Below are 72089 nucleotides of genomic sequence, written 5' to 3'. Positions count from 1 at the left end.
TTGGGAGACATTGTGCGCTTTGCATATTCTCCTCGTATAATTATGCTTTGACAGGAACCATTCCTATCCTTCTGGCGACTAAAATAAAGAAGAATCCTTGCTTTCACAAGCATATTCATCTTCATTTATCCCATGTGTGTGCTTCAGGATTCCTCATGGGCGGAAATGAATATATATAAAAAAGAGAAAAGATATAAAAATAGAGATAAGTGACTGTTCTTTTGCCAGGGCCATGTGGAACAGAGGCATTATGCTAAGACTCTTCAGACTTCATTAGCATGTCACACCAAGTTCAAGAGTGACCTTCACTTTCGCGATGTAGCAATCATTTAAACTTACTTGTGTTTAATGTAAAATGGGATTAATCATGCCATATATTTTTTTCTTCCATATCATTAGTATATGCTCGGCTTTCTTGGCACATTCCAACTGTATCATTACTGTTGACTAAATTTAACGATGACATGCAAATCAGTGGCTTCAATGAGAATTTAATTATATGTTTAAACAGTCTCCCTGCCCTGTACCCTGCTCGTCTTCCCCACAAAATAGAAACAAAAAGATCTCTGTGGGAGAGAATCTGAAGCATGTCATGCTATCACTTCCTATTGAATTCTACCACGGCAAAATGTGAAGTGCAGTCTTTAACAAATTAATGCTATTTGCCGAAGTATAGATCTGGAAATGAATCAGGGATGCGGAGCCTTTCAGGTTAGGAAAGTGATCTGAGAATAGGTAGAAAACACAGTTACCAATGTGCTATTATGATAATGTCAGAGAGTGGCTGTGTTGGTCTGCAATGGTTCAAGTCCAGCTAGGTTCAAGTCCAGTAGCACCTTAGAGACCAACAATATTTTCAGGGTATAAGCTTTTGAGAGTCAAAGCACACTTCATTAGATACAAGTTGGAAGAGAGATCTCTGATCCCTTATATTGCAGCTAGAAGGAGGGAGGGGCATTGCAAAGAAGGATTTAGGATGCAAAGATAAAATACACATCATAATCAGCTTGATAAGAGCAGAGGAGAAAACTTAGGGCAGAAAATTAGCATCTGTAGTGAGATAAGAATCCTTTGTCCCTATTCAGTCTGGGGGTGGGGTGGGGGGACATTGTTCTGAATTTGAAGTTCAGCAATTTCAGTTGTAATCTCCCCTTGAAGCTTCTTTGTTTGAGGACTGCCATTTTTAGGTCAGCAATAGAATAACCTGGAAGATAAAAATTTTCTTCCACTGGTTTTTGAGTGTTGTAGTTCTTACAGCGCATTCCTGAAAGGAATGCCCGCGCCAGGCTTAGAAGGCAACCCAGCGGCGTTGCCTCCTAAAGAGGTTTTGGCACCACCGAAACCTCTACCCTGCGCCAAAAACCCGTGCAACCCTCATAGGGTTGCACGGGAGATACACCAGCAAAAAGCTGGTGCATCTTGTGAAAAACAAAAAGAGGTGTTCCCGAGCCGAAATGGCTTGGGAGGTCAAGTAACGTTGGTCCCGCCCCCCAGCCGGCACTGTTATGCCCCGGGAACACCTCCTAGGGTGCTATTATGCCCCAGGAGTGCCTCCCGGGGTGCCGGAACACCTCCCGGCTTACCGCCGCGGCCTGTGCCAGTGGCCAGAGGGCCAGTGGGAGGCTGCGTCAGCGGCTGGACCCAGCGCTGCTGCTGCGGTGGCCGGGGACCAGCATCCAGGTCTGCACGCCGGTGCTGGGGCCACTCCCACTGGCATGCGCCATCCGGCTGCCGGCGGTGTGGGCCCCTGCGTTGGCGTCGGCCTTCTAAGGCCTTTCGCCGCGGCTGCCAGCGCATTTGAGGAATGCACTGTTAGTGTCAGATTTATGACTATGCTTTTGCATAGTGACTGACCTGTTTGTCTGATAGGTGCCATTATATTCATGAAGAAACATGAATGACTCTTATCTTGAGGAGGAACTTGAGTGATCCCTAACCTGGAAGTCCCTCCCTTTTATTAGGTTTTTACTAGAACATACTAGGAATTATGAAGAACAAAAACTTTATGGTCACTCCAGATCTCATTTCATTTATAAGTAGAACCTCCTGTGACTCCATCTCCTATCCTACATATGGACTTTAAGAAGGCCAAACTGCATGTTACCATTTTCTTTGGGTTGGCCACAAGGATTTTCAGTCAGATGCTGCATTTTAAGATCCCCACTGGGAATACAACTTTGAGGTATACAGGGTATGATTCCGATTGGGACCACAGCTCATGGGGTAGGGTTCCCAACTGCCCAGTTGTGGTGGACAAATGCCTGCTGACCAGTTGATGTTCGGCAGGCAGAAACAATAAGGAGAGAGTGATCCCCACCTGAGTGTGTGCTCCCAGCACGATACTGTCGCTTCCGGGTTTTCCCCGGAAGTGCGAGCACTGCACAGGACATTCTAGCCATTTCCTCCAAAAACTCTATGGAAACCATTGAGTTAAACCCTGAAGTTTCAATACCACACCAGAAGTGGCAAATCACTCCCCCCAGCCCAGTCCAAAAGAAACTCCCACCAGTGGGAAAAGGGGACCTGGCAACTCTATCATGGAGAGAGGGAACTTAAGCCTTTCTCCTACATTCTTTTTCTGATCTGAAATGTCACCAGGGAGATGTTTTTAGCCCCTTTGGCTGGTACATGTACAGCCTGTTAGTGCAGCCCCCAATAAAGCAAATAGCAGCTCCTCATTGTTGAGAAATTGGTGTGAGGGGAGAAGGTAGGGTTGCCAATCTCCAGGTACTAGCTGGAGATCTCCTGCTATTACAACTGATCTCCAGCTGACAGGGATCAGTTCATCTGCAAAAAATGGCCACTTTGGCAATTGGACTCTATGACATCGAAGTCCCTCCCCTCCCCAAACCCCACCCTCCTCAAACCCCACCCCCAAAACCTCCCGCCGGTAGCAAAGAGGGACCTGGCAACCCTAGGAAAAGGCTTGAGCCCCTTCTTCCTGCTTCCCATGGTCCCAATCCAAAGTTGTTGTCCTAGCAGGGGACTTGCAGATAGCATCCAATTTACAATCCTTATTATGAACCCAGAGAGAATGGTAACATGCAGCTTAGGCTTCAGACAAAGTGCTCTTTTTGCCGTGTGACTTCGGAAACACATTAATGCAAATGGTGCGGAAGAAGTGGCGATAATCCAGCACATATTTAGCTGCACGCCAGCTGATTGATTTAGAGGGGCTTAAATGCTCCTAATTCCGCTCTTCATTGTAGCCAATAACACTAAACGGAACTGTTTTAGTCTTAAGGGTCTTTCCAGGATTAATAACGTCTAGGTCCAACAGCGCTGAATAACATTGAAAGGAAAGAGCTTTGACCGGGCTTTTAAAAAATGCTGCAAGGTTGTTGGGTTTTTTTTGCTTTAAAATGATGGTAACTGAAAACCAGTAAACAAAACGAGGCCGAAGTATTTAAAAGGTCCTCCTAAAAACAGGATGCATCGGCTGTGCTGCATCCCTTATAAAATAACACCCAGGCTCAGTGTCTGCCAGCAAAAGTGCATATCACATATTTCACAGTAATAAGATGCTCTTCAAAAGCCTCATTTGTCATAGAATATTAACCAAGTTGAATTATGCTTCATAAATATGTAATCTGTTTGCTTAGTGGATGAGATTTTGACGATCTGGTTTTTCCCCCCTTCTAAATCCATAAACAGAATTTAAAATGTAATTTAAATTGTGTTTGGAGCAGCTCCCATGCAGCCCCCACCATTACAGAAAGCGGGAAAGTCTCTGCTTTCCAAATTGCCTCAATTTAATTAGTAGTTCTTACTCTGGGATCTGGTTTATAGCCTCTAATCCCAATCCAGATCAAATGCCTTGTGCTTAACTCTAGAGAGATCTCTAGCGCTACAAGTATAGCAGGAAGGGTGACCAACTCTACATAGGGAAATGTCTGGAGATTTGGGGATGGAGCCTGAGGAGGATAGGTAGGGTCTGGGTTGGGAAATACCTGGAGATTTTGGGGGTAGAGTCTGAGAAGGGTGGGGTTTGGGAAGGGGAGGGACTTCAACGCCATAGAGTCCAATTGCTAATGTGTCCATTTTCTCCAGGGGGACTGCTTTCTATCATCTGGAGATCAGTTATAATAGCGGGAGATCTCCAGCTACCACTTGGAGGCTGGAAGAAGAAAATACCTATGCTGGAAATAGTAGAAATAGTAGAAACTGTAATAAATGGCAGCACGTGGCTTTACTTCGAAGAATACTGATTTCTGAATGGGTTGATTACTCTTTCTTGATCCCTTTCATATGGGGAAAAAATTGTTCCCATGAATTTCCTTTTGAAGATTCCTTGGACTTTTTGAAAAGCAGTGAAGCCATTTTTTGGTCTCTTTAAAGATCATTGTGGTCGCCAAACTGAGGAAGGATTGGATTCCGAAACGCGTACTTGTGATAGACCCACCTTGGACCTTTCTTCGTCTCTTCGTGATTTTTCATGGACTATAATTCTTGAGTATACATGAGCCCTTGCTAAGGCCATAGAAAAAATTTCTTGAATTTATGTTGTTCATGTTGTTTAAAGCAATCTGTATTATACATTTTTTGTTATTTTAGACCCGGTGAAGTTTCTGTGTGGCTTTCAACACAGTGTTTATGAATATATGTTGTGTTTTGGATTTTTCAAAAAATAGAATTATTATATTCTATAATATTGTTTTCTTTTCAAGTTGGTATATTTCATATTATTATCTTTAAAGCCACCACTTGGAGGCTGGCAATGCTAAGAATGGGGTTTGGGGAGGGGCCTTAGCAAGGTATAATGCCTTACTGCTCACCCTCCTAAAAGAAGAAAGCCAGCAGGGGAGTTGGGGCTATCTAGAAGTGCCCACTGGGAAGCAATCAGGGGTATGTGTTCAGTGCATGAAGTTCTTGACTGTCAGGCAGCAGGTTCATTCTTCTGAGGCTAAGATTGCCAACCTGTAGAAGCCGTGGGAGTGGGAGGTTTGGGGATGAGACTTTCAGGGACCTAACAGACCAGTCCCACTACTGTGCTGACAACTCTTCTGCTGTTATGGAGAGTAACAGCCTATTCCTGAGCTGAGGCGTACAGGGACGGTGGGGAAGAGACGCAGCGGCGCCTCTTCCTAAGCTGATTCCCTTACGCCATTCAACAAAAAAACCTGAGAACTGGGGCCTTTAGCCCCATAGGGGACAGTGAGGCTGCACCTGCTAAAAAGCAGGCGCAGCACCGCCATTCCCGGCGCCGGCAGAAGTGGCCGCAAGGGGGTAGAAAACCACCTAACCGGCGGCTCCTCCCCCTGCCCCTGCCCTGGAATGCCCCCCTGTGCCAGTGCGGCCTCTCTACACCATTGCTGGCACCATGGAGAGGCTGTGCCGGTGGAGGGGCAAGGCGTGGTCCCGTAGCGCTTGCCCGCCGGTGGGACTGGCCTCGCTGCCAGCATAAGTACATGTAATCGCACAATTACATGTACTTACGCTGGGGGCGAGGTCACGTCGCCTCCTAAAGAGTTTGGGCCCAATTCTGAGGAATGGGCTGTAAGAGTCTCAAGGTTGGGGAGCATCTCCAGAGGAATTGGTTGGCCACTGTGCGAGACAGGATGCTGGACTAGATGGACCACTGGTCTAATCCAGCAGGGCTCTTTTTATGTTCTTCTGTTCAAAGCAGCCATTTCCTCCAGGGAAACTCATCTCTGTAGTCTGGAGTTCAGTTGCAATTCCAGAAACTCTCCAGGCCCCACAGGGAGGTTGGCAACCCTAAACAAGGGCTGCATGCACATCTAATCATCTTAATAACATCAATGATGATCAGCTGTTTTGGAGGATAAGCAGCAGGTTTCACCAAAATAGGGCTGCTGCACATTTTGCCATGGATGTGTTCAACAGTGAAACTTACCATGTTTATAGGTGTTGGTTAGATGTAAGCCAACCATCCAGCATGTGGTTCATACCAAACAGCCATGAACACTTGCTGAACAGGTTTGCGTTGTTTTTGTGAAACAGTTCGTGCACAAAGACACCGCCAATTCAAACCAATCAGCAGCCATTAGCATCATGAAGGACTATTTAGATGAACACCAAAGGGTAGGTTTTTTTTTTATTAAAACACAGCCTTTATTTATGGCTGATGTATATAATTTGTGAGTAATTTAATTGTATATTTAAACAATTGCCTGCTGAGCGGAGGAGTAATGCAATAAGGATGGGGGTGGTAGTAGAACTTAATTGTGTGAGCGTGTAAGTACGAAAAGCCAATGCACTGTACTGCATGGTTAGGAATGAATACAGTGAAGTAACCTGCCAAACGGTCACAGATGGCCCGCCAAACAAGCAAACTGATCATCCAAACGTCAGCACCCTGTTTGTGACTAGCAATCAGGATGTGAGACAAACTAGCTGGTGTTTGATCATGGTGTAGTGGTTAAGAGTGGTGGTTTGGAGTGGTGGACTTTGATCTGAAGAACTGGGTTTGATTCCCCACTCCTCCACATGAGCGGTGGACACTAATCTGGTGTACTGGGTTGGGTGACCTTGGGCTAGTCACAGCTCTCTTAGAGATCTCTTAGCCCCACCTATCTCACAGGGTGTCTGTTGTGGGAAGGGGAAGGGAAGGTGATTGTAAGCTGGTTTGATTCTCCTTTAAGTGGTAGAGAAAGTCAGCATGTAAAAACCAACTCTTCTTCTTACCCTCAAATTCCCCTTTTTTAGGACAGTGGTACTCACTCTGCAGTTCATGGAGAACCAAATTCATAATTACCATCAACTGAAACAGCCACATGTACTTCTATCCTTGGCTGCCATTAGACCTGCACCTCAGGGAGGTTTCTAACTTACCTATTTCTCTTGAGGCAGCTGTTTCAGAAAACAGACTGTCAACTAGGGCTGTTAAAAAAAATCAGTAAATTTAGGATTTGTGTTTATTGGACCTGATTTTTTCCAGTAAAACCTAGTTGGGAATTCGGCTTTTTCCGGGTTTCCCCCCAAAATTTGAGTCCAATAAAGCCTATGGGGCTTTCTGCAACTCCTGGGGGTCATTTTTGCAGGTAGTGCCCCCAAATTTGCAGAGTGGCTGCAAGGGACTCTCCTTGCAAGAACCCCCGAGTTTGGTGAAGATTGGGTCAGGGGGTCCAATTTTATGCGGTCTGGAAGGGGTCGCCCCAGTCTGATTCTCCTCCATAGAAAAGTTAAGCAATTGTGAAGTGGCTGTAGTCAGAATCTCTATTGTGAACGCCGCTAGTATTTTCAATGGAGGAACCAGGGAAATCCACCACTTTAAACAGCCCATTGCTTAAAGCAGTGGGTTTCCCCAGCTCCTCCATTGAAAATTCGGCTTTGCCATCCTCCCCAGTTTTAGGAACTCAGTAAACCCGAACCTGAAATTTACCAAAATGGCTTTTTCCAGTATTGTTTTCAGTTCAGGTTTTACCAAATGCACAGCCCTATTGTCAACTACAAGTGCCATCAGGCAACGGACATGCCCACTCACCCGAAGTACTGGGCAGGCACCACATTGGGGAGTAGGGCTCGAAAGAACCCCAAGTGGATCCTGAGCCACTAACTATCTTTGCTTTAGGAGCCGTTCAGTGCTACTGCTGACTGATTACTTGGGCTATGTGCAACCCTGGCTATGTGACTTGGGTTATGTGCAGTCCTGGCAGCTGGATCAAGCACAAATTTACACTCGCTGCATTAGGTCACTGCTGTGTGAGCACAGCTCCAGCCGCTGCATGCGTGTGCACCATTCAACTGTAGCCTCCTCCTGCTATGAATTTAATCAAATTGAGCTTAGAACTCCATATTCATGCAAATTAAAAACATAAATGGATCTTAAATAATCTTACTGACACCAAAATACAGCAGAGTGGTGTAGTGGTGAAGAGCGGCTGACTCTAATCTGGTGAACTGGGTTGGTTTCCTCACTCCTACACATGACACCTGCTGGGTGACCTTGGGCTAGACACAATTCTCTCCAAACTCTCTCAGCCCCACCTACCTCACAAGGTGTCTATTGTGGGGAGGGAAAAGGGAAGGCAATTGTAAGCTGCTTTGAGACTCCACAAAGGCAGAGAAAAGCAGGGTATAAAACCACAGTCTTCTTCATCTAAAAATTTCTTCCATTTAAAAAAACAAAACTAAAAAAGAATGATTTGCTGTTACTGAATATTTTTTTCTGTTTTGTTTCCTTCTTTAATTTTTATAATTTGCAAAAATTGGTTTTAAACAGAATTTTATTGCACTAGAATTCTGTGAGGTGAGCTACCAGAACGGTTGCATAGGCTTTGTTTACTGATGATTCACATATTGTTTTCTTTAAAGACTTCTTAAATAATTAACAACAAATGCTACATTAAAATGGCATTAAGATGGAGATGGATTTACAGCAGCTATGAAAGTTTAGTGGAAGCTTCCAAAACGTTCTCTAAGCTTCCAAAATAACCTGTTGCTATGAGTACGTATATATTTTAAACTCCTATTTGCTCTACTCTTCTGTTTAGCTATTTTTTTAAAAAATGTGTTCCTTATCCCCTTAAAACCATTGCCATCTTACCATTCACCTGATTGAAGTGTGAATAGCTAAACTCTCTCTGCCTCATTAGAACAGAGCATATTCTTCATGTGTATTCATAGATCAAACAAATTTGTTAATTTGAAACTACACTCATCAACGAAATAACATTGGGGAAGGGAAATCATTTAATTTCTGATGAGTAGGAAGGGTTAGATTTCCCTGTCTCTAGACTGACCAGGTGTAGGAAGAAATTATCAAGCTGGAAAGCTGCACTTCTGTGTTTCAGTTATTCAGTGCTATTTGGTACTGGAGAACAATTAGTTGAGAAATTGCATTATTTATTTGTCTTAATGCCATATATTATGCACAAGATGCATTCAGAGCTCAGAAACAAGGACCCTATGTCAGGGTCTGTAATCTGCAGCTTTAACCCACAGGATAATACCAGAAATTGGTCCAGGAATGATAAGAAAAAAACCCCTCAGTGATACAGTAACCCTCCAATTATTAATACTGGAAGAGGTTTTCAAAGAATCTGTATGACACATTTCTTTTCATTATGATAAAGAACTGTAGGGCATGAAAAAGACAAGTGCCAAAAAAGCAAACACATATGAAGGCAGGGGGAACAATATTTACAAAGGGAGAAATATAAGGCTGTGGGTATGGGGATGATAAGGAAGACAGAGCGGCAAAAAAGAGGAGGGACTGACAAGCAGTGGAGGCCAATGAAAGTCTGTGGTCTATGAACACCCATTGCTGTGATGTCATGGGATGTCTAGAGAGGGCCTGTGTATTTCAGAAGATGTGGAATGCCAGAAAGCTGAAGGCATGACAGAAAGGCAAGATGGGAACATGGAGAAAACTCACTTCAGCTATACATGTTGGTGGGAACAGGGATAGGAAGAAGAAGAAGAAGAAGAGGAAGAGGAAGAGGAGGAGGAGGAGGAGTTGGTTTTTATATGCTGATTTTTTCTACCATTTAAGGAGAACCAAACCGGCTTACAATCTCCTTCCCCTCCTGTCTCCACAACAGGTACCTTGTGAGGTAGGTGAGGCTGAGAGAGTTCAGAGAGAACTGTGACTAGCCCAAGGTCACCCAGCTGGTTTCATATATAGGAGTAGGGAATCAAACCCAGTTCTCCAGATTAGAGCCCACCACTCCTAACCTTTACACCATGCTGGCATGCTGAGATGTGAGGAAGAATAAATTGCACATGTTGCTTTTTGATAATCAGCCACATTTTGGGTTGCAACGCCAGTCTTGAGAGTCCTATATAAATATTCATTCCATGATTCTTTTCTGTTTTCCTCCAACCCCAGAGGCATCATATGTGCCCTGCAAGTACAAGTCTCCAACTTACTTTGCATTCTGCAGATGGACATCTGTAATTCTAGGTTCTAGGTAGCATTATGGTAGAAGTACATCCAACAGGGCAGGCAAAACACCTACTAAATAAAATGACAAATCTGCTGCCTATTTAGGGTTCATCTGTATAATAGTAAAGTGTTTTTTTGTGGATTTCTCATGATGGCTTTAATCTTTAAGCTGTTCCTGCTGATGCAAGCCCCTTTGTTCTGTTGGTGCATCACTTTGCACAGGTCCATCACTTTGAGTATCCATCTCCCTGACAAGGGAGCAAGGAAACGACTGTTCTGCCTTATAAACAAAGCAATGTGGTCCTCACAGTAATCATAAAAGTTAATACATAGACATAATGTAGACAGGAATATGGTCCAGCGAGTCGTGACAAAAGGCAACAAATCACGCAGCCTATTGAGATGAAAAAAGCCTTAGCAAAACTAAAAGGTTTCAAAGGTTCCACTGTGTGGTTTGCAAGTTTGATTTACACTTTAGCTGCTATTACCTAAGTGCACTGGTTTAGGTTCCCACGAGTAACATCCATCAAAGTAAATGCTTGGGTTTTAGTGCTGTTGCACTTCCTTTTTCAGAAAGTGTTTGCCAAATAAATATAGTTTGTGGTCACAAATAGCGATGGGACTTTGAACTTGTCATTGATGCTCTATCCCAAGCACAGCACCTAAACGACAGACCTTCTACAAGCTACTGACTGGCCTGGCATGGAAATGGGGACAAAAGTAATGACTACAGGAGTACTACTCAAGTTTAAGGTTGACAATGAGGAAACTGAAATTGTTCAAGACTTTCTATTCTTTGGCTCCATCATCAACCAAAAGGGAGACTGCAGCCAAGAAATCAGAAGGAGATTGAGACTGGGAAGGGCAGCCATGAAGGAGCTAGAAAAGATTCTGAAGAGTAAGAATGTGTCACTGGCAACAAAGATCAAGTTAATTCATTCCCTCGTATTCCCTATTACTATGTATAGTTGTGAAAGCTGGACAATGAAAAAAGCTGACAGAAAGAAAGTAGATTCCTTTGAAATGTGGTGTTGGAGGAGAGTGTTAGAGATATTGAAGCTATTGTACTTTGGTCACATTATAAGAAGACAAGAATCACTGGAAAAGACAATCATGCTAGGAAAGGTTGAAGGCAGCAGGAAAAGAGGAAGACCCAACAAGAGATGGATTGACTCTATAAAGGAAATCACAGCCCTCAATTTGTAAGATCTGAGTAAGGCTGTTAAAGACAGGACATTTTGGAGGACATTGATTCATAGGGTCGCCATGAGTTGGAAGCAACTTGACAGCACTTAACACACACACACACACACACACACACATTGTAGGTCATAGGTGTAATGCCAGAAAGATGAATCTATTTTGCACCCAGTCTATAAGTCTATACTTAGAGGTGTTACATGAATGAGGGATGATTGTGGCATGTAATATAAAAATCACAAGGGAGTAAACTTCTGGGAAATCAGTGGCAGGGAAGGTTAAGGTGGCAGCTGCCTAAGGAAATGGAGAAGCATCAAGAGAGAGAATAAGGTGCTGAGAATGAGATCAGTAGTGACAAGAAGAGATGTGCAGTTCCAGTCTATCGCTTTTTGCTAGAGAGTAGAATTCAGTTGTCCACCAAAATAGAACACAGAAGCTTCTGAGATTCATTCCTCATACAACAACAATGTCTTACTGAGACATTGCTGATCTGCAAAAGGCCATTCACAATAGCCTTACTTTGATGAATTGTGGCAAGGGTGTTGCTGTGTTTTTTAGCCAGAAGAAGAAAAAGAAGAGTTGGTTTTTATACCCCACTTTTCTCTACCTTTAAGGAGTCTCAAAGTGGCTTACAATCACCTTCCCTTCCCCACCACATAACAAACACTTTGTGAGGTAGGTGAGGCTGAGAGAGTTCTGAGAGAACTGTGATTAGCCCAAGAGGCTTCATATGGAGGAGTGGGGAAACAAACCCAGTTTACCAGATTTTCCACCACTCTTAACCGCTACCCCACGCTGGCTCTCATATATTTTCTGAGGAAAGCTCCAAGTTGGCACCTAGAACCATTTATGTAGACTGAATAGCTTACAGTAGCCTTGCAGGGGTCTTTATGCAACACTCAGAATCAAGCAAAAAAAAACAAACCTTCATGACCTTGGTGATCCACATTCATACATACACTGCTTTGTTTTGAGACTTTGCATATTCCAAGATGAGGAGGTAAACAAAAATGAAAACTTAATGGTTATCTGAGAGTATCTACAGATTTGGATTAAGGCTCTGGCTGTTAGTTTGGGAAAATGTTTGTAGAAACAATTCCCTATGTATAGGGGGATAAGTAACACAAGTCTGCTTCTGCCTCACAAATAGGTCCTATGTGGTTTGGGGTGATTATGCCTGCATGTAAGAATGGAATGTAGTTGGATGCCAAAGTGTGGGCCCCATCCAAGCCCTCATGAGGATGGACACTGTAATTCTATATTTATATTTCTGCCATTGTGAACTACATTAGAAGTCCTTGTAAAATGTAATTGTAATAAAATTTACCATCATCTTTGAATTAAGTGAATGATTCTTTTAATTAAAACTACCTTGCATCAATAAATACAAAGTGATATGTAGGGTTCGTCATATACAAACAATGGGTGTATCAGAACATCTGCTAGGAAAGAACGTAAGCGTGCATAACTCTTTGGCTTTGTACAAGTCAATTGCCCTATGCGCACTGATTTTTGCAAAAAGCACAAACACAGACCACTTCAAGCTCCTTAAGAATAATCAACTCTTTAAGAGTAAATAAGTGACAAAAGGACAATTATTCTATTATGTTGTTTATTTTTTAAATTAATTTTAATACCACCATACATTGACACCGAATGTCAGTAATACAAGAGAATGTTTGTGCCCCATTTTGAGAAATAAATAGCAAACAAGACAATAATAAACTTAACAGACTGCATGCAACAAGAGTCTGATGAAACTATGGGGGGGGGGATATTAGCTACAAGCAATGAGTTTTAATGACCAATCAATAACCTTTCTCACTGTTTCATCAACTAGGAAACTGACCCCTCACACTTACAAATCTTTCTAGGAAAGTAACTGGAAGTGGTATTCAGGTCGAGAGCACAAAGAATGTTCCTTTAGTTTAATTGCATCTATCTTAATTGTATTCCAGGAAAGCACAATCTTGCTTATTCCAACTACTTTGTTTACCATGTGCTCCTATTTTCATTTCCAATATCTCTAGGGGTGCCAGCCACCAGGTACTAGTTGGAGATCTCCTGCTATTACAACAGATCTCCGGCCGATGGAGAGCAGTTCCCCTGGAGAAAATGGCCACTTTGGCAATTGGACTCTATGGCATTCAAGTCCCTCCCCTCCCCAAACCCCGCCCTCCTCAGGCTTCACCCCAAAACCTCCCACCGGTGGCAAAGAGGAACCTGGCAACCCTAAATATCTCCATTGTTTTCTGCACTTAAAGTTCAGTGTGTTTTTTTTGTCTAGAAATATAACACTGTAGAAAAATGATGCAACAGTATTTATGCATAAATAAAGGAAAGTTCACAATGTGTCTCTGTTGACCCCTGACCCCTGAAGAGTTTTAGTAGCAACTTCTATGAGGTCTGATTTTCACTTTCTTCTTCTTTTTCCAATTGCTAAAAAAAGAAAACACCCTCGGATTATTAGAATGAGAAGCCTTTTCTTTCTCAGATGAAGAATACTGTAGCAGTTCTCTTTCAGCTCAGACTTCCTTTGGTCTTGTGTAGTTGAGACAGATCTTTAATGACATTTTAATGCAGTTTATTGCATTTAATTATTTTTACGGCTAGGAGAACTGTAATTTGCCCTGCTGCGTTCTTTGTTTAGGCCACTCCTGACCTTCACTTTGAAATTGCTTAGTTAAAGCTGTTCTTGTATTTTAATCTATAGCAAGACGGGAAAATATGAAATGAAAAGTCTTCTTGCCTCCAGTGAAGACGAGGAGTATAATTATACAGCACCTTTTGGTTCTCTCTTTTTTTTAAAAAAAAAAAGTGGTTTGTAGTTTAGCATATAAAAACAAATGCAACATATGCTGTCACCACTAGCTCACAAATGATTTATTCTTATGCTAATGAACTTTTTTAAAAAAACAAAGCACCCAGCACTGGATGGAAGAAACAGGATTTGGGAAAAGCTCAAACACCCACATATAAGCCCTCTTCAGATGTGCCTGGGGGTAGAATTTATTTTCTAGTAGCAAAGTCAGCCAAATCTGAGGATACTTAAATTGAGAGACTGGAGCGGTGAATGGATGAGACAGATCTTTCGACAAACCTGAACAATAACCCACATTTTCAGAACAATCTGAAATTTAAAAAACAAAAAACACAACATGGGGGGGGGGGTAAAAACCCAAAATGATAAATGGAGTGATTGCAGTTTTAAGCAAGTGGCCGTTGCAAGGCAACAATAGATTCCAGGTTTGGTTCTGTCAGTAAAAGTCAGGGTTAGGGTCATGCCCAAAAAAAATCTGCTAAATTTCAGTTTTGGTTTTATTGGGCCTGGTTTTTTTTCAATAAACCCGGAATAATTCGAATACCCATACCGGTAAAGGGGTATTTCAGCTTTATTTCTGAGTTTATCACAGAAATGCAGGTCCATTAAAGTCTATGAGGATTTTTTTAAAAGCTCCTGTGGGGGCATTTTTGAAGGCAGAGTCACCAAATTTGCAGCGTTGCTGCAAGGGACTCTCCTTAGACGGACACGGATTTTTGGTAAACATTGGGACAAGGGTCCAATTTTATGGGTCAGCAAAGGGGTCACCCCCATCCACCAGGCATTTGCAAGCCAAGCTGCCCATCGGTTTTCAGGTTCAGAAGTTCAGTGTTGTCGAGGACTGGTGGATAGAGCCAATTGGCAGACTGGTATCTGGGGCACATAGCATAATGTCCATGCAGATTAGCTTCCAAACGGAAGAAAAAGGCTTAAATGCAAGAAAAACAAGGCATGGAAAACATTTCCTTTAGTGGCAAATGACATCCTGTGAACAGTCCTTTATTATAATCATAAAAAATCTGATTTCAAGAGATGGTTGCGGTGTGGGAAAATGAAGCCTCTACTCAGGGTGACCTTCAGTTTGAGAGCAGGTTTTACCGGGGAGGGGGTGTGATATCGGAGCCAGCTGAAGTCATGACCAAGGCAGCTCTTGTGAAGGAGATTGATCATCCGTGCAGGTGAGTCTTCTTCAGAAGCCATGTAAGCAGTTGTAGAAGCTGCCGTTTTTTAGTTGGAGGGTATATCCCTCCAGATGGGACTGGGTGAGCCCCATCTTTTAAATAACCCTCATGCTTTAAGCAGATTTGCATATCAACCCACTGAATGGTTGTTAGACCAAGTTGGCTCCAGTTACTCAACCCCTACCTCAAAAGGGCCCCAACTGTGGGGCTCTAACAAAACCAGTCAAAAGATGGAAAACTGGGAGAAAGCACAGAGCTGTGCATCTGAGCCAAGGCAAGTAGTAATCAGTTCACCAGGAGAAAATGGCTGCTTTGGTCATTGGACTCTATGACATTGAAGTCCTTCCCCTCTCCAAACCCTGCCCACCTCAGGCTCCACCCCCAAAATCTCCAGGTATTTCCCATGCAGAGCTAGCAATCCTATAAAAAGGTGGACAGGAAAATAATATAAGCTGCTTTGGCCCCACTGTGGAGAAAGGTGGGGTGAAAATGAAGTGAATAAATAATATAGCTGCAGATGGGAGGTAGAGAAAAGGTAGGTTGGTGAATGGCTGAGAATGGTAAGCCATGTAAATTAAGTAGGGAATCGATCCCTTCCAGTCAGAAGAGGCTTATCTTAGTTCTGATCTTGCGTGCTCTGCATTGACCAGCTTTTTATGAACACTGTTCCTTTGTGCAGATCTCCTCACAAACAAATTTCCCAACTCTCTGTTCTCCCATTATCTGACTCAGCTGTTCACTAGTTGCTAGGACAACCATCCTAGTTGTCCCCAGAGGAAGCTCCAACATTGGTTGCAGCAGTTGGTCGTCAAAGGCCATTAAGGGAGGTAATTCCTGGACATCTGGGAATAGTGCCAGGTGGGGTGTGCACCCCCCCCAAAAAAAATTTTTTTGCTTTTTAAATTTTGGTATAGTGGACCTGAACTTTTTTTGGTATCTCCATAAAAAGCTAAATCCCCACACTGGTATGGGGGTTTTTTCCAGCTTTTTTTGGATATCTGAAAATTTTCAGCTCCATTATACTCTACAGAGAATCTGTGTGGGGCTCTGGGGGGCTGTTTCTTTAAGGTAGAGGCACCAAATTTGCAGCATAGCTGCTGGTGAAACTCCTTACAAGAACCCTCAGATTTGATAAAGATTGGGTCAGGAGTCCACTAGCAGAATACACACCGCTAGTGCCAGGGTGAAGGAAATTGAGGAAGACAAGGAGCTCAGTGTGAATATGATTCCATAGAGTCCAGTATTTGTTGCTATTTTCTCCAGGGGAACTGATCTATTTGGTCTGAAGGTCAGTTGTAATTCTGGGAGAACCCTGGCCCCACCAGAAGTCTGGTAACCCTCGAAGACCTCCAGGTAGGGTTGCCAACCTCCAGGTAGTAGCTGGAGATCTCCTGCTATTACAACTGATCTCCAGCCGACAGTGATCAGTTCACCCAGAGAAAATGGCTGCTTTGGCAATCGGACTCTATGGCATTGAAGTCCCTCCCCTCCCCAAACCCCACTTTCCGCAGGCTCCACCCCAAAAGCCTCCCAGTGGGGGTGAAGAGGGACCTGGCAACCCTATCTCCAGGGCTTCTGTCCATCTTTCCATCAACACCAGCTGCAGCAGAGGGATATCATGGTCTTTGCTCCAGCTGCTGATTTCTGCAAGGTATTGCAAGGCTGTGGCATGGACAGGAGCTAACGGGCTTAGACCTTGACAGTGATGAGTAATGGAATAAAACTACAATGACACACATTTAGCAGCCCAGTGATAAAGCACCTTCCAGAATTATGGACTATTAAGGCTTTGGATCTACTATCAACTTAGCACCTTTTGTTTACCGGGGCATGCTTCATTTATTTTCAAGCTGCTCTAGTTGCCCTGAGAATCACCGAGCAGTGTATGAAAGCCAAATGTTTTCTGTCCTAATGAGATTCTGCTTTTAAAGGGGAAAATCACCTCCCAAAGGCAAAAAAGGGGGAAAAAAGAAAAGACTAAGCTCCCTCGAGTAAAATGAGGGTGGCAAATCAACCATTATGGTACTTAAATGAAGCTAATATCTATTCAAGCATGGTAGCATTTGACAGATAAAAATACCAGGCAGGCAGCCACATTCTGGTGCCTCAGAAAAAAAAGAGCATATATTCATACATGAATCCACACAGCCAAGTTTTACGAAAAGCTCACAGAAATGAAACACTTGCTGTTCTCGGCTAATGAGATAACCATTAACTGTTTTCACCTACTTCCTTTATCCTTGGGTCAGCAGTCTTTCACTGAATCTTCTAGGACTTTTCATCTAGAGAGTTAGCAATTTGCCTATGGTAATCCAATGAAAGCCATTCACATTTGCTCAACCCTAGTGTCCAGTTGTATTACTTTAAGTAATGTCCAATTAAAGTTATGTTTAATCTAAACTATGCTCCCCTCATGTGGCTAAAACTGAGAAACCAATCTGGAAAGAAGGGGTAGGTGAATGGTTGCCTCAAAAGGGCCCAAAAGGTACAGTGGGATAAACAGGATTTTCAGAATAACATTGAAGGAATCCCTAGTCAAGCAAGGATGCTATGGGAGAAATCTGGTTAGCTGTAATGCTGAGAGAAGCTAAGGGACAGGGAGGTGGATAGAAAGATGTGAAAGGCCAGTTCAGGGAGGTGAAGCCCCCGAGACCCCCATTTTTGTCACTGCTTCTTCCTCTTTTCTCTCTACATGTGTATACTTCAATCTGGGCCTAGAAATGAATTAAAGTGATATCAAAAGGCAGTGAGTCACACTAAGGTGGAAAAGAACAGAGGGCAGCTTCTTTATCAGTCTTGCAAAGACCCACCCAAAGATGGATTCCATTGAGGGCCTCTTCCCATACAATAAGCAACAAGAGGATTCCTGCAAAGAGTTATGCCTCAGCCCCAATTTTGCAGCCAGCCCCAATTTTTGCAGCCAGTTTTGAACTTATCCTGTTACCCCAGCTTTACAGTTAGCCCTTCATCTATCCCATGTCAACTCTTCACTCCATGGACCTGCCGCTGCACTTGGCTCCCCCACCTGGCCAGTTTCTGCTCCCGAAGCAGCTTGTTCACCACCGAGGACAAATCCTTTTTCCCCCCCCCGCTTCTCTCCAAGAACAGGCTTGTATGTTTCCTTGTCTTTTATAGGTTTACAAATAGGGGTCTGCTAAACCCGCAGGGGGAATCCCATCTCTCCCCACATTGCTGAGCCTGCCAAGGCTGCCACACCCCCAATCCTGATCTTGGTGGGCAAGCCTGGATTTACTCTGGGCTTTTCAGCCGAGGCCAACCCCCCCCCCAGTCCTAATCTCAGGGAGGAGCCAGGAGTTGTTCTGGGCTCACCAGCCAAGGCTGCCACCCCCATCCCCCAGTCCTGATCTTGACGAGCGAGCTGAGAGTTGCTCCGGACTTGCCAGCTGAGGCCACCATCCCAACCTCGGAGTCCCAATCTCAACGGGTGAGCCAGGAGTTGCTCTATGCTTGCCCGCTGAGGCTACCACCCCCTGTGTCCCCTATGGCAGCTCCAGGACCCCAGCATCTACCTTTAGCCCACTGCTCCTATCAGTTTTTTTAGAATTTTGTAAATATTTTAGGATACTTTGTAATGGCCTATGGGGATACAAATAAACTCTTGACCTTGACCCACTGCTCCTGCAGGAATGAGCCTGGAGCCTTTCCTGGTGTATGCAACTGTAGCAGTAGCGGCTCCAGACTGGCGGAGACACAGGCAGCTGCTCCAGGCCCTGCCAAGCAGGCGGGGGATACTGACAGCCTCCAAAGGTAGCTGCATTCTCTGTGCATGTGTTGCTAGCTTTCTATGTGACCATGGTTGAAAGTGCACAGTACACTTATACCTTAATGCTATTTCCCACTGCTACATTTATCCAGGTCTTCAGGGTTCAGTTTTGATGTTTTGTTGGGAGTCCCCAAGTAGGGTTGCCAACCTCCAGGTACTAGCTGGAGATCTCCTGCTATTACAACTGATCTCCAGCCAATAGAAATCCGCCCCCCTGGAGAAAATGGCCACTTTCACAGTTGGACTCTATGGCATTGAAGTCACCTACCCAAACCCTGCCCTCCTCAAGCTCCACCCCCAAAACCTCCCACCGGTGGCAAAGAGGAACCTGGTAACTCTATCCCCAAGTAATGTTCTAGTTTTTGTCGAAGTCCAATACCTTTTTATGGTTTAATGAGAATCCTTGCCTTGATATCAAAAGGACTGGTTCATCCCCATGTCTTAGTTTGGAAGGCTAGAGGATCATGAGGGTGCCAAAAGATATTGGTCTTGGTAGGGGGAGGTACCATATGTATTCTTAAGCCCTATGAGGCTGCACCAAGATCCTACATACCTCTCATTTTTCTCATCTATCTTTTCTCTCCAGTTTACTCTGTCTACCATGTCAGAGGGCAGCCATTAAAAGGGTGCCAACAGTGGCCCAATAGCAACCCCCCCACAAACACACAAACAACTATTGCATTATAAGGGTTAATTTGAGGTTGCTATGAAGTGCTGTGTTTGAGGAGACAGAGAATTATTTGTAGATTTTGATGACCAGAATTTTGTTTGACCTAGTTTTGTAGGTATACACAATGCTTCTGGCTTTCTATGTGACGGTTGTTTAAGGGGCACAGTACCTTCATACCTTAATGTTATTTCCCACAGCCACATTTATCCAGGTCTTCAGGGTTGAGTTCTGGTGTTTTGCTGGGAGTCCCTAAGTAATATAACAGTTTTTGAGAAGTCCAATACGTTTTTATGGTTTCATGAGGCCAGGGGATGCTATGTAGACTGTAGGAATACTTTTACAGCACTTTAGTTCAGCACAAAGGAAGCTGTCCTTGTGGTACCAACATTAAATTTACTGTCTGAGGCTGAAGGGTGAGGGTTTCCTTTGGCCAGGCCTATAACATTTGATTTTTTTTTAAATTGTGAGTTCTCAACTGTCCTTTTATATCCGTAGTGTGGTCAGTTTGCCAGACTAGAATAAGAATTGCAGCTGCAGGTGGAAGAGGAGAATCTCAGCATTTTACCGTTTGTCAGAGCAGAGAGAGGGATCCACATAGCCTGCTGAAAAGATACAGGAGAGTCTTTGTGGTACAAGAAAACAATACTTCTGATGAATTTACTACTCAGCATGGGTTTCCCCTTCTTACATCTATTTTATGGTGAAAGTGAATATTTACCCCTTTACATAAGTGTACTGCTGACTCATGGTATGCGACATAATTTCCCATAAAATTAGAATCTTTAACACACACGCACGTATCAATCCTGTAGGAACGGCTTTGTGAATCATCAGTACAGAGAAACAGACATCAACAGGAAGGAAAATCGCACAGGCATTATACAGTCAAGATGCATTTTTCATAGAAATGGCAGGAACGGATACAAGATAATAATACAGACACAGAAAGGAGGGTGTGAAAAAAACCACATTGCCTTTTTTTTGCTTTTGTTTTTGTTATATTTTGTTTGGTTCTAAGAAAAAAGTGTTATGTGACTATTGTTTCTGGAATGTCTCTGCAGATCAATGCAGGCTGGTACTTTTAACAGGTGGAGATGACCTCTGTGTTAGATTCGAAGCAGACCTTAAATTATGGTTTTTCAAGGAATGAAACCTGCGCTGTGTTATACAATTAAATTAAACGGTTGAACCCGGGGTATAAAGAATGTGAACTTGGAAAGTCTAAAACTCTAAAACTGTTCGTACATAATTGTGGTTATGATATTTTACTACCCTCGCAGCAGGCACAGCAAAGTCATTCAATAATCAGCTAGCACAAAGGAACTGCAATTAAAAATATATATCAGAATACTAGTACAAAGCCATCCTATGCTTGAGTCACCCATAAAACTGCCAATTATTTGCAATGAGAAAGACCCTTGTACACCACCACTCTGGCTATCCAATTAAGATAAGCTCTTTTCATGCATTGCTTTGGAACTGTGTTGTTCCTTGATGTGAATTAATAAAATTAATGATGATTCTACTAGCAGGTCCTCCATTGGCTGGAAAGATGAGAGCCTTTGTTCCCTGCAGTCTGCTGACTTTTGGCAAAAGGTTCTGTCCAGGGTGAGAGAAAGTGTACCATAAAACTTGTTCATGCATAAAAAATTGCCCATTTGCTTTGCTTGCTGGGGAAATGGTGCGCACTCTTCAAAGCAGAGGATCTATATTTCCGTTTTGTATCACACTGAACACATGTAACGTGCACATAATTAACACATTATAACAGTAAAAAACATCCCTGCATTTATTGGGGGTATTAAAATTAATAGCAAATATGTTCACTCTGCCCTGTGATGTGGAGAGATTCCAAAGCTAGCTAGTCATAGTGTTGCATTAAAACACAGCAAGAGATTTTATTAATCATGAGGGATAAAACGGTTTACACTTTTTTCCCATTAGAGAGAGGAGGGGGAAATTGTAATTTCACTGTCAGCTTTGTTCAGCTGTTTGCAGAAATAGCTCAGCCATGCAAACACACTAGCCAGGCAGCTGTGGCGCATATATTTGTGCGATCTCCAGCATTTCACCAATTAAAAGGGACAATCATTTGCTCCCTACCCTCATTCCAGGGACCTCTGCCAGATCCTGGAAGCATATTGCACTTTATTTGGTGTCTTAGTGCCTACATCTATGTGTGCACGAATCTGAAGTTCCACATGTATTCACATCCCTTCCTACTCAGATTTTTAACTTCTATACACCCAGAAGACGAAGGTGTAGTGTGAAGAGAGACAACTCAAATGCACATGTGTGCTTCCACACAACAGTGTTTTTAAACATTCATCAAATACTTCCCAAATACAAAGAGAGACAGAGAGAAGGCAAAATATGAACAGTGATTTACCAGGGACAGGTAGGAGCCAATCTAACAAAGAGGCACTATCAAGAATCTAGAATGACAGAATCGTAGAGTTGGAAAGACCCATACAGGTCATCTAGTTCAACCCCCTGCTTAATGCAAGATCAGCCTAGAGCATCCCTGCCAAGTGCTTGTCCAGCCTCTGCTTCAAGACTGCCAGTGAGGGGGAGCTCACCACCTCCCTAGCTAGCTGATTCCACTATCAAACAACTCTTACTGGGCAAAAAAGTCCCCCCCCCCCTAATATCCAGCCGGTACCTTTCCGCCCGTAATTTAAACCCATTATTGCGAGTCCTATCCTCTGCCCCCAACAGGAACAGCTCCCTGCCCTCCTCTGACAGCCCTTCAAATACTTAAAGAGAGCAATCATGTCCCCCCTCAACCTCCTCCTTTCCAGACTAAACAATCCCAACTCCCTCAGCCTTTCCTCATAGGGCTCGGTCTCCAGGCCTATCATCCTCGTCGCTCTCCTCTGTACCCGCTCCATTCTCGCCATATCAGGTCATCATCTTTTTCCTCTGGCCTCTCCTCCTGTGAATAGGACCAAGTAACTCTACCCATTTCAAAAGGAAGAGCTTCCTTGTGCAGTGCCCTTTGAGCCGGCTCTGGAATTGACACGATCTACAGATTATATCTGGGGATTTTTATCTTATTTTATTTTGCACAGATCCTTCCAAGAAACGTTTTGTGTCTAGAACTTGAACAACTAATAGAGCCAATGTTGAGGGAGCACTGTATACCACACACAAAAATAGTAACAATGAAATGAAAGGCATTGTTGCAGCTCAACTATACTTAAGAAGAGGGCTTACGGCGCAAAGAAGTGATCTTAAAATGCACTGCCTTGACTGTGATGCTATAATGTATGAGATTCCATTTGGAGTGTGTTAAAGAATGTACAGAGAGTTTATGGACAACTTCTCAATAAAGCTAAACTGCAATGAAATAATGACTAGTGACTGGGGAAAAGATACTTTTTGCCCGTTCTGAATTCTATCTATTATTTGCTTTGTGTTTACTTCACAGATATTACAGCCTACGTTGAAAATGGCAAAGTCAGTCCTCAGCTATGTATCAAAGGACCCTATAGGTTAGTGATAGAGAAGCTTATACAAAAGCAAACATTCAAATTTATCCCAGCATACAAAGCAATCTACTGTTTTGGATGTTTCTGAAATCTCATTTAATACCAAATAGACTTATCTGTGCAGAACGTTTGTGCTAAACTTTAGGAGATGGAGTTCATTATTTCAATTAACACTTTATCTCTTGAAACATATATTCCCAGGCACTGAATCTTTATCCATTTCTATAAGATGATAGATCAAACTAATATAGCTTCAGAAGGAGATTGTTTTAGCAAGCCTAGAAAGCACCAAGATACACAGATAATAATTATAATACAATTATTGGGTGATGTGGGAGAGGGAGATCTGGGGCTGGGCTTTTACCCAACGGAAGTCTGAAAAATAAGAATGAGGGGAAGGACTGCTATGGAGATCACCACACCACTTGCCAATCTGGAAAGAAGGGGGGTTCCAAAGGCCCTAGCCCTTCTACCTGTGTGCTTGGCCTCAGATATGAAGGGGAGAAGGGATCATAGAATCATAGAGTTGGAAGGGACCACCAGGATCATCTAATCAACCCCCTGCACAATGCAGGAGATACACAACTACCCCCCACCCCCAGTGACCCCCTACTCAATGCCCAGAAGATGGCCAAGATGCCCACCCTCTCATGATCTGCCTAAAGTCATAGAGTCAGCATCGCTGACAGATGGCCATCTAGCCTCTGTTTAAAAACCTCCAGGGAAGGAGCGCTTACCACCTCCTGAGGAAGCTTGTTCCACTGAGGAACTGCTCTTACTGTTCAAGTCATCCAATTCCTCCACCTCCCATTGGGCTGCTCCTTCCTCTCTTCAGTTTCTCTGAGCCTTCTCAACCTGGAGAGGATCAGTCCCAACCACATCCTCTTTGGCCTGAGGTGTCAGGGCTTTTAATAGCCCGGCTCAGTCTCTCCTACCCCACATTCCCAGTTTCCTTCTTGTGAGCCTTTCTGCTCTTGCAAGACTTCCCTCCCCTACTTGGGCTTGTAACTGGTGCTGGCAAGTACCCCCATATGGCTCAAAGGCCCACTGCCTCAGAGCAGTATGTCCAGGAGGCCTGATGGCTGTCAGGGCATGTGTCCACCAACCAGCTGATTGTCGCCATTTACCAGCTTGGTCCTTGCCCACAGCATCTTCATGGCCAAGCCAACATGGGCAGAGGCCTACTCGGTCAGCCAGTCTCTCCCTTGCAGAATGGGGATTCAAATCTTGGTCTGCCAGATGCTAGTCTAAAATTCTTAACCACTGTACCACACTGGGTCTCATCTGTCTTGTCAGTGCTTGTTAGGGTTGCCAACCTCCAGGTACTAGCTGGTGATCTCCTGCTATTACAACTGATCTCCAGCCGATAGAGATCAGTTCACCTGGAAAAATGGCCGCTTTGGCAACTGGACCCTATGACATTGAAGTCTCTCCTCTCCCCAAACCCTGCCCTCCTCAGGCTCCACCCCAAAAACCTCCCACTGGTGGTGAAGAGGGACCTAGCAACCCTACCTCTTGCACCACTGATATATCTAATTATCAATATAAATCCATCTGTGGATATTTAAATTCAGTGACTGGGACCATGGACAGACAAGACAGGTCAGTGTTCTTAAGGTCTTGTCTGCCAACCTGAGAAAAGCCCCAAGTTTTCAGAAAAATCTAAAATCTTTAAAAAAAAAAAAGGTGGTGGATTACCCGCCCCCACCAAATGACAGAAGCAGCACCTCTAGCTTTAAGAAACAAATGCCCTCAGTGGTCATTGCTAGGTAGGGCTGTCAATTCGGTTCGGCCCGAACTGAAACTCAGCCGAATTTCCCCTGATTCGGTGGTTTTTAGTTCGGGAGGAACCGAACTCAAAACTGACGGGCAACCGGGGGGGGCGAATTCAGCGAGTTCGGGAGTTCGCGAATAAATTCGGCAAATTCGGCCGTCAGTAAGCAGCATAACCGTCAGTAAGCAGCATTCTCCTCCCCCGGCCAATCGGTGGGCAAGCTGGGTCTTCTTCTGGCCAATCAGTCAGGATTGAGTACTGGAGGAATCAGCTGATGTGTGGCCCGGCCAGGGAGAGAGAGAGAGAGAGCGAAATCCTCGTGTGTGTGTGTGTGGGGGTGCTTGTGCACATTCGCTCCTTTCTGTGGCTGCAGGGGGCGCATTTTTTGGGGTATAGACACAAAACTTCCACTGGAGCTTCAGATGAAGCTTCTTAAGGTACCCCCCCCCCCAAGTTTTGTAAACATTGGGTCAGGGGGTCCCGAGATATGGGCTCCCCCCTTTTTCTTTCCATGGCTGCAGGGGGCGCATTTTTGGGGGTACAGATCCCAAACTTTGAGCGGAGTTTCAGACCAGTGTTCTTAAGATACCCCCAAGTTTTGTGAACATTGGGTCAGGGGGTCTCGAGATATGGGCTCTCCCCCTTTTCCCTCCCCCCTTTTTCCATTTATGTGGCTGCAGGGGGCGCTTTTTTGGGGATATAGCCCCCAAACTTTTAGCATAGCTTCAGTGAATTATTCTTAAGATACTACCCAAGTTTTGTAAAGATGAGGTTCAGTGGGGGCAGAAATATCGCCTCCCCCCTTTTCTCTTTCCATGGCTGCAGGGGGCGCTTTTTTGGGGGTGCAGATTCCAAACTTTGAGCAGAGTTTCAGACCAGTGTTGTTAAGATACCCCCCAAGTTTTGTGAACATTGGGTCAGGGGGTCCCGAGATATGGGCTCCCCCTTTTCTCTTTCCATGGCTGCAGGGGGCGCATTTTTGGGGGTACAGATCCCAAACTTTGAGCGGAGTTTCAGACCAGTGTTCTTAAGATACCCCCCCAAGTTTTGTAAACATTGGGTCAGGGGGTCTCTAGATATGGGCTCTCCCCCTTTTCCCTCCCCCCTTTTTCCATTTATGTGGCTGCAGGGGGCGCTTTTTTGGGGATATAGCCCCCAAACTTTTAGCATAGCTTCAGTGAATTATTCTTAAGATACTACCCAAGTTTTGTAAAGATGGGTTCAGTGGGGGGAGAAATATCGCCTCCCCCCTTTTCTCTTTCCATGGCTGCAGGGGGCGCATTTTTGGGGGTGCAGATCCCAAACTTTGAGCGGAGTTTCAGACCAGTGTTCTTAAGATACCCCCCAAGTTTTGTGAACATTGGGTCAGGGGGTCCCGAGATATGGGCTTTCCCCTTTCCCCTTTTCCCTATTGGGATGAATGGATCCGATCCTGCGCATCTTCTCCAGAGCAAAACGTTCTGTGCCTAATTGGAATCATCTTGGATTATTTACAAGTCCTCTCTTCAGCCCCTCTTGATGGAACAGAAGACAGCCACAGTAAGACCCCTTTGGGGGCTTTAATCTATAATTTTTCTCCTGTGTATGTGTGTGTGTGTTTGTGGGGGGAAAGCAGAGTCTGTGTGTGTGTGTGGGGAGGGAGCAGTTTCTGTGGGTGGGGGGGGAAGCCAAAGGGGGCTTTCGTCGGTTCTGCCTGGGGTGTATGTTCCCCCTCGAGTCTCTCGCTCCCTGGTTTGAGGGGGGAGGTTTCAGTTGTGTGTTGCAAAGGTGTTGTTTAACAAGGTTGTGTTTGCAGTTGTTTTGCTAATTTCTCAGTTGTTGTGGGGGCTGGGAGCTTTGTGCGTGGGCGGCAAGCTCTGCTGAGAGATGCACATTAAGGTTGGGGGGGACCCCTTTCAGGGCCCATATCTCAGCCCCCCCTGACCCAATCTTTACAAAACTTGGGGAGTCTTTCAATAAACGTCCTTTGAAGCTCTGCCAAACGTTTGGGACCTCTAAACCCAAAAATGCCCCCCCAGAGCCACGGAAAGGCGCGGTTGTGTTTTTAATGGCTTTATTCGGCCGAATTTTTTTCCGATCTTTGAATTCCCGCCGAATTGAACGGATCCGAAGTGGGGGAGTTCGGACTTCGGCACGTACCGAACCCACAAGGGCCAAATTCGGCCGAATCCGAACTGTACCGAATTTTTTTTTTTGTTGACAGCCCTATTGCTAGGCAATGACAACAGAACTGCCAGCATTCGAGCCTTGGTTTATGTTAGTAAAAGGCAGCAGGAGAGGCAGGGCTCTTTACAGGGTTGTTTTGGCCTTTCAGGGTGCACTCATCGGGGCCAGGTGTCCTAGCAACCACCTGGCTACTTGCTACCACGTGACTTGCATGACTTACCCAAACCTGGCTACTTGTTACTGTTGAACACCAGCCATCCCGCAAAAGCCCGTGTGATACAGTGGTTAAAATCAGACTGGGATCCGGGAGACTGAGCTTCAAATCTGCAGTCTGCCATGGAAGCTCACTGGGTGATCTTGGGTTACCAGTGCTATTATTGATTTTCCCTTGATAAAGCAGCAGAGCTCCTCTCACTTCCAGTGGAGAACTTTGAAATTATCTTGCACTTGATGACCTGCCTTCGTTATAGTCGAAACATAATGAAATAACCCCAGAGTTTATATTAATCTCTATATAATTGGCTCAGATTATTTATTTGTTGGACTTTATACAGTTTTGACCTTGGAATCACAGAAGACAATGCTATGAAATAGAAGCTGCATTGTTTTAGCACAGAGTTGTTCCAGTGAAAACAGGGAATGAAAACGGAGACAGCACATTCCAGTAATTTTTTTTTAAGCATGAGGTTTGTATCTTCTGCTAGCTATGTCATTCCTAGTCTTGTCATTTTACTACAATACACATTCCATTAAATTCACAGTTTCATTCTAAATTCGAACAAGAACACGATTAACAAGTCACTTTACTACAGTTACATTCTTGGCTCTGCCAAAAGAAACAAAAAGATCAAATTGGAACTCTCTTTTGTTACTACTGTAGCAGAATAATTTGGCTCCTGCTTGCAAATTCACATCTATCACGCAGGCTGTTTGCCAGACTTGCTCAGTTTTAGGCTTAGGTTTCTGAAGCGGGGGGAGGAGTAGATGTTCAAAACCAGGGTTGCCAACTTGATTTCTGCCAAAGGCGCTTGATTCAACAGACCAGTCATTGCAGCTCCTAGGTGAGAGAAAATGCCCGTTGCATTTCCTTCTCATATATAGCACCTAAAGATGCATTTTAGCAGAATATTCTGCCTCAACCACACTACTAATCCCAGAGAAGAAAAGAAATGTCAGGTAGAAAGCACAAGCAGAAAATGGAAAGATAAACCTGGTGTGAGTACTGTTTTCAATTAATTCACAGTGGGTAGCCGTGTTAGTCTGTCTGCAGTAGTAGAAAAGAGCAAGAAACCAGTAGCACCTTAAAGACTAACAAAAATATTTTCTGGCAGGGTATGAGCTTTCGTGAGCCACAGCTCACTTCTTCTTCAGAAGAAGTATCTGAAGAAGTGAACTGTGGCTCACGAAAGCTCATACCCCAGCAGAAAATATTCTTCTTCAGAAGAAGTATCTGAAGAAGTGAGCTGTGGCTCACGAAAGCTCATACCCCGCCAGAAAATATTTTTGTTAGTCTTTAAGGTGCTACTGGACTCTTGCTCTTTTCTACTATTTTCAATTAAACTCTGCAAACAGTGTGATAAAAGATGTCACATGTCTAAATATGTCTCTACCAAGTAGGGATGATTTTTTCATCTCTGCTGCTCTAGCCCTAAAATCCTTGTTTTGATTTTGCTTCTCCCTTGTACTATTTAAGCAGCCTGAGTAGACTATCTTAAACTGAGTTTGTCAGAACATGGCTGCTAAGGAGGGTTGGCTATGGTTTGCACTTGGATGGGAGCCCACCTAGGAAAACAAGGGTTGCTACTAGGGTTGTGGAAAAAAAAGAAGGGGGGTAAATTTCAGGTTTCGGTTTATTGGGCCTGATTTTTTCTGGTAAACCCGGAATAAGCCAAATATCCATATCGGTAAAGGGTTATTTCAGCTTTATTTCTGGGTTTACCGAAAAATTCAGACCATTATAATCTATGGGGAATTTTTCAAAGCTCTTGTGGGGGGATTTTTGGGGGTAGAGTCCTCATATTTGCAGCATGGCTGTAAGGGACTCTCCTTAGACAGACACTGAAGTTTGGTGAACTTTGGGACAGGGGGTCCAATTTTATGGGCCCGCAAAGAGGTTGCCCCCCTCCTCCAGGCGTTTGCGAGCTGAGCTGTCCATCAGTTTTCAGGTTCAAAAGTTCAGCGTTGCCAAGAACTGGTGGAAAAAGCTGATTGGCAGGCTGGTGCCTCAAAATCTGGGGGCTCCATTTATATCTGGGGTGCATTGCATGATGTCCATGCAAATTAGCTTCCAAACTGAGGGGAAAGGGCTTAAATGCAAGAAAAATAAGGCATGGAAAACATTTGGTGGCAAATAACATCACGTGAATAGTCCTTTATTGTTGTCATCAAAAATCTGATTTCAACAGATGGTCACAGTGCAGGGAAATGAAGCCTCTACACAGGGCAACCCTTCAGAGCAGGTTTTCAGGGGTGGAGATATGGGAGCCAGCCGAAGTAATGACCAAGGCAGCTCTTGTGAAGGAGTTTGCTTATCCGCGTGGTTGAGGAGTCTTTTTCAAAAGGCCAATGAGTAGCTGTAGAAGCGGTCATTTTTAAATTGGAGGGTATATCCCTCCGGATGGAACTGCTAAGCCCTGTCTTTTAAACAATCCTTATGCTTTATCCAAATTAACCCACTGAATATTGATGGACAGATGTTTGTGTGGTTGGATGGTTGGTCAGACCAAGTTGGCTCCAATTACATGACCCCTACCTCTGCCGGAGCCTGCCAAATGCTGGTCAGAGTTTGTGGGAGTGGGCTGTCTGCTACATACCCCTTCCTTTAAGTCCCATCTGCTGCAATATACATCAAGGATGTAGATTGTATATAAAAACTGTACAACATGCATTACAATGTATATGAATACATAAGGCCAACAGCAAAAAAGTGAAATCTGAAAACATGAGCCAATATTTAATAATAAAACAGTGAAAATTTGTTAATCCCTATTTCTAATAAACCATTAAAGTCAGAGAAGCCACCACTGATTCAAAGCTGGGAAAACATATGTAATATGTTGTGTTATCAAGGAAAACAAGTGGAGAACGACCTGCCACTATAGATATGTTGTTCATCCATCATTTATTTTACAGAAACAAAATGATCAGGGGACTGGAGCAACTGCCCTATGAGGAGCAGTTGAAACACTTAGGGCTGTTTAGCTTGGAAAGAAGGCAGTTAAGGGGAGACATGATAGAGGTTTATAAAAGTATGCATGGTATGGAGAGAGTGGCGAGGGAGAATAGTATCATAATAGTAGAACACGGGGTCAGCTGATGAAGCTGGAAGGTGAGAGACTCAAAACTGATAAAAGGAAGTATTTCTTCACACACCTCATAGTTAAATTGTGGAACTCCCTGCCCCAGGATGTGGTGATGGCTGCCAACCTGGAAGGCTTTAAGAGGGAAGAGGACATGATCATGAAGAATAGGGCTATCCATGGTTACTAGTCAAAATGGATACTAGTCATGATGTATACCTATATTCTCCAGGATCAGAGGAGCATGCCTATTATATTAGGTGTTTGGAACACAGGCAGAATGATGCTGCTGCAGTGCAGTCATCTTGTTTGTGGGCTTCCTAGAGGCACTTGGTTATCCACCGTGTGAACAGACTGCTGGACTTGATGGACTTTAATCTGATCCACCATGGCCTTTCTTATGTTCTTATGTAACAGTTACCTGCAGGTTGAAATCCCAGCTCTTCTACTTGGACTAGTCTCTGTCTCTCAGCTTAATTTACCTTACAGGGTTGTTTTAAGGGTAAACTAAGGTTGAAACAATAATGTATCCTGCCCTGAGTGCCTTGGGGAAAGGTAAGATAAAATATGCTAAATTAAATTGTTGTGTTTTGTTTAAGAATTCACCCAAACCATTTTACCAACAATAGTCTCTCCCAAGGACTCAACCAAATTTCCCTACTGCATTTCAATCTTATCAATATCCATGAAGGAGATCCCCAGTTTTGGACTCCATGGTATGATTATAATGTACCAATTTTGTACAAGATTCTCATATACTTTATTTTTCACCCTAAAGCTTCTGAGCGAGCAAGCAGTTTTCCCTTTCTCCCTCTACAATTTTTCTCCATGATTTCCCCCAACTTTTCAGCATCTTAATTGTCTGCTGTGGGAAAAGAAAATGAGGCCTGCCCTTTTGCATTCTTGGAGTAACCTTTTCTGCTTGAAAGTCTCCTGAAAGACACAACCACTTCTGCAGCAGGTGTAGTTTTAATGATGCTTTGATGCCATATGTCAAATCTCATCACTTGCTGTGAGGAGTGACATTTCTTTTGATAGCTCCTAGCAACGGCAATACAAATTGTTGGTGGTCATCTCACACTGTACAAATCGCTCCTCCAGGAAGTACATTTAATTTCAAGTTTATGCTAGATCGCATACTGAATAGTCCTCAGCAGTTCTGTTTTGAATAAGGTGAATCTTATTGCTTTAAAGCAATTGCCTCTATTTTAGATGTATATAAGAAAATTACCTAGATAGATCACCAACACCACAGTGACCAGCAGACCACCAATGAACAGTACTTATATAGAAGAAGAAAAACAGTTGGTTTTCTATACCGCAATTTTCTTGACCGCTAAGGAGTCTCAAACTGGCTTACAACTGCCTTCCCTTCCTCTCCCCACAACAGACACCTTGTGAGGTAGGTGGGCTGAGAGAGTTCAGAGAGAACTGTGATTGGCCCAAGGTCATCCAGCAGGCTACATGTGTAGGAGTGGGGAAACCAACCTGGTTCTCCAGATTAGAGTCCAATGCTCTTAACCACTACATCATGCTGGAAACATTTCATAGATAGAAATGTGACTTTCTTGCACAGTCACATCATGTTTAACATTTGAGCATGTAATTATATTGTAGCTTCATGATCTAAATCCCTTCTCAATATTGGAAATCAATGGCACCTTTATCTGTTTCCCAAGACATAACAGTATTTTGTTTTTCTATAGAACATGGGCATGCATTTTTCAAGGAGTCGTAGAATGTTCAGCATTTTGGGAGATGTAGGGTGAAAACGCATGGTCGCTTTATCCTCCTTTAATCCCTGTTTTAACCAGGATCAAACACACATTAAGCGAAACGCATGCGTCTGATCCTGGATGAAACAGGGATTAAAGGAGGATAAAGTGACCATGCGTTTTCAGCCATACAGTCCTTCAGTGAGGATAATTTGATCTGGACTTGCAAAGCACTTCAACTGTAAATGGTTCTGATTCAGAATATTGCAGCAAGGAACATAAAACACCACATTCTTTTTTCTCACTATGCCATGGAAACCTAACTAATCAGCCGAGTTACTAATTAATTTGGGAGGATGGGGCAGTGTTCAATGCATTCAGATCTGATGAATTGTTATAGCAGTAAAAACCTGTATGAAAATATTTCAATCCTAAAGAAAAAGATTAAATCAATTATACCTATATACTACATAGTTTTACATTTACATTTAACAACTGACCTTCCAAAGCTCTAAGATTTGAGCTAGAAAACAAAATTGACAGAAATTTGTAAGCCTAGAATTTAGAGCTTGATATTTTATGAGAGGTTTAACTATTCATTTAGGGAAATCTTTACATGCCTTAACAAGCCTAGCAGGACAGTGACACAGAGATTTGCTAATCCAAGAAACTTCCATCCAGCAGGACCCCAATAAATAGAGTCCTCTGAAATATCCCATGGTTTGTGTGTTTGTAGGGGGGATGATAGGATCTGAGAAAATAGAATGTTAAATATTTTTAGAGAATTCAGAAATGATTTATTGATTATTATTTGATTTATTGGAATATAATGCATGAAGTCTTATTATATCTTAGAATCATAGATGTGGAAATGGTATCTAGTCCTGGAAATCATGCAGGAAATCTGAAGCTGGAGCATCCTGCACAGATGACTATCTTGCCTCTGCGTGAAGTCCTCCAGTGAAGAACTCCTCCCCAGGTGAGTGGATCTATATTAGAACTACTCAGAGTTGTCTAGAGGTAACGGCATGGTGATTGGAAAGTAAGCAGTTTTTATGACTGCAAGATGTAATTGAGACATCTGAGTCTGAGTCCAAGCATTACTTTATCGAACAGAATCACTCTGAGACTGTTGGTCCACTGTAGGTAACACAAGTTGATAGATTTGTGAGAATTTCCAGTGTCAGCTGCATCACCAAAGTGACAGAAAAGTAATTTCAGTCTATAAGCATCTCAGAAGGATAGGTATATTAGTACTATAGGCTTCTGAATGAGGGAGGGATTATGAACACTCAGTGATTATGAAGGGATTTCCCAAAGGAGCTAATTTAGGGGCAAGTGATAGTTCTGTGTTACTGGCAATCTGTAAACTATATTAGGTACATTCATTTACCATGAGAATGATGACGACGAGCTGAACAAAAAGCTGAGCTGAATTTTTCATGAATTTTTTTTTATTTTCATGTCAAAATGTGAATGTTTGATGAGGAAGTATCTTAACATCTAAGCAAATTTCACACAGTTCAAAAGTGTTCCTCTGCTTTTTGTCTCCTGGCCACTAAATCGAAGCTTTGCAGAAGACCCCAAGGGCTGCTGTTTACATTTCCAGGGAAGAATGCAGTACCGGAGATATTCCACAGGGCAAAGCTCCAAGAAGTTCACAGACCTGGGAAATAAGGAATCTGTGTAGTTCATGAGCCTGTCTGATCAAGAGAAATTGTCTAATGCAGCTTAACTAGAAAACATGCAGAATCTGCTATACTCTTACTCTCTAGTTCATGTGATTGTAGAAGAGAACATAAGAATATAAGAAAAGCCATGCTGAATCAGACCAAGGCCCATCAAGTCCAGCAGTCTGTTCACACAGTGGCCAACCAGGTGCCTCTGGGAAGCCCCCAAACAAGGCGACTGCAGCAGCAGCATCCTGCCTGGCCAGATAATGCAGGACAAAGGCACCTGACCATATAGGGGCTGTATAGAAGGTCTCTTTATTTAGTTCAGGTAGATCATAAAGGTTTTTGAGTTTTGGTTAGATAACCTCATGGATAGCACAGAAAAGCTCATAAAAATAAGAGAGCCCTGTTAGATAAGTCCATTGTGTTTACCCATTTCGACAATACTTTTTTGGTGATGGTGTGACCAAAAATGTACACAATATTCTAAATATCTACCTATCTATCTATATCTATAAATATATTAGACTCCCCAAGTTTGCAGAAAAATGTGAAATGTTAAATAATACATTGGGGGGCTAAATTCCCCCCAACTAAATTCCCCGAGATGTTCAGATAACATACCTTTAGAGCTGGCAGCAGTAGCAGCAGACACCGGGAGCAACTCCAGGTCCATTCATGATAGTAACAGATACTGGAAGCAGCTCTGGGTCAATCCACAGTGGTGCGGATATTGGGCACAACTCCGAATCTGTCTACGGAGGTGGACACCCGGAGCAGCTCCAGGTCTGGATGTGGAGGTAGGAGGTAGAAAGAGTGCTGGGGTGGGGAAACAGAAAGAGAGAGAAAATGTGATGGTATAGGGGCAGAAAAACAGAGTGACAGGGTTGTGGAGGCAGAAAGAGAGAGTGCTGGGATGGGGAGGCAGAAGGAAAGAGAGAAAAAGTGGTGGGGTAGGGAGCAGAAAGAGAGAGAGACGGGGCAGAAAGAAACAGACATTGATGGGTTGGGGAGGCAGAAAGAGACAGTGCTGGGAAAGTGGGCAGAAAGAGAAAGTGACAAGCATGGGGGGGAAAGTAAGAGAAGGGGTGGCGGGATGAAGTGAGTGAGAGGCAGAGAAGTAGGGGGAGAGGAGAGGAAACAAAGGTGGGGGATGGGAGGGCTGATCCTGCAAGTTTCTTGCATGTCCCCACTTGTGATCTCTACAAGGTATGACAACACTGGCCACTTTATCATCCATCCCTTGCTGTTTTTACTATTATGTAAAGACATATTGTCATTAACTTTATTGGGCATCTTAAGATCTAGTAGTATGGGGGATGAAGGAGAACACATTCTTTCTCTATCCTCACCACATGGCATCCGAGGCTTGAGGGCTTCCTTGAGCAATGAATTGCATGCTGGCCCAGTTTAGGAACTTTTGCTCACTCATGCTAAAAACAGGGTTACATTCAACAATGAAAATACAAAAATGAAACTATTTCAGTTTAGCTTTACTTGTATCAAGCACATGCTGAGCTTTTCAATTATATGCCTGTCTTAAAAAAAAGTCTAATAAACCTTTTCCTCGTTATTACTATCATTCATAACTCTTTTGGCCAAAACATCTTCTTGGCTTTCAACACCCTCCCCCACTAGATAAAGGTAAATCTTTTTCAGCATGTAGGTTGAGGTCTCCATTAGCTATATCATAGTGTAGCCTCAAGGCAACATGCACCATATTTTGAGAAAGAATGCAAAAAGTACGTGTTAGCTGGTGCCTGGTGTTTGAAAAGGAGAGAAGCAATCAAAGTGAATGTATCCTTTGCAGGATGCATGTAACCCTTTGCTATTTTTTTCTTAGAAATGTATGGTTATTAATATGAAGGTTGCCAATATTTTGCTTCATATTCAAGGATACCATGGAGTTTCGTTTTCTGTTTGATTAAAATTTATGGATCTTGGGTATTGTAAAACATGAGACATTGCTTAGTTTTTTTATAAAGCATCTGTGCAAAATAGAACTGGGGATGTTACCAAATTCTTCTTATGTAGAATCAATTGAGACATCACGCAAAGCCAGGATTTACTTTTAGTTTGTGAAGCCAAGATTACAGAGCTTGAGAAGGTGCAGAAAAGAGCAACCAAAATGATTAGGGGACTAGAACAACTGCCCTATGAGGAGCGGTTAAAACGCTTAGGACTATTTAGCTTGGAAAGAAGGCGGCTGAGGGGAGACATGATAGAGGTCTATAAAATTATGCATGATTTGGAGAGAGTGGACAGGGAGGTGTTTTTCTCCCTCTCCCATAATACTAGAATGTGGGGTCATCTGCTGAAGCTGGAGTGTGAGAGATTCAAAACAGATAAAAGGAAGTATTTTTCACACAATGCATAATTAAATTGTGGGACTCCCTGCCCCAAAATGTGGTGATGGCTGCCAACTGGGAAGGCTTTAAGAGGGGAATGGACATGTTCATGGAGGAGAGGGGTATTCATGGCTCCTAGTTAAAATGGATACTAGTCATGATGCATACCTATTCTCTCCAGGATCAGAGGAGCATGCCTATTATCTTAGGTGCTGTGGAACACAGGCAGGATGGTGCTGCTGCAGTTGTTTTGTTTGGGGGCTTCCTGGTTGGCCACTGTGTGAACAGATTGCTGGACTTGATGGGCTTTGGTCTGATCAAGCAGGGCTTTTCTTATGTTCTTATGTTCTTATGATTCAGCTCACCAAGCATCATGGAAATCCTGAATTCCTTGACATATACTAGTTTCATACTTTTTCACTTTGGCCAGACATCTTTTTAGTCATGGAGTGTGTGAAGAAAGTGCTGCGGAACATATCAGCATTAAGCCAGAATATCTGCACTGGTATGTAGCACAAAACTATAGTTAAAAGTAATAGTGGTTAATAAACTTCATTATGGTCTGAGATAAAGGTCTGATAGATCTTAAGTAATTATAGCTAGTGGAATGGCCTGTATATGGACAACCACACAGGTCATAGTTGGTTTACTTAAACCATGTTTCACGCAATGTCTGAGCGTACCCTCAGAGAGTCACCTCAGGGTATAATAGCTAAACCTGGACTGACATTTCTGGCCCAAGGACTTCTCTGTGGAAAGAGTTATGCTACTGGGCTCTGAACGAAAGCTCTAGGCTGCTTCTTGATGGTGTTTCCTCCTGCTGCTTCATCTCCAGCATGACAGAAAGTGACAGAAAGATTTTGTGCTTTGTTCAAAGAGGAGCAAGTTTGGGGTGGCAATATTGTTACAGTGGTCTTGGTACTGGGTGCTTGGGAGAGGCAGGCCTTTGTAAACTACCCTTAAAAATCAGCGGCATCTAAACATATTCTTGGTGAAGATGGTGGCTTTTGAAATTCTGTAGATGTTTTGCTCACATAGGTTTGCATTTTCCTTTAGGCAAAATTTTGTAATGACCCTAGGATGTGAATAACCACCACCCCCTGAGTAATTTCTGAAGGCATTCCTCAAAATTCCTCAGATGTTTGAGGACTCAACAGGAATTTCCAGTTTGCCTCAAATTCTGCTTTACCAAGGTATTTTAATGTTGTTGTGGACTCACATATAAAATCAAACAATCCCTTTTTGATAGACTTTCCAGAGTTCCATTCACCCATTTCAACAAGTGAAAACATTGAATTTCATAATTCCTTGATTTAGAACATGAGCCTTAATGGCTCATAATGCTCACCTAAAGAAGAGCATTAAGTAGGGTTGCCAGGTCTTCTTCCCCGGCCTCCAGAAGGGGATTGGGGGGGAGGTGTAGGGTTTCAAGATCCAGGCTGGGAAACTCCTGGAGATTTGGGGATTGAGCCTGAGGAGGACTGTGGCTGCAGTGGAGTACAATGCCATAGAGTCCACCCTCCAGAGCATTCGTTTTCTCCAGGGGAACTGATCTCTGTAGTCTGGAGATGAGCTATAATTCTGGGGGATCCCTAGATCCCACCTGGAAGCTGGCCTCCCTAGCATTAAGGCCCTAAATTCTTTTCATGCTTGGATTTTAATTTGAGGTTCAGGAAACCTCCAGCATTCCACTCCAACCCCCTCACTTGCGGTTGCTGCTCCCATGGCAATCATGACAGACAGGAAGAGAGTTACATCTCTGCCTCTCTCACTCTCCCACTCTCTGGTACACCTCCTTCTCTTCCTTAGTGGCACCTTGGAGGGAAAAAAGACACCTTATGTAAATAGTGCTGATACAGGATTCATAGCATCAGAGAGAGGTAAGACAATGCCACGGTGAGGGGAGATCAAGACGTTCTTCCCACATTCTGTATCTGATAGATCTTCTTCCATTATGTTAGTGTTGTCACTGCTGAAGTAGATGCAGAAGCTGCCACCAAGATGTGGCAATTTAAATGGTTTCAAAATGTTATTCTATTACACATTTTTTTTTAATTTGTTAGCCCTCTTGGTGGACCTTGTGAGGGGAGGGAGGTGGGATTTAAATTTTGTAAATATAAATACCCCTTTCGGATGCACATCTTAATGTGGTGAGGGGGTTTGTGTGTGTCAGCAAAGCTGGGAGCAATACCGTATGGGGTCTAGACTCTGACAAGAGACTAGACTCCCAGCAGAGTCACTCAAGATGGAATGGTCACAGCTGAGACACCAGACGAAGATGCATCCACCCACATCAGGGATCAATGACCACACCAGCAGAAGAGAACAGGCAGTTCCAGTGGTGATGAGGGCAGAGGAATCCTTGAAGGCTAGCTACTGGGCGGCAGCAGTAGTGGAAGGTGACATTGGCGGAGGATCTTTGGTAGACAACGGCAGTGCCACTACAGCTAACCCTGGTTAGTACTGCGCAGAAGAAGGCACTGGTAAACCACTTCTGACCAACCTTTACCTTGAAAACCCTATGATGAAACAATCCAAAATGAGAACACTTTGGAGGACATTGATTCATAGGGTCGCCATGAGTCGGAAACTACTTGATGGCACTACTTGACACACACACACAAATATAAATAAATAAATAAATAAGGTTGTGGAGAGTTCACACGAAAGCGCAGGAAAATTGCAATTTTAGAAGTCTTGGACAAAATGATTGCCACCCAAAAGTTCTGCACAATCATTCAAAATTGGTAAGATCTTTTGCAGTTTGAGCTTGGTCAATATTGCCCATCACTTACTTCAGCTGCTCTATAATTACCACAGGGCTTCCTGAAGTAGATGCAATCCATGGGCACACAGTAACTTAACTGCAGCAACCTCAATACACGGCCCGTGTCCTTAAAAGAAAACACGTTGTACTTTGTTTCTTGCCTGTCTCTTCCACTGATATTTGCTGATGGCATGCATCAGAAACCCTTGTCTTCCTTTAGAAATTATGTCTGGTGCTGCAAAGACAACTGATATATAATAAAGATGTCTTGCTGGTATTTTTTAAAAAATGTACTTTGTTTCTTTTCCTTTCAGGGGCTTGTCTTGATCAGCTCACACTCCCTGCCAGTCCTACTTTGTAAGATAGTTTAGTCTATTTTATGTTTTGTTTGGCTCTTTGTGTCTATGGTTCTAGTTCTGTAGGAAACCTGGGGATGGGGAAATCTGATTATGTTTTATACTTGGACCAACTTGCAGGACTTCTGCCTTAGGCACCATTTGGAACAAAGATGCTGATATAACTGTAGCCTGCAATAGTAAAAAATTTGGAAGCAGCTCACCATGCATAATTTACTTGCATTTTCTTTTCTTTTCTATTCAAAGAGAGTTTATTTTTTAAAATGTTCTTTGCATCCCAATAAATTGAACCCAGAGGAATGCCGATTGTACACTTCAAGTGAGCCAAATATTGCCTTTGAGCAAGAAACTGATCAGAAAACAAGAGGTCTTGTTTGTATAGCAGCTAGCCCAGACTTTTCCATTTCCACTGTATCTGTAAATACAGCAGAGAAAGACTTTGGTAAATGACTGATAGAATAGAAATACTCACATTTCAGTTCAATACATGTGCAACATCTCTGCATTTTTAAACATACTCAGATACCTCTTCACAGTTGTCCAGCAGGAATACGATAGTGAAGAAGAATAAATCCCGATTTATGCAACCGTAGATAACTGACAATATTACTGGTATTTTGAAACAGGGGATATGGAAATGCAACCCCTGCTAGGGTTGCCAATCTCCAGGTAGTGCCTGCAGATCATCTCCCTCTATTACAACTCATCTCCAGGCGACAGAGATCAGTTCACCTGGAGAAAATGGCTGTGTTAGAAGTAGAGTTGCCAACCTCCAGGTAGTAGCGATTACAACTGATCTACAGCTAATAGTGATCAGTTCACCTGGAGAAAATGGCCACTTTGACAATTGGACTCTATGGCATTGAAGTCCCTCCCCTTCCCAAACCCCGCCCTCCTCAGGCTCTACCCCAAAAACTTCCCACCGGTGGCAAAGAGGGACCTGGCAACCCTAGTTGGAAGGTGGACTCTATGGCATTATACCTCATTGAAGTCCCTCCTCTCCCCAAACCCCACACTCCTCAGGCTCCACCCCCACAATCTCCAGGTATTTCCCAACCTGCAGCTGGCAACCCTAACCCCTGCCTCAGATGAAGAATCCTGCACCATCTGCATTGTCATTCTCATGGCTGACTTGCAGATTTAGGGAGCCCAAGGAAGGGCTGACCAAATGACTTCACATCTCTTCCTGACATTTATCCTTCACATTTCTTGAAGGTTCATCCAAGAAATACAAGCACACCATGCTCCAAACCTTCTTCCTAGTAGGGCTACCAACCCTGGTCCTGGAAATTCCTGGAGACTTTGAGGTGGTGCTTGGGAAGAGAGCAGGGAATGGGGGTGATCCTCTTAAGCTATCTTTTCATCCAAGTGAACTGTTCTGTAGTTATCTGGAGATCAGTTGTAATTCCATGAGAACTCCAGGCCCCATCAGATGGTTGGCAACCCTATCCCTTAGATACCTCTCTCACTTAAAATGAGACATCGCTCTGTAGGCCTTTAGAATGCCTTGCCAAAGCCTTGGATTGGTCTCCCATTTCCTGTGAAAGGGGTCCACATGGAAACAGTGGGGCACAATTCTGTGCACTCCTTTAAGCCTCATCAGGCTGGAGTGACTTGTGGGCACAGCTGGAGACTTAAGGACCCAGCACCTGCCAAACCATGCCAACACATGAACACATGAAGCTGCCTTATACTGAATCGGACCCTTGGTCCATCAAAGTCAGTATTGTCTACTCAGACCGGCAGTGGCTCTCCAGGCTTTCAGGCTGAGGTCTTTCACATCACCTACTTGCCTAGTCCCTTTAACTGGAGATGCCGGGGATTGAACCTGGGATCTTCTGCATGCCAAAATGATGCTCTACCACTGAGCCACGCCCCCTCTAAACGTCTGACACCATCTCATACAGATAAACCTAGGGATACATGCCAGCATGGTGTAATGGTTAAGAGCAGTAGACTCTTATCTGTAGAACCGGGTTTGATTCTCCACTCGTCCACATGAAGTCTGCTGGGTGACCTTAAGCTAGTCACAGTTCTCTCAGAACTCTCTCAGCCCCACGTGCCTCACAAAGTGCCTGTTGGGGGGAGAGGAAGAGATTGTGATTGCAAGCCACTTTGAGACTCCTCAGGGAAGAGTAAAGTGGAGTATAAACACCAACGCTTTTGCTTCTAATTTGATCCAGACATTTTTTCCTACTGATGCAATCATAAAGGTCCATACGTTTGACTAGATTGCACTCTGAATCAAATTAATGAAGTAATGAAATAGACTTGAATAAAAGAGGAAGCTGGAAACAAAATGTTTACGAATACGATCCATTGTTTTTGCTCTCCCTGACAATATTTTTGATACACAGGGTTAGTTTTCATATGACTAATGCAGAAATAAGTTGCTTAAAATCCTCATCTGGGAAATCAGCTTGATAGAATTATGCAACCTTCTCAGCCAACCGCTTTCTTTTTGGAAATGTTTTTAATTTTCCTATTCACCCTGAACTTTAAGGGCAGGGTGGGTTAAAAATATAAATATATATATACCCATGCAGAAAAATGAAAGACAATTCTCATGGAATGCTCCTGTTAGGCCACGGAGCTTCTGCTACCATTGATAACTGAAGCTTTCAATTTGAATTTAAAAACACCTTCTCTCCCATCAGAGACAGTATCCTGTTCCATTTCACATCCATTGACTTCCTACCCTGTTGCTATACCCCAGGGCCTGGGCCTCAAAAACAGATCATGATATTTTTTATCTTCTTGATGTCTCGGCATCACTGATATCTCGGTACCTCTCTGGAAAGCTGAAAGCCACTGCAGTGACAGCAGGGAGGCATGGAAACCAACACACATCAAAAAGTGAGAGCTAGGAAAAAATGAACAGACATCTCCAAATAGATGACTACATAACAAGAATCAAATGTAATCAGAAGATGTTGACATCCGCCTGATCAAAATCAATAGAGAACAGATATAGCCTTAAAACATTGCCATGTTACTATTTCCATACAGGAATAACCCTGGGGCTTTCTTGATGATGTGAACTCCTCGGTGCAACGTTGATGTGCAACATTCTTTCCACTCAGGGCGAAAACACATGGTCACTTTAGCCTCCTTTGTTCCTATTGGGTAATCGGGGCCCCAGTTCCTGTAAAGGGAACCCCGATATTTAATTTTCTGCTACCAAATCAGAGGGATTGGATCGTTCCTCTTGAACTATGAGAATTGAGATCACACACACGCACAAAAGAGGCAAGACGCATTTGTCTTGAAGTAAAACAATCTTTACTCTAACTCAGGGTAGGGAAAAAAGTCACTGGGATACAAAACAAATAATATCTGTCTACATTCTATGTTTCCTATACTTGCCAAAACCTTTGGCAAGGCACTAAGCTTACTTACGAGTAGGCACCCTTAGCAAAAGGAGAGCCTCTCTCCATCCTGCCTGTTCAGCAGTCAAGCAAAAAGAAAAAGGGTGGTGGTCAACTGCTTTCAGTTCTAACAAAGAAAACAAAAGCAGTTGAACATGCAAAATAGTTGTATACGTGACCCTCGGGCACGATTGCAATGGCCACTACACTGACCATTAGGTTAGTTGCAATATTAACCCTTTAACTGTCTGATATGTAACAAAGCTCGCTCTCTAATACCCAACAATCCCCTTTTCGAGGTTTAGTTACATTCAGACATATAAACACAATGCATCACGTAAATATTCAAACTGTTGTCTGGGCAGTGGCTTCGTCAGGATATCGGCCACCATCTCTTTACTTTCACAGTACTTCACTACTACGAGACCTCTTTCTTGTTTGTCCTTTACTGAGTCCATTTTGAGTCGAAGAAGTTTCTTCCCTTTCTTAGAGTTCTCGCCATTCAGTAGTGCTATACACGATTGATTGTCCTCAAACATTGTAGCAGGTGTCAGTTCATCTAATCCAAAGTCGCGTAGCAGTTCAATTATCTCTTCCAGCTCTGTACATGCGCACTTGGCTGCTATGCATTCTGCTTCAGTTGAAGATGTTGACACAACTTGCTGTTTCTGGCTGGTCCAGGAGATTAGGTTTTCTCCAAAGTAGAACAGATATCCACTTGTAGATTTGCTGTCTGTTCTAGTACCACCTAGACTAGCATCCATGTATCCTATCAGTTTCAGCTCAGTATTTGGAGTTATCTTCAACTTCAAATCAATAGTTTTCTTTAAGTATTGTGTGAGGTGTTTGATTGCATTCCAATCATGTTCTGCAGGTGTGCTGGTCCTTCTACTTAGGATTCCAACTGCTGCACTTATATCCGGTCTACTAACGTTGCTCAAGTATAGAAGTTTTCCAATAGCTTCTCTGTATTTGTGATTGTTAGGCAATAGTTCACCTCCGTCTAGATCCATATATGAAGGGTCAAGTGGAGTGTCCTTGGTCTTGCACTCCTTCATATTCATGAATTGCAGAAATTCCAGTATCTTGTTCCTTTGATTGATTGAAAATCCATTGTCTTGGTTTCTTTCAATCTCCATTCCAAGATAGTTCTTTACTTCTCCAAGTAGTTTCACTTCTACTGATTCATTCAGTTTGTTTGCAATTTCTTTTGCAGCTTCTTCAGTGTCAGAACAAATCAGAAGATCGTCTACAAAGGCCAAAACAAAGTCCCATCCATCATCCTTCTTCCTTCTGAATAAGCATTTCTCTATATTTCCTTGTTCAAAGCCTTGAGCTTTCAATAATGAGGTTAGTTTGTGGTTCCATGCTCTTGCTGACTGTTTGAGCCCATATAAAGTCTTTTCAAGTTTACAAACTTGATTTTTAGTATCACAGTCCTTTAATCCTGGTGGAAGTTCCATGTATATTTCTTCTGATAATTCGCCATTCAGGAAAGCTGTTTTGATGTCGAGTTGCAGTACCACTTTATTCCTGGAGGCGGCTATACTCAGCAAAGTCCTTATAGCCGTGTGACTAATCACAGGTGCGTAGGTTTCTGTGTAGTCAGTTCCATACTTCTGGGTAAATCCTTTTGCAACTAGTCTTGCTTTGTATTTGTCAACAGTTCCATCCGAATTTTTCTTGACCTTGAACACCCATTTACATCCCACAGTCCTTTTGTTTGGTGGGAGTTTGGTTAGTTTCCAGGTATTATTCTTCTGCAGTGAGTCTAATTCTTCTTGAATTGCCTTCAGCCATCTTGACCTCTCCCCATCGGGCAACTTTTGCAGTTCGTCCCAACTTGAGGGTTCCACGTGGCTGTCAATTCTAGTGAAAAGACTCAGTTTCTCTGCTGGTATTCCTTTTGTAGTCCTTGTAGATCTCCTTAAGGTCTGAGAGGGTTCCGCTGTTCCATCAGCACCAGGATCAACCCCTTTTGAATCTGCAGTCTCTTGCTGTTCCGCAGGAGCAGGTGGATTGCAATCCCATGCTGTAAATGGAATCTCTATGGTTTCCTCTTCACAAACCTCTGGATCATCAAAGTTATTAATTTGTTGATTATTAATAACATTTCTTTCATCTATATATACTGCATTCAATATTTGTAAATTGTAAGTCTTAATGTCCATTATCCTGTACCCTTTTGAGAAAGGATGGTATCCCACAAGAATTCCAAGTTCTGTAGTAGGATCCATTTTTCCCCTTTTCTCCTTTGAGATGTATGCAAACACACGAGATCCAAATGCTTTCAAGTGTTTCAGACTAGGCTTCCTGCCATTCCATCTTTCATATGGAGTCATGTTGATAGCACTTGAAATTGTCCTGTTGTAAAGGTAAGCTGCTGTAGTTACACATTCTTCCCAGCAGGGGTAAGGTAAGCTTGCCTGTAGCATTAAGCATCTTGCACTTTCCATCAGAGTTCTGTTAAACCTTTCTGACAACCCATTGTTCCTAGGGATATATGCAACTGAGGTTGCATGCTCTATTCCTTCAGATTCAAGAATTTCTTTCATTTCTTTATTAATGTACTCACTTCCATTGTCAGTGTACAATAACTGTATTCCTCTGTCATGTTTATTCTTCATCAGGGCAACATAAGCTTTAAATTTTTCAGCTACTTCAGTCTTTGATTTCAACAAATACACATATGCAAATCTTGAAGCGCTGTTTGCCCCTCCTGCTGAAGGCTTGAGTGGGCCAATCAAGTCTGAGTGCACCTCTTCCAAAATCTCTGCCTTAACACTGCTTGGCCTCTGCACGTGCTTAGGCGCTGTTCCCTTTCCTCTGAGACACACTTCACAACGTTCTTTGTCCTTAAAGCATTCCTTAACTGGCATTCCACAATCAATCAGCAGTTGCTTCACTGACTTAAAGTTTTTATGAGCTAGTTTCACGTGCCATTGGTACAAACAGTCCTTGTGGTTGCAATCTGCAGCCTTCTGCTCTGTCAATCCTTTATTAAAAGCAACTAGGCACTTTGATTCTTCCTCAACATTATCCTCATTTCCATCAAAATCACTTTCATCAGAATCAACATTGCTCTCAAAATCACTACAAGCATATTCCTCCAATTGACTTGCAACATTCTCCAGGCAATAGTGTGAGCCTACTGATAGCACTGGGTATTCTCTCCCTTCAGAATCAAATAAGCGACATTTGTCCTTTTTTATAGACACTTCAAAGTCTGCATCCACTAGTTTATTCACGGACAATAAATTTTCATCTGAATTAGGCATTAGGAATACGTCTTGTAAGGTTAAATGCATTACATTTCCACAATAGCTTTGAATTGCAATAGAAACTTCACCTTTCTGAGTGCATAGAAATCTTCCTCCACAAGCCATAACTAATGTTTCATCACAAGGCTCTAGAAAGTCAAAAGCTGATCTCAAGCCAGACACATGTACATCTGCACCGCTGTCCAGAACAAATGTATTTACACGCTTTAAATAATCTTTGGCTGAAGCTTTATTCGAGACTAGATAAGCCTTTGGCTGGTGATTGTGCCATCTGGGCTTCCCTTGGCTTGGACTCCCTCTTGTGGATGATTGGGGCTGTTGCCTCCCATTTCCATCCCTCTCCCTTTGTGAGGATTTGGCGGGCTTTTCTTCCCGGCGAGAGGGGGGGGGAATTTCTCCCTTTGTTTCACGTTTCTCACATTGAAACGACCGGTGACCATGCTTTCCACATGAGAAGCATCTGATTGTGGATTTGTCATTTACACGCAGTACAGACACTCCACGAGATAATTCCCTCTCTTGGCTCCTGTCTGCTTCAAACTGTTTAAGTGCAGTCACCAGCTTAGTAAGGGTCAAGTCCTCTCTACCCAAAAGATTCCTTTTTTCAGCGTTATATTTAAAATGCAAACTTCCCAGAAATAGTGTGAGAAACTCCTCTTCACCGATTTCCCCTCCTACAGCCTTCAATTCTGATTCCATATCTTGCATTTTCTTAAGGTGTTGCAAGAGAGTCATATCTCCAGACATTCTATTTGCATACAGTCTAGTTTTTAAAATCATTTTCTGGGTTTTGGACACAGTTCCAAATTTCTCATTGAGTGCACTAAGCATTTTCCTGCTGGTATCATTATTCAAAATTATCGCTGTCTCTTCCGGATTAATTGCGTTGGCAATCAAATTCATTGCCTGGGCATCTGCAATTTTAAATTTCTTAAGGGCTTCTCTATCTGTGTCAGCTGGCGGGTCTTCATTCAAAACGTGATTCACCCCAATTGCTGTTAAAGCATTTTCCACCATTCTCTTCCATACTGGAAAGGAGGCTTGGGTGATATGGGGGACAGAAACGGATTGGGGCCCTTTTGAATTCATACTTTCCTTATCGTTGCTCATTCCAGCGGCTCAGGGCTGCTTTCTTCCTCACAGGATTCAAGCGCGGGGTTGTGTTTCCTGCCGTCCTTTGCAGACCAGGCTGCTGGCTCCGTCACAGGAAAATTCCCTCTGGGCGTTTGTAAATCCTTTCGTCTCCAGTGAAGATCCCAAAAGCAAAAAAAAGGTGCGGTGTGATCCTATCTCAATAGCCAAAATAAAAACCAAGCGTACTCAGCTACCACTTATTGGGTAATCGGGGCCCCAGTTCCTGTAAAGGGAACCCCGATATTTAATTTTCTGCTACCAAATCAGAGGGATTGGATCGTTCCTCTTGAACTATGAGAATTGAGATCACACACACGCACAAAAGAGGCAAGACGCATTTGTCTTGAAGTAAAACAATCTTTACTCTAACTCAGGGTAGGGAAAAAAGTCACTGGGATACAAAACAAATAATATCTGTCTACATTCTATGTTTCCTATACTTGCCAAAACCTTTGGCAAGGCACTAAGCTTACTTATGAGTAGGCACCCTTAGCAAAAGGAGAGCCTCTCTCCATCCTGCCTGTTCAGCAGTCAAGCAAAAAGAAAAAGGGTGGTGGTCAACTGCTTTCAGTTCTAACAAAGAAAACGAAAGCAGTTGAACATGCAAAATAGTTGTATACGTGACCCTCGGGCACGATTGCAATGGCCACTACACTGACCATTAGGTTAGTTGCAATATTAACCCTTTAACTGTCTGATATGTAACAAAGCTCGCTCTCTAATACCCAACAGTTCCCTTGCTCAGCCAGGATTTTTCCAGGATCGAGCGCATGTTCAGCGAAATGCATGCATTCGATCCTGGCTGAATCCTGTCTGAAACAAGGAATAAAGGAGGCTAAAGCGACCATGCGTATTCGCCCTCAGTTATAGCAGTCAGAGTGGTCTCGGCACTGTTCTCCAAATATAGTCACAGGACTGCCATAGTTCGGGCTCCACTAGTTTATTAATATTAATGTCTACAAATAAGATCCTTTCTTTTTGATACAAATACACACTGCTACCCAGTTGATCTACATCATAGCTATTTGCTTTTAAGGGTGGGCTGCCCAAGGGAGCCTTTCCCAGCTACCAATATCTGGGTAACACCACCCTGGCTCTAAAGGGAGCCAGCAATTTATTTCTGGTTTTGATTATTCTCACTTGTACACATGTGTGCCAGGGGGTACCAACCTTCATAGCCCTCACACAGCATGCCAGGGAAACAACAGGGAACACCCCAGAAGTTAAGATAGAATTCAGTAAGATCTGAACCCACTGGAAAAGTGGGCAGATGTGAACGAGATGCAATTCAACAAGGATCAGTGCAGAGTTCTACATCTGGGTAGCAAAAATGAGCAACATGCATACTGGATGGGGGATACACTTCTGGGTAGCAGTGTGTGTGACAAGTTCTTGGGGTACAGGTGGACCGTAAGTTAAATATGAGCAGCCAGTGTGATGCAGTGACAAAAAAAACCTAATGTGATCTTGGGGTGTATCAACAGAGGCATAACATCCAAATCACAAAAAGTCATAGTCCCTCTGTACACTGCATTGGTCAGGCGGCACCTGGAGTATTGTGTGCAGTTCTGGAGGCCTCCCTTCAAAAAGGATGTGGACAGAATTGAGCGGGTGCAGAGGAACTCAGCCTCTAGCCCTCCTGTCTCTAAGATTAAGAAGTTAGCCCTGCAAAATAGGACACCTATAAGGTGAGTTCCAGAAAACAGTTATTCTGGTAGCTGTAGCCAAAATGGTCTAACGTACTGGATTCAGATTAAAGGCAAAAATGCTTGGTCGCTTTATCCTCCTTTAATTCCTGTTCCAGCCAGGATTCAGCCAGGATCGAACACATGCGTTTCGCCTAATGTGTGTTCGATCCTGGATAAAACAGGGATTAAAGGAGGATAAAGTGACTATGCGTTTTCACCCTAAAAGCTCCTGCCAGAGTGCTGTAGAGGTTAAGATCGGTGGTTTAGAGTGGTGGACTCTCTCAGCCCCGCCTACCTCACAAGGTGTCTGTTGTGGGGAGGGGAAGGTGATTGTCAACTGGTTTGATTCTGCCTTAAGTGGTAGAGAAAATCAGCATATAAAAACCAACTCTTCTCCTCCTCCTCCTCCTCTAAAACACAAGAAAAACGCAAAATATAATTAAAGTGATTCATTAAAAATATTGTGCAGGAATGTTCAATAAAAGAGCAGTGAAGAGTAAGGATTTAATAACAAAGCTAAATATCCAGCCTACACACTTTTACAAGCATTGGTTCTAAATCCAGAGGTTATCTGGCAGGATTGAATCCAATACAGTCTAAGTCCAAATGGGTGATCTGGCCAACTTAGCCCATGAAGAATCAAGAAGTGTCCCAAAGTTAGATGTAATCCAGACATGAAGGATCTTCCTTCATGCCGAGTGACATGCATTAATGTAATTTAAGTTGACCAATCAAATGTATAGCTGACTTGACTGATCAATTTTGTTGCTAACCAGGTGACTTCACCAATAGGGTTGCCAGGTTCCTCTTAGCCACCGGCGGGAGGTTTTTGTGGGCAGACAATAGTGCAACCACCTTCTGCATAGCACTCACAAGTAATTGAAGGGACAACTGTTGGGGGCGGTATTTAAGTTGGCTTTTCCCATGAATAACATATGGCTGTTTGAGCCCTGGGAATGTGTCGGCATTAAACACTGTTCTCTTTCCTGACCCCAAAGTGAACTGCATGCACAAGACAGAATCCAGTACGCTAAAGAGACATTGGTGCACTGTGGAAAGACACTTGTGGAATCCAGTGGTGAAAGGTACAGACTGTGTAGCATACAGCGATGGTTAAGCCGCTTCTTAGGACTCCCCCCGCCCTTTCCTTGCACACCATCACTGGTTGCTCACCAAAGAAAGGAGAGAATCTTTTGAACTTTTAAATAATAAAGGTAGTGGAGAGAATGTGTGTGCGTATTAATTGAAAGAACACTATTATCCCCCTTTCTGCCTGATTTCTTCTTCTGCTTCTCTCCTTTCAATTTACTTGTTCTGGCCGGCCTTGTGCTCACGGTCGCTATACTCCTCACATTCTCTGAATTCTTCTTCAAACCTTAAATGGAAAAAAAATGCTCATTATTTTTCTGTCAAACTTGAGTCAAGGGCAGGGAAGCCTTCTTTTTTATATATATATAAGTGGTCTATGTTATTATATCCACAGCAGCCAATTTATTTCTCTAAATGTGATCTTTTCCAGTCTTTCCTAATCATTTGTTTCCACAATGTTGATACAGCTTCTTTACATAAGATTTTTTTAGCCACTGCCACCTTCATCCCTTGTTTCTATATAGCTACTTGTAAGCCACTGAGAACCATATTATCTTAATATGTTTCCTATTATTTAGAGTGCACTGAGGTGTACATTTATGTCATTATGCTATACAGTCTGGAAAAATACCTAGATGTTGCCATGCTTGTTTTTTTACAATGAAGGGAATCAAGACTGGCAAGCCATAATTTTCATATTTACTGTTCTTTATTAGCTGCTTAAATATTTTTAATCTGAATAGGTGCAGCACTCATATACAGTCAATTTTATGGGATACCAAGAAAGCCAGTGTGGTGTAGTGGTTAAGAGCGATGGTTTGGTGGAGTCTGATCTAGAGAACCGGGTTTGATTCCCCAATCCTCCACATGAGCGGCAGAGATTAATCTGGTGGACTACATTTGTTTCCCCACTCCTACACACAAAGCCAGCTGGGTGACCTTGGGCTAGTCACAGCTCTCTCAGCCCCACCTACTTCACAGGCTGTCTGTTGTGGGGAAGGGAAAGGAAGGTGATTGTAAGCCGGTTTGATTCTCCCTTAAGTGGCAGAGAAAGTCGGCATATAAAAACCAGCTCTTCTTCTTCTTCTTCTTCTTCTTTGCCAAGCAAGAATAGATCTGAAAAACTCCAAACCAAGCAATAGACTGAGATGTAAGGACGGCTGGCATCTCAATCTACCCCCAAATTTGAGCTTTGCCTTGAGAGTCTCATGTACATCTGGTGACTCAAACCTAAATCTCCTGTACAGAACTGCTGCTTTTCGTTTAACTAATGGGAATTTCATAATGCTATTGCCTGTGAGTAACAGCTGCAGTTTTTCCTAGGTCTAGAATTTCTACATCAGGACTGGACTCCCAATGAAGCTTTCCATTGTCCATGTACAGATCCTCTGTCCACATACAGAGCCCTGGTGAATTATGAAGGGGGAGGTATTATGTTTCTTTATTTCTGCATGTTTGGTATTGTATGCAGAGTGTGCATAGTTCTGGGCTGCATTTGGCCATCTTTGTGGGCATTCATTTCACCCTGACAGGTAAGAGTTCGAAGGTACACTGTGAGTATATATGTGGATGTGACTACACAATCTTCCATTTCTACAAGTGCTTGTTGTTGACCATGCTTCTGGTTGAAAATAAAATCATGCTGTATTATTCTGATGTGACAACTGCCTGGTGTGTTAGCATTTGCTCGTAATTGTTTCAAAGCCCTTTTGTGTTTCTGTTAACTGTTTTATATATAAAAAAAGTTCTTTAAACTCAATAGTTCCTTAATTAAGAACACTGGAGGAAATTCATGGCCTCTGGAACCCAGTCAGATTTTTACATCAATTAGGTTAATTGACAACAAATTAAACACTTTTCCAATAATGACCATCTCACTTTTGTTACAATTAATCAATTGCACTTTGTTTTCCCAAGGAAGTCAACTTGGATCAACAATGGCTTTTAAGCACTTTGATGTGATAGTATAAAAGAACCTAGAAGTACCTAGAGAAGATACTATTCATATAAACCGGCATGGAGCTGCAGGAAGGAGCTCCTGGGGCAGGAGGGAGGTAGGAAAGGGGTGTTGCACACAAACGTGCACACTTGAGCCAGGCGCTGGTAGCCAGAGGGGCAGTCACTGCAACACTGCCATGTGCACACCCTTTCCCTGACCTCGTGTGCAGCTGCTGTAGGCACGGCATGCATGACAAGGAAGGGTGGACGGCTAAGTGTTGGGCAGTAGTGCACGCACTAGCCGTGCCATGGGCAGGCTGCTGCACCTGTGCTGCGGCGGCACTCCTCTTCTTCGTAACCACACTGGTGCCCCCCACCTCTTTGTGCCTGGAACACTTGCCCCCCCAGACCCACCCCCCAGATCCAGCCCTGCATATAAATAGATGGCATGGGAACTACCTAGACAAGATGCCTGTCCTGAATTTTAGTTCCCCTGTTTCATTCTTATTTGACCTACGCTAACTTGCAAGAATATCAGAATGATTGCTTTTGATTCCAGGCATAGTTATCCTTAATATAATTTAATTATCACCAGCTTGAAAATGACAACAATGAAATAACGTCACTATTATGTGTAATTAGTTACAATTTTAACTTTGCAACATGTTATCAGATTCTTAGGGCCAAGGATGGCCATTTATCTTGAGAGGGCAGGCTAGTGATAAAGTGACCCAGATATAGGGTTGCCAGCTCCAGGTTGGGAAATAACTGGAGATTTTGGAGGTGGAGCCGGAGGAGGGTGGGGTTTACGGAGGGGAGGGACTTCCATGACATAAACTCCAATTGCCGAAGCGGCCATTTTCTCCTGGGGAACTGATCTCTATCAGCTGGAGGCCAGTTGTAATAGCGGGAGATTCGGGCTGCGAGAAGATGGCAGCGGCAGCCACGGCGGCGTCGGGCGCCCGGGCATCCATGTCAGCGGCGTCGCCGCTGTTCCGACAGGGCTGGGGCAGAGGCGATGCCCCCGGGGTGGCCGTGAGGAGAGGCGGGATGAGGCGACGGAGGCCGGAGGGGCCGGGTGCTGCTGCCGCGCCTGTCCGCCAGGGCCCGGACAGCCGGACAGCCTCAGCCAATGCCAGCAGCAGCAGCCACCGCCGCTCCGGCCTTCCTCGGGAGGGGAGCCGCCGACGCCCGCCCAAAGTGACCGAGGTGCTGCGCTGCATGTGCAGGGGCCCTGCCTATGTGTCTCTCTGCGTGCCCCTGTTGCGGGGGCGGAGCTTGGAGATGGGCAGGGTGAGTGTTGGGCAGGGGCCGAGGGGTGGGGTGGGGGCAAGTGTGGAAGGGGCTGACGCGTGTCTCGTGGCAGGGGCGGAGCTTAGAGCTGGGCGGGGCGAGTGTTGAGTAGGGACCGAGCCGTGGAAGGAAGTATTTTTTCACACAACGCATAGTTAAATTGTGGAACGCCCTGCCCCAGGATGTGGTGATGGCTGCCAGCTTGGAGGGCTTTAGGAGGGGAGTGGACATATTCATGGAGGAGAGGGGTATTCATGGCTGTTAGTTAGAATGGATACTAGTCATGCTGCATACCTGTTCTCTTTAGTATCAGAGGAGCATGCCTATTATTTTGGGTGCGGTGGACACAGGCATGATGGTGCTGCTGCAGTCATCTTGTTTGGGGGCTTCCTAGAGGCACCTGGTTGGCCACTGTGTGAACAGACTGCTGGACTTGATGGGCCTTGGTCTGATCCAGCAGGGCCTTTCTTATGTTCTTATGAGATCTCCAGCCACCACCTGGAGGTTACAATACAAAATAGGCACCTCCATGCCAGTACCAATGGTTAGAAAATCTGCAACGGAGTCTTCAGTACAAAAGTAGCAAGAAATCTTATTGGTGCTTACACATATGACATCAACAATACAAGAGTGAAAGATACATATAAGAACAGTCAAAGTTATATACAGTATGTACAATCTAAATAGGGTGCAGTCTCAGTACACCAATTGCCATGTTCTTTAAAGTAAATGTTGTATTTTATTCAAAAAGTCCAATAGTAGGTACTATCCCAAAAGCACACTTACATATGTGTAAGCACCAATAAGATTTCTTGCTACTTTTGTACTGAAGACTCCATTGCAGACCACCTGGAGGTTGGCAACCCTACCCAGAGAGTGAGTCTGATGGCTTCTTTCAATGACAAATTGTTCAGTCTGAAGAAAGGTTTCTGATCAGACGGTGGCACCAGATTGCTTCTGTCTTTGATACCTTACTCCTCAAGCCACAGGATTCTGAGATGCTGTGTGAGTATACCACCTAAAACTGACTTTGATTCCTTCCTCCAACCAGGACAGGTTGTGTATCAACCATAACCTCTCGCCTGGGGAAGAACCAAAAGCCAGAGAGATAAGGCTTTGGCAAAGAAAAACTCTCGACACAATTTATCAACCAGAAACCTCTCGCCCAGGTCTGAAATGCTGACGGCAGCCCTTTCAGACTCCCAATGGGCAAGGTGTGGTTAGTTTAATAATAAGGTCAAGAGTTTTTCTTTGCCGAAGCCTTATCTCTCCAGCCTTCAGTTCTTCCCCGGGAAAGTTGCACTCACAACGCGCGCAGCTCCTCTCATTAGTTTTGTAAAACAAAATTTATTTTTAAGAAAATGAAAAAAACACTCTCAATTCGTAACAAGCAAATAAAACCATCCTACTCACTAGTGAAGGCCGTCAGAAGAGAGAGAGAAAACCGTTGACTCCAGGACAAGGGGAATGCCTTAAAAAACATCCCCCACCATTCAAGGTCGAACACTCAATCACCCTCCGCTGAGCAACATTCGGTCTTAAAGCCATACACCTGTTACTTCCATACAGGCTGTCATGCTGATATTTTATTTTATTTATTTATAAAAATTTTATGTTACCTTTCTGCCCTTACAAGGACTGCCAGGGCGGCTAATAATTTACAACGTATATTATAAAGCTACAGTGTAAAACCATTAAAATCAAGCCCCTACACATGGTTACCTACATAACCCAACATATTTACGGCAAAATTTCAAACAATGCCTCCTCAGAACCTTTCCCTGAGTGCCTATCAAATTCTTGAGATTCAACCATAACATTTTATTATCTGTACTCGAGAGAAGAAAAGTTTGCAGTAGTTCAGCAGAAAAGCTCAAGTGTTAGAATTCTTATGCAGATTTGACACGATCTATCTTGGACTCAACAGGGGCTCAGAATGATTAGTTCACTATAAAAAGCAATAGTTCCTCTTTTCAGTTCTCTGTATTGTATTCAGATTCATTATATTTTGCTGATTCATCATTCAGCAGCTCAGAATTGTCCATGCCCTGTTTTCATCTGAGTGCTGCAATTTAATATACCTTGTCCTGGAAAACTGTGTTTTCTGGCCTTTCTTTCTAATAACTAGGCATCTCTCTGGGTATAAATCCAATGATGTGGGGTATGCTTCACAAAAGCTTATGCCATTATGCCATAAGAAATGTGCTAGTCTTTAAGCTGCCACATGATTCTTTGTTGTTTTGTCTGCAGGAGACTCACATCAGCCCCTCTGAAATTAGGCCTGGTTGGGAAAGGGGTGGGAGAGACACAGACAACATCAAATTAACAAGAAAACAAAACCAAGGTGTGTGTGGGGGGTCTATTTTTAAACTAAACAGAAGCATACAGGTAACGGGACCTAACCTTCCCTCTTCCTGTCCTTTACTTTGGTGCTTGATTAGGGTTGCCATCCTCGAGGTAATAGCTGGAAATCTCCTGCTATTACAACTGATCTCCAGCCGATAGAGATCAGATCACCTGGAGAAAATGGCTGCTTTGGCAATTGGACTCTATTGCATTGAAGTCCTGCCCCTTCCCAAACCCCGCCCTCCTTAGGCTCTGCCCCAAAATTCTCCCGCCGTTGGCAAAGAGGGACCTGGCAACCCTATGGTTGATGCATTTTTCCCTAACCCGTCAACTTCAACTATTGTAGCCTGGCTGGGCAAGAAAATGCTTTAGGTACCAAAGAACAATGAGATAAGACACAGAATGGGGAATAGCTTGGAGACCCAGGTTCATATCCATACTCTGTCGTGAAAGATTACAGGTTGACTTTGGCCAGTCATTGGCCTTTTATGCAGGGATGTTTCCCCACAGTCACCCCTGCTGACTGCTTCGGGGATTCCTTTTGATTGTGCTTGCCTTTTCCGCCCGTCAAAAGTTGCCTCGCTCTCCCCACGCATTTTACCTGTGTTTTCCAGATGCATTTTTAGCCAGAATCTGGAAAGTGCGGGCAAAACGCACTGCGAGAGCGAGGCAACCTCTGATGGGCAGATAAGTCATGCATAACCAAAAGAAAGCCCCGAAGCAGTCAGTGAGGTGACCACGGGGAAATGTCCCTGCAGAAAAGGCCATTGTCCTTCAGCCTAACCTACCTTTCTGCTATTGTGAGGCTGAAATGGAGGAGGGGAAAATGATGCTGTAATCCACTTTGGGTCCCCACTGGGCAGAAAAGTGGGGTATAAATATCAACCTATATCAATTTGAGATAAGTTTTTTTTTACCCATGAGATCCATTTATATTGATTCTGGAAATGAATAAAAAAACACTTAATCACATGCTAATTCACACCTCCCTCTACCCACTGTGCAAACAATAAACTTAAGGAAGGATGCTTTCTATTATCTGCCTGAATATTGGTAGGAAGAATCCTGTAGTTAAAGGATATTTTTTCTGCGTATTTGAATATAGATGTGTGGCGGGGATAAGGCAGAAATTTGTTTCCCATTGTAACCAGTTGAACTGAATAAAACTAGGGGGGAAATAACTCAAACCAGTGTAATAATTGTAATAAAAAGAATAGATGCATAACTTTAAAGACAAAACAAATTAGGGGAAAAAAACACCCAAATAAGATTTTTGTGCTTATCCCTGAAGGCTGGCTGAAAATGGAACAACTCTACACAGGAAACATTATCAGGATGATTCTCTCTGGCATGAACATCTGCTTCTAGCTGAAAGATGTCCCTGTCAGTTAGATTATCTGCTGAGCCATTCTTTTCTCTTGCTGCCCCTTCCATTGCCTTGCGTGATGCAACTGTGAAAAGCGAACAGCCAAAACCGACATAACTCCTAAATATTTCAGCTGTCTTTTTTTTTTTAGCAATTGGATTTGGCATATGAAATACATTAAATAATCATTAGGATGAAGTGTGACATCATTTCATCTCATTTGGATGTTGAGTAGCTAATTTCTGAATGTGCATCTCTAGTTGCCTGATGGTAGCCTCAAGATTGCCCTCATGCCTGAATAGCAGTGAAAAATTTAGCAGGTGCTGAGCTGACTATGATGGTAAAGATCGTACCTCACATTGATACAAGAGCCTTTGGGGTAAAGAGCTAGTAGACCTATTTGAAGGTTACATTCCCTGTTTTGTACAGATTTAATGCACTGGAGAAGTCGCAACAGTTCCCAGGACACTTCAATATCCAATGTTAGTAATATTAGTAAAAACACCACCATGTGATATCAAATATTCTCATGATGATGGAGTCAGTTTTGCGCTTTCTCGCCCCCTGCTCCTAATTATACAGCATAAGTTTTCTGTGGTGTTTTTATTCTTGCAATATTCATCAGATATAAATAAGCAATTAAAAGGCTTTTCATGTGCATAACATATGCACACCAATTAAATGTGTTACATTCAGCATTTTCTAAGGGAATTCAGTTGTGTCTTCATACTCTGAGCATGGCTGGGGGAAACAGCCATGCGCAAGCAATAGTCTTGAGAAACTTTCTGTCCAAATTTATTATCATTCAGCATTATAAAACCAAGCTTAAACTCAGGTATTTTAACCTTGCATGAATACATCTCTATTCATTTGCTGCATTTGTAGGATGTCTTGCTTAGGAATCCCTGCATGCTTTTCATTTTGCATGCTCACATAAATATTTTATTAAAATCCCTTTGAAAAGTCATAGTAAATATGACTTTATATTTTCAGACAGCTTTATGTTTGGTGAAAAAGGGGTGGGAAAGAGGAGATGTGAGGTACTGGGTTACCATGTTTGGCATCAAAAAGAACGTTTTTCTTTGTATTAAGGTGACTGCATGTGTAAACGAGGATTTTCTTTTGATGCTGATGTCCAGGGGAAATTTACAATTTATTCTATGAGAAATTCCAAGATGCTTTCATGGCATCATATAACCTAGCCAGATAATATTCTTCAAGTGTGTACTTTTATAATCACATGGCTGTGTGTGTCCTAGAATAACATCATGGTTTCTCTTCGAGATTACATTTCCTGTCCCTGGGGGGTGGGTGATAAATCCTGCCTTGCCTCCAAAGCTTGCCTTACTCCTTTGCAGCTCTCACCTTCCCTCTAGGTCATCTACAAGATTTCTTATTTCTCATGCCTCCTCCACACTGACCTACTTCTCTAACAACAGCCACACTGATTTCAGCAAATATGTCTCTGTTTGATTTCTACATCTCCATTCAGTCCAGAAAAATTCTCAAGATAGCTTCAGAAGATGATAAAGTACGATTTACTTGGGAATGCTGTTATAGAATCCCCTGTTATAGAAAGACTTTAGGGTGTCATTCCACTAAAATCAGCAGTCTTTTATACATGGCTGTTTCACTCGCCATCACTCCTCTGATGACTTCGGGGCTTTGTGTTGATTATGCATGCCATTTCTGACCGTCAGAGGTCGCCTTTCTCTCCGCCTGCGTTTCCCTGCATTTTGCCCGTGTTTTCAAATTCAAGATAAAACTAGTCTCTGAAAACTTGGGGGGAAACAAGGAGAGAGCGAGGTGACCTCTGACAGTCAGAAACGGCATACATAATTAACACAAAGACCCAAAGTCATTGGGGGGTGACGGCGAGTAAAACAGAGTTTCTGTTAAGCCCTTCTCATTAAACCTCTTTGATACAGGTTCACTCCCTTGACTGCTGACAATTGGACCATCAATTTCCTGGTTGTGAAGTCCAGGGTCTTTTTACTGTTCCAAGAGGGTGGAACTGAGTAGAGCAGCCTAGCCTCAGCTGAGATACTGAGTAATGGCAAGTGGTGATCAGTTCTCAATCAATTTCCAGCTGCGTTCCAAGGTTTTTTTTTTCCTTCTCATTCTGCTATTACCTCAGCTTACAGGGATGGAGTGTGGTCCCAAACAAATTACTTTTTTCTCCCTCTCCCATAATACTAGAACTTTTTTCTCCCTCTCCCTTAATACTAGAACGCAAGGTCATCTGCTGAAGCTGGAGGGTGAGAGATTCAAAATAGGGCTGTTGAAAAAAAAAATTTGGTTCAGCTTTGGCAAAATTCAGCCCTTTTTAATTCGGGACATGCCAAAGTCTGAACTCCCCCACTTCGGATCCGCGAAATTCAGCACAAGATCCGGAGTTCGGGAGAAAATTCGGCCGGGTCTTTGAAGTGCTGGGCGCCGCCTGCCCAGGCAGTGCCCACCACTTCAAACCGAGAGTCGGGAAGGGGGCGGGGGTCTTTAAAGAGCCCCCCATAGGCCTTCACGGGGGTTCCATGAAAGCACGCGGGGGGCTCTTTAAACAGATCTGAGCCTTCCAGCTGGGAGGCGCAGATCTGTTTAAAGTGCCCCCCACACACCTTCAGGGAAGCCCCATGAAAGCGCGCGGGGGGGAACAGATCTGTGCCTCCCAGCTGGAAGGCGCAGATCTGGGGAGTTTAAAGACCCCCCGCCAGGTTTCCCGGGAATCCCGGGAAAGTGAACGGTGGGTTTTTAAAGGCAGGAAAAGGCAGGTTCAGGAACACCGAACCTGCCAAATTTATTCAGCGATCGCCCCGAATTTGCTGAATTCGGGGCGTTGTTTTCCCGCCTTTTTTCAGTTCGGTTCCATCCGAACTAAAAAAACCCAAATTGCGGAAAATTCGGCTGTTTTTTCGGTTCGGATGAACTGAATTGACAGCCCTAATTCAAAACAGATAAAAGGAAGTATTTTTTCACACAATGCATAGTTAAATTGTGGAACTCCCTGCCCCAGGATGTGGTGATGGCTGCCAGCTTGGAGTGCCTTAAGAGGGGAGTTGACATATTCATGGAGGAAAGGGGTATTCATGGCTATTAGTTAGAATGGATGCTAGTCATGCTGAATACCTATTCTCTCTGGTATCAGAGGAGCATGCCTATTATATTGGGTGTGGTGGAACACAGACAGGATGGTGCTGCAGCAGTCATCTTGTTTGTGGCTTCCTAGAGGCACCTGGTTGGCCACTGTGTGAACAGACTGCTGGATTTGATGGGCCTCGGTCTGATCCAACAGGGCCTTTCTTATTTCTTACCTTCACAAGATTCTTTCTTATGTTCTTACATTCACAAGATTCTAGTGATTACTGCCATTCCCAATTAAATCTTTCTATCAGCAGCATATTGGTCACCCAGAACCACTTTTGTAAGGTCAGAACTCACTGTGGCTTCCACAATCTGTAAAATCAATTTTCTGGGTGGATCAGCTAGAACACGTATTTAAGTTCCTGTGCCAGAAACTGCAGTCTATAGGATGGTATGCTGCTAGTGTGTGGACCTTGATTTAGCCAACCCACAAGAAAACCAGCTATATACATTATGATGTGTGCATTGAGTCTTCACCGCATGGAAGCAGTTTCTGGTTACAGTGCTACCACCCCCACCATAGTGATGTCCTCAGGTTTAGATCAAACATAACAATTAATCTAAGTTGGAATCAGATGTCCCCATTAGCAACCACCATTCCATGTGAACATTATGGAACTGTGCAATCTGATGGCACTGAACATGAAAGGAACTAGCTTGAATAAGCTAAAGTAATGCTAGCATGAGCTGCACATTCAGATGGTACAGAGCCACATGAATTCTGTTATTTATTCTGTATATTTACACTCTGCTTCCCATGGACCTTTAAAACATAACAAAAATATAGCATTAGATCTACTGTCAAATTAGAGGTTCAGTAGTATGTCTTAATTTTAAATCAGCAAATATGTGCGTACCAATATCCCCCAAATAAGGAACAAAACACCAGTATGTGGAGAGCCAGTGTGGTGTAGTGGTTAAGAGCGGTGGTTTGGAGCGGTGAACTCTGATCTGGAGAACTGGGTTTGATCCCCCACTCCTCCACATGAGTGGCAGATACTAATCTGGTGAACTGGGTTGGTTTCCCCTCTCCTACACAGGAAGCCAGCTGGGTGACCTTGGACTAGTCACAGCTTTCTTAGAGTTTTCTCAGCCCCACCTACCTCACATGGTGTCTGTTGTGGGGAGGGGAAGGTGATTGTAAGCCAGTTTGAGTCTTCGTGGCAGAGAAAGTCAGCATATAAAAACCAACTAGTCCGCTTCTTCTTAGTAGGTTTATTAATGGCTGATATACATCCCTTAAGCATCCCTGAATTACTGTGAGTTGTTCTCAATGAGCACCTACTGAAGCTACCAGCGTTTTGGGCAAACCCACCATGGCTTCAAACTTAGCCAGCCTTCCTGCTGGCCTTGTTTATCAAATCAATCAATTGATTTTTATTGGCATATACTCAGAAACATGACGTAAGCGGTACACCAAATTCACTGTCCATACATTTTTGATTTAAATATGGATTAGACTTTAGTCCGCCTTGTTTATCCTCCCCTGTACCTAAAACAGTGCTGAGAGGTATTAAGCCTCATCTCCCTCCCCTGTATGTGCCACTCCAGCAACTAAGGTCTTTGTTGATCTACTCAGCCACAAAGGGCATTCCCTCCCCAGTCCACAAGGCTGCTTCAACGAATAATAAGCTAGCTTGTTGGAACTACTGCCCCATCCTTAAATGGCTCAGGGTGCTTGCCAATTAGCACTTCCTATACTGTAGTAAGCTGCACTATTCCTGCCAAAAAGAGCTATGGCCTAACTAGACAAAAGAACAGGTCTAATTAGAGAATACCAGCACTTTCCAGGGCACTGTGGGGAAGGGGAAAAGAGACCCCTCCCTTTGCAGCCAATTTGAAGGAAGCTCGAAAATTGTCTTCTTAGCCTGTCAAGAGGTGATCAGCTAATAACACATTATCCACATGAAGGGTGAGTGGGACAACTCCTAGCAAAAGTCTGCTGCGGAGATCAGTGCTGAACTCAAATAGCTTCCCAAGCCATCTTCTGATTGGCTGCTTCCTACAAGGCACCATAATACTCACAAAGATCCAACGGGGTTCTCATGCCTTAATTTAAAATTGGGGTTGGCACAAAGCAGTACCCCAGCCCTATCAACTGGGAACTAAATTAGCAAATGCTGTCCAAAGGCCTGAGAGATTGAAAATAGCTGACAATCAACACATTAAAAGATGACGTGATGACTGAAAAATATATAATCCATCTTGTGTTTTCTTGAGAAAGGCAAGCTACAAATGTTGCACAATCAGTAAAGAAATCATGTTGGTTGTTTAAAAAAAAAGTTCAAATCATTCTTCTCAATAAAGATGTCAAAGAAGATTGTAATACATCACAAAGTCAGAGCAGGAAAGAGATGGTGCCAGATAACATCCTAAGGTGGGTTGACAAGGGTTTTTTTTTTCACGCACTATCTCCCCCGCCCCCTCTACATATAACCGTCCTATATACAGCAGGTCTGCATCTGCCTTAGAAGCCAGATTGGAGTATGGTCTGTGCCCTGAATGTTGCCAGTTTTCAAAGAGAAGAACTTCACTGTCATATATAATTAGTGACCCTTTTTGATTATTTACCGAAGTCAAGATTCTGCACACATGTTCGTCTCTTTCCTGTTTTAATTTTGTTTCTTTGTGATCGTATGGGGATGACAAGAAACAAAGGAACCATGAGAAGCCTATTTTTCCTGCTGAGGGTACACACAGTCTCCCATGATGTTCTTGAATTTAGGGTTGTTTTTGACTATAAACCTTCCCCTCAGTTACCAGGGTGTTCTAATGGTAGCGAGTGTATAGGCTTAGGGTTCGCTGCTGTGGGGTAAATATTGTAGTGCGCAAGTAGTTTAATGGGATCACTGAGGTAGGATTAGATCAGAAGCAACAAAGAAGATTTATTTATTTACACGATAGTTTCAAGGAATAGATCAGCAGCACAGGTCTCCAGGCAGCACAGGAGAAACCTGACTGAGGCACACACACAAAATTAAATCAGGGATGGCTTTAGAGAGTCATTAGAATTTTCTTTAGTGCTTTCAGACAGAAACAGGCTGTTACTGATTAGCCACTAGGTTGGATCCTCTTATACACTATCAGGATTCTACCCACTCAAGCCTGAACTTTCCCCAAGATAATTCACAGTGGGTAGCCGTGTTAGTCTGTCTGCAGTAGCAGAAAAGGGCAAGAGTCCAGTAGCACCTTAAAGACTAACAAAAATATTTTCTGGTAGGGTATGAGCTTTCGTGAGCCACAGCTCACTTCTTCAGATACAGCTAGAATGTGAATCCATCGGTCTTTAAGTAGAGGAGAGTGAATTCAGACAAGCATTAGTATGTAAATATTAACAGTATGTAAATGTGAATAGCAGGCATGATGGGATTAGTATGCAGAAGAGTCTGTGATGTCCAGGGGAGAGATAGGTGTGGAGAAATCAGCATTGGTAATGAGCCATGAATGCAAGGTCTTTATTCAGCCCAGGTAAATGCACTGACTTTAGTTTGAATATCAACTGTAATTCAGCAGTTTCTCTTTCCAATCTCCCTTTGAAATTCCTTTGTAAGAGAACTGCTACTCTTAAATCTGCAACAGAATGTCCTGGAAGGTTGAAATGTTCTCCCACTGGTTTTTGAATATTGTGGTTTCTGATGTCAGACTTATGTCCATTTAATCTTTGTCTAAGAGACTGACCTGCTCATCTTCTAATGTGATTTATGCCATCACATGCCAGCAATGCCCTTCCACAATCTACATTGGACAAACAGGTCAGTCTCTTAGACAAAGATTAAATGGACATAAGTCTGACTTCAGAAACCACAATATTCAAAAACCAGTGGGAGAACATTTCAACCTTCCAGGACATTCTGTTGCAGATTTAAGAGTAGCAGTTCTCTTACAAAGGAATTTCAAAGGGAGATTGGAAAGAGAAACTGCTGAATTACAGTTGATATTCAAACTAAAGTCAATGCATTTACCTGGGCTGAATAAAGACCTTGCATTCATGGCTCATTACCAATGCTGATTTCACCACACCCATCTCTCCCCTGGACATCACAGACTCTTCTGCATACCACACCTAATCCCATCACGCCTGCTATTCACATTTACATACTGTTAACATTTACATACTAATGCTTGTCTGAATTCACTCTCCTCTATTAAAGACAGATGAATTCACATTCTAGCTTTATCTGAAGAAGTGAGCTGTGGCTCACGAAATCCCTCACAAATCCTGGGACTTCCTGTTCCTCTATTAACCCAATTCTTCCATCTTCCCTGAGCTCAGCCCACTTGAAATCCCCATGCATAAGGCAAAGCGCGGGACATGGAAGCTTGGGGGAGTGACATTTCTCTCACAGAAAGAACTACAGCCAATTACAATGCAGTATGTCGAGACGGGGATTCAAATGCTTCCTGCTTCCTCAGAGTTCTTTCTGAGCAGAAGAAAGGCATTTAGAAACAAAGCTTAGGTTTCTCCCCTCCCCCATTCCTTTTAGGGAGACCTGTTTTGTTTTTGTTTTTAAAACGCTTTTTGACTCGACATTTGGGTCTCTGTGGGGGGGAATTCTCTCAAAGAAAACACTACAGCCAATTACAAAGTGGTATTTCAAGGGGGAGCTCAAAAGCTTCTTGTTTTGAGTTTGAAGACTGCTGGTGCATAGCTATGCATGTAGAAAGGGTGGGTCCAGTGAACAACGAACCTCAGGTAAAACTCCCATGCATAAGCAACCACTGTGGGACAAATCAGGGTACTTGCAGGCTGATTACAGCTACAAAGGGGCACTATGCTGTCCTGGCTCTGAATTGGTTTCAGACAGATCATTGCAGTGGTCTGGTTCCTGGGTGGAAGTATAGAGCTCAATGATATTGGAGTCATACATCTCAGAAGAAGATTCCCTGAGGCCCAGTAAGTTGTCATAGCCCAGATTCTCCAAGTCTGTATCTGGATCATTCTTCAAGGCCAGTCCTCCAAGTCTTCTAAGTCAGTTCCTGCACCAGTGGTGACGACATGTCTAGTACACTGCAGGTAGTTGTGCTGATCATGTCAAAGCTTCTTGATTACTGGCAGCGGGAGCCAATGTTCCAGCCTATAATATACGGAGGGGCTTTGAGCTTCCTGTGGGAACCTTAAAGCATACCGTGGCTTCACTCACCGTTCTCATTTCCTTTTTTCTGCCCCTGTCCCTGATGTCACTAACTGAGTTTCATTACATACGTGCATTAAGCTCAAGGACATTTCAGCAGACGTGGTCACTCATCGTTTGAGAATCACCGTTTGAAAGCATATTATAAAATACCTATGAACCCTCCTTTTTGATGCCCATGTTTAAGTAGATCAGAATACTAAATGCTACAGCACTGCAGACAGTGGCATATGTGAGAAAGTACCCACCAAGCCTAGAATAAAGCAAAGGACTGTTTATTCTAGATGGCTAAGAAATGCTATTAGTCACAAAGGTATCTACTGTAAAAGGCAGGGAAGCTGATCCAGAAGTCTATTTTCTCTCCATGCTTGCAAATTGGTTCAGTCTCTGCTGCCTTTTCATCAGAGCTCACTGATGCAGCAGAAAGCGCCCCTACCTATTTCTCTTAGTTTCCAGATAAGACCAGTTATGCTTTGTAACAATAGATACTGCTGGTATTAATTCTCTGCACTGAAACCTATTCAGCATACTAACAACATGTATCAATCAGGCTGTATTGCACTGCCAAGTAATTATTCTTTCACTTGGTGGTTCATGATGAGATCTCTAACTTTGGGCTTATTTTTAATATATATAAGCACTTGCCTCCGTATTTTCCCTCTATTTCAGCTTCATGTTCTTTGCTATTATCCAAGAAATTTCAGATTAGTTGAAGACTGCTATGGCTCTTTGGGAGTCAGTTAAGGTTGCCAACCCCCAGGTAGTAGCTGGAGATCTCCTGCTATTACAACTGATCTCCAGCCAATAGAGATCAGTTCACCTGGAGAAAATGGCTGCTTTGGCAATTGGACTCTATGGCACTGAAGTCCCTCCCTCCCCAAACCCCGCCCTCCTCAGGCTCTGCCCCAAAAACCTCCTGCCAGTGGCAAAGAGGGACCTGGTGACCCTAGAGTCAGTCCAGCTTTCTCCTCAAAGCATGCACTCAGGATTATATGCTCAGACTGACTGAAGCCAAGCCCGACAATATATATCTCAGTTTCTGATAACAATGTGTCAACTTGCACATCACAGCTCCTTATTTGGAGATCTCTAGCCGCAGTTCTTACTACATCAGAGCTGCCGGAGACAGAATGAATGGCTGCAAGGAGCCTTATTGAGCAATCCAATGAGCTGTGTCAAAAGTGCAGGGAGAGAAAATGCAGACACAACCCCAAGGTGTCACATTTTACAAGCAGGCCTCCTTTGAATTCTAACAATGCATTCCTGGACAGTTTTAAAACAGCCAGGACATCTCCTGCTATTTGCAGTGCTGCATGACCTCTAGAGTGGCACTGACTGGCTTACTGGGTAATTAAGTGACATCACAATCAGCCCCTGTTACAGGAGTGCAAATAATTCATGATGATTAATTTGATACATTTGGTTGCTCTGTAAGCAATTCGCAAAACAGATTGTTGTGACTCTCAGAAATTCATTAGCAGAGAATCGCTAGAAGAATAAATGCACAAACCCTGTCAAGTACAAAACCAAAAGAAAGGTATAGAAAAGAGATATATGAGAATACAGAGCTGCATAATTTATATGACTGGATGAGCCACACAATTAGTTTTACCCACTATCACACGGGGAGTCAGCTAGCAGTAGGCAATGCTCTTCCAAGAGAGGAGCATCGCTGGAATTATTAATCTAATGGAATCCAGCATGGAAATGCTTGTCTCAGGGTAATCTCTCCAATATAATATGGAAAATGGGCTTTTTGAAATGTACATGAGTACAAAACATATATATTTTCCAAAAACTTCAGATTCAGAGCAATCATTTACAAAATCTGAGATAGATTCCTTATTATCAGTGCACAAGTAATTACCAATGGGTTTAGTGTGTGTGTGGGGGGGGGGATCTGTTACATCTGTGCCCTTTCTCCTATTGTGATTCCCTGCCCCCCTCGGATTGGACCTCACGCCATTGAGATCCTCCCTTCCAAACATCAGGCAGAAGCTTTCCTATTATGTAGGCATTTAAAGTTCTCATTTGTATCTTAACCATATCTGCACAATAATCAGTGTAGTTTCTTACTCTGCTTTCCCTTAAATGCCTGTGCTCAGTGTGAGTGGACCCGAAACAGTCTCTATCTCAATTTGGGATCACATGTCACGTGTGAATGGTAGATCCCTTGATTCTATTTTTGTTTTAAAATGTACATCCCCACCCTTCTATTCTTTTACATGTGAATGGGGATGGGTTACCTGCCTTTCGGTTTACCTGAGCTAATAGCAGTAGGGGATGAACAGGTGGAACTGTTGGTGTAAAGAAATTGAACAGACAGGGGAATTTGAAATGCAGAGGACTAGTTTATGGATTAGAAGAGAGAGGAGCAGAGAAGAGACAAAGAATTGGATTTTTATATGCTGACTTTCTCTACGAATCAAACTGGCTTACAATCACCTTCCCTTCCCCTCCCCACAACAGACACCCTGTGAGGTAGGTGGGGCTGAGAGAGTTTGGAGAGAACTGTGACTCTGCACCAGGTCAAACCAATGAGCAGAGACAATACCTAAACTTTTAACATAGATCTTTAATATCTAAACCCATTCCAAACCTCAGTTCTTTGACTGCCAGTCAACAAACTGCCTCAGAACGTGTTCACCAGATTAGCATCCACCGCTCATGTGGAGGAGTGGGGAATCAAACCTGGTTCTTCAGATTAGAGTCCACCACTCCAAACCACTGCTCTTAATGATCACACCATGTTGGATTATTTGATCATATATGATTCTTTGGAAATTTATAGGTTTTTTTCCTTCTGTTGTTATGTTGGTGGTTTGTTTTTTAATAGATTTGTTGATATTCATTGATATTGTCAGATCAATCATGTTAGTAATATTTATATTGATATTTATGTTTAATGCTTTTTATTATAACATTTTTAAAGATTAAAATTAACAAATGAAATGCTGGGGACTTTGGGCTTCAGGGAGACACAAGTTATAATCTAGATCATGAAAGGAAAACTCTATGAGTTTTGGCACCGACTGTCACAGTGGCTTTATTATCTGACAAATGTAAGTGGGCAATAAAGATTAATAAAGCAAGCAGAGGGGATAAATTTCATGTATTGATTTGAATTAACTGGCCAGTTCTTTGACTGCAGACATTTAGTAATTACTAGGGCATTTCAACAACATTTAGTCATCTTCTTCTTCTTCTTTTAATTAAAGGAAGATTTGATTGAAGACCAGTGAGGCTGAAAATCAAAATATATATTTTAACTAAATAAAAAGATAATTTCTATACAGTCTCATTTAAATGTATGAAATCTTCCCCCATAATATGTGTGCCATATAGGTTGTGAAAACACATCTATTCAGCAAGTGGCAATTACCAACTAGACCACATCAGTATTCACTTTTAAATTGCTCGAATGCCCTTATTTTTGAAGCTACATTCCTTTAGCTACATACCCAGACAAACTAGTATCAGTATTAATCAGTGTTAAAGTAGTTGTTTGGTATTATCCATCCTCTGAAAGCAGATGTCCAAGCCCATAATAAGCCTAAAGGTCAACCCATGACTGACCATCAGGCAATATGTACAACCTTTGTAGCAATGACAACATAATTTAGCATTGGTTTTTGCTCATCTCTTTAGGGTATTAACTCGAAGCAAATCTTCTGTTCAGTGAACAAAGTTCTGAGATATATGGAGATAAACTTCATATTGATATTATAGCAATCCACATGCTGCACTATCTAAAGACTGTTACTACAAAGCATTATAAACTGAATATGATTACAGAGATTCTTTGCTGCAGAATTTATGAGACCATCTCAATATGTTTTTTTTTAAAAAATCCTAGCCACTAAGGGTCAAAAAAGATGTGATGAGTTCTTGTTTAGATTTCCAGAGTAATCTTTCTTCATAAAATGCATGTCCTGTACAAAGCAGGATTTCTAAAACTCCAGTCACTGGTAGTTTCTTATGGTCAAATGTCAAGGTCTCTCATCATACACAGGTTTCAGAACATCTTTACTTATAGATGGCTAACAGTGCAATCCAAAGTAGGGCGGCACCCTTCTAAGTCAGCTCCAGGTTGGGAAACACCTGGAGATTTTTGGGGTAGAGCCTGAGGAGGATGGGGTTCAGGGAGAGGAGGGCCTTCAGTGGGGTATAATGCTATAGACTGCACCTTGCAATGTGGCCATTTTCTTCTGGGGAACTGATCTCTGTCGCCTGGAGATCAGTTATAATAGTGGGATGATCTCCAGCCACCACCTGGAGACTGGCAACCCTAAAGTCAACTGAAGTCAGTGGGTCCAGAAGGGTAAGAACATAAGAAAGGGCCTGCTGGATCAGACCAAGGCCCATCAAGTCCAGCAGTCTGTTCACACAGTGGCCAACCAGGTGTACAACTCACCTTAGGGTTGCACCTCCAGTGGCAGCCCCAGAACAGATTGGACTGAGGGCCAAGATCCCTTAGGCATCGGAAGGCCTACCAAGCCAACTCATAGACCCCTGAGGGGTGCACTCACACATAAATAACAGTAGAGGACAGTTGTCTATTGAAGTACACACAACATATTTATGGGCACACACACTTTATGTCCTTGGGAAACCTGTTAGGGGAAACCTGTCACTTAGGTTGTTGCTCAAAAGTGTCAATCAGAAAGCTATACATAAAATAAAATACAAAGATGTATAAAAAAGAGAGTACCAAGCAAATGTTTATTCAGGTGAAGCACTTTAAACAAATAAACCAGAAGTAGGCTGCCTGCAGCATGGAAGAAAAGGCTTTCAGTTTAGGGGCTGTATATGTGTTTTCTGAAGAGTAAATATATCAGCAATAGGACTTCATAATAGGGGGGGAAAGGCCTGCATTTGCTTCTGCTTGAAGGTAAGGAGCCTACCAGGACAATCCTAAGTGAATCCTACTCCAGTTGATTCAGTGGGACTTGTTTCCATGAAAGTGTTCTTGGGTTTGCACTGTTATTCACCCTGTGGTTTTTCATTGCCTTTCTAAATCATCAATGAACAATCTCAGATATCCAGTTCATTCTGGATGGGTAAAAGGCTGCAGGCATTGTGAACAGAGAGATGACCTTTTCCCATTCTGTTTTGATATGTGCATTAGAAATTCAGGATTGGAAGGAGACTTTCATCATGAAAGATTCCAGTTCCCTTGCTTTATCCTAGAGTTTACCGTATTCCAAATTGCATTCAAGACAAGACATTCAATGACGATACAACATTCTTCCTCACAGAGTGGGACAGGATAGATACAATGTAAACAAGCACTGGCAAACCACACCGCAAACAAAGTCTGCCTAGAAAATGTCGGGATGTGACATCTCCCCATGGGTCAGGAATGACCTGGTGCTTGCACAGGGGACCTTTACCTTTTTTAAAAAAGCCTCACGTGAATAGGAATTCCCTTGGGGAATGAAAATGTGCACACCCTCCTGTTCATAGAAGAGGATGTGGCCATTCCTGTCGCATACTAGGGAGGCTCTGACTTGCACCATGAAGTGTTGGACAGTTGAACTTACCATATTTGAAGGTGTTTACGAGAGGCAATCTATTCAGTCCATGCTGAACAGCCCCAAACGCCTGGTTTGCTTTGCGTGTTCACAAAACTGTGCATGCATGCCTCATGTGGGGGAAGATTACTATTTGCAGAAGGCTGAACCCAGCACAGTTAGCAATCAGAGGGTTCAGATCTCTAATGCCTGTGTTTCAACCTGCACAAAGACAGCAATTGGGGAAGGTAGATTAGAAGCCTACCACACAAAGCACTGGATCAATGTTTGTTTGTTTTTAATTGTGCAACATGTGGATACAGATGAGTATGCAGTCGTCCAATGTGTTTATGTTAACTCCCATGTAAAAATCATGAGGCTCCATGAGGATCTGTGCTCTGAATCCATGTAAGTGCACCATGATGGCGCCATAAAGAGGGGAGATCCATGCTGCCTATAGACTAAGGCATGCGTTACAGCACAATGACCGTTGTTTTGTTTCAGCGTAAAAATCCTGGGAATTCATGAGGTTGCCTTCAAATCTGAATTTTACTCAGTCTACCCCCAACATAGTGACTTGTGGGTTTGTTTAGAAGCCCACTCTTAGCTGAGCTGCTAGTGAGTTTCTAACCCTACCCCATCCCCAAAAACACTGTTTTGGGGGAAGGCTTGAACATAGCAATGTTAGAGATCTGAAGCCTCTGTCTGGCAGTCATTCATATTGTGAGGACATAGATGCATGAAAAAACAGTTGCATTATTTAGTTAAGAAAGACTACCGTGAAGCAGCCTTCAAACATCTACAAACAGATTGACAGCCTATCAAACCAATTGTCAAAAAAATCAGGCCCATGTTTATGAGCAGTGAACAGGACCTACGGCTGCGCACATTGGTAAACCCAAACCAAAAATAAACCCCAAATTAGCAGTCTCAGCAATATTTGGGTTTATTTTTGTCCAAGTATCAAAACCTAGGAATCTGCCTGAATAGCTGATTTCCAAAAAGCCAAATAGATATTTGGCTTTTTCAGGTTTTGGCTATTCGCCTTGGCTCAAATGCATAGCTCTGTGCTTTCTCCCATTTGTCTATCTTTGACTGCTTTTGTTAGGACTCCATAGTTGGGGCCTAGGACTCCATAGTAGGGGTCGTGCTATTGGAGACAACTTGGTCTGACAAACCTTCCAGGTATATCATCCCGCAGAAGACTAGTCTGCATAGCAGATGATTCATTTAAAAGATGGGGCTTACCCAGTCCTGTCCAGGGGGGATATACCCTCCATCTAAAAGCATCAGCTTTAGCAGCTACTGACTAGGCTTCTGAAGGAGACTCACTCACACGCATGGATGAGCAATCTGCCATGGTCATGACTTCGGCTGGCTCTGATACTACCCCCCCTCCTGAAAACCTGATCTCAAACTGAAGGTCACCCTGAGTAGTGGCTTTGTTTACCTGCACCATGATCATCTCTTGAAGTCATAATTTTATGACTATATTAAAGGACTGTTCACAGGATGTCACTTGTCACCAAAAGAAATGTCTTCTGTGTCTTATTTTTCTTGCATTTAAGCCATTTCCCTCAGTTTGGAAGCTAATTTTCCCAGATACAAACGAAGCCCCCAGACTCTGAGGCACAAGCCTGAAAACCAATTGACAGCACTGCTCTGGCTGGAGGATGGGGCAACCCTTTTGCAAGTCCATAAAATTTGACCC

The sequence above is a fragment of the Euleptes europaea genome, chromosome 8 (assembly GCF_029931775.1).
Source record: "Euleptes europaea isolate rEulEur1 chromosome 8, rEulEur1.hap1, whole genome shotgun sequence".
Taxonomy (NCBI): Eukaryota; Metazoa; Chordata; class Lepidosauria; order Squamata; family Sphaerodactylidae; genus Euleptes; species Euleptes europaea.
The sequence above is the reverse complement of the archived record's forward strand: the minus strand, read 5'-3'. Positions refer to the sequence as shown.